Here is a 72089-nt window from a genome sequence, read left to right as displayed (position 1 = left end):
AAGAGGAGTTGTGTTTTCATCATCACTATCATCACTTGACGAAGAAGAAACTATAGTAGGAGCACTAACAAAAAAAACTAAGAATAGAAGATGACACATTCATCAATGATGGATCATAAACTGAAGATGGCACAATCATCGATTTAGGCATGCAAGCCTATAGACCTTCATAAAACTTGGCATATCTCCTAATAATAATTTATGTTGAATGACATTAAAGAGGTACATAAACATTACATCTTCAAAGTATCCAACCAAAATGTGTTTCTTACACTTAGGTTGTAATGCTATATTTTTCTCATTGAGAATGTGAGCCCATACTTCATTGATATTAATTTATGTAGCTTGGGAGGTACTCCCATAAATCATGGGTAATTGATATGTGATGAGGTGACTAAAGTACCCAATTCATGGGTTCTAACCCTGAGTGAGTGGGAAAAGAACTCAACTTAATATTATAAGGGTAAGTGGGCAAAACCTAGAAGGATCTAGAGTTTTGCTAAGAAACCCTAAAAGTGAAATATAAATAGAGGTCAATGGAGATGCCTAAAGACACAATTTTGTCCAATAGATCATTCATGAGTGAGAGGGAGATATGTCTAAGACAATTGCAACGAGGAAGGTCAGGCCATGTTTGGTAGACTAAGGAAGGCCGAGTTCAAGTCACAGTCCATGCAACCTTGAAGTGTGTCATAGATACTCCAAGAGAAGGTCAAATAATATGTTGAAGGAGGCCAAAAGGCCTCCGCACTGTGCATAGGAAGACAAGAGGCCAAATGCAAGGGGAATAGGGTTGGTTACGCCATCTGTTGCAACAAAAGAGGGGCCCGAGTAGTCTACTACAGGCTAAAAAGAATTTCAAGGGAGGTCAGGACTAGTTATGGCCTGATAAGGCCATGTCAAGTGGTTTGTGAAGGGGTTGCAGGGCTAGTTTTGCCCTAGTTTGGGCCATAGCCAAGGAACAACCAATAATAGACTTGACCAAGAGTCTTTAGGTGAGGTCAAGGCTACTAAACAGTGCAAACCAAGCTAGAAAGGATGCAACTAGGTGGCTTGGACAACAAAAGAAGAGGATGGAACAGGGTCGCGTGACTTAGAGGGAATATCTATGCTAAAAGTGTGATCATAAGTTTGTATTAGTTCAAACGAGGAGATCTAGCCACAAAGGATCATATCTATGAAGAAGAGGGTCATATCTATGAGTTGAGGAGCAGATCTAGTAGATCTGTGAAGTATGTTTGGTAAAGGAGTTATGAACATATGAACAACAAGTAGATTGACTACTAAAGTAATTGCAGAAGGATTGATTTCAAAAGATTGCAAACAATACAAGGATCGTGAGTTGAAGGACTAGCTCAGGTATGAATTTGTTTCATTGGGCATATTTAAGATCTAAAGGATTATATCTCAAGCCCTATATTTTCCAGTTAAATGAATATTGTACATTTTTTTTGTTCCAAAGATCTTAACGGCCATGATCCTTGGTACGGGAGCCCTAGTGTTTTCTTGTTAGGAGCCAATTTATTTGTTATTTGATTATGTTATGATAAATTTCTAGTTAAGGGTTCCTAGCGTGTTTATGTACTAGATCAGTCATAGACTAGATCTAGGGCCCATGAAAAATTAACAACTGAATCACTACCAAACACATGAGATGGGCTTACATCTAGTTTAATATTACTTCATGCTTCTTCCAATGTTATATCTTTTAAATCCTTTGTGGGAGTCTAATTTACTGTGTAATTAACATAATTAATGGTTTCCGTCCAAAAATGAGGACTTAATCCTTTAGATTGGATCGTATAATTCACCATTTCTTTTAATATGTGATTATTTCTCTCAGAAAACCATTTAGTGGCGATGTGTATGGAATAATAAGTTTCATTTGAATGCCTATGTAGTGCCATAAGCTATAAAATAAAAAATAAAAAAAATAATATACTCATGCTCATTATTTATTTTGAATTTTTGAAGTTGATGTCCATATTGTCTTTCTACAAGGGCCCTGTAGGCCAAAAAATTCACTCTTAAGTTTTGGGAAATTGAACCCAAAGAGATAAGTAGAAGGAAGTGGATAACACAAGTCACTATGAAAAAATTGCAAGAGAGCTAAGGAGTGTCAATACAGATTTGTCAAAATTGTCTTGATAATGTTTCCATGAAGATAACTCAAACAAATACCATCTCTACAAGAAATGAGAGGAATACCAACCACAATATTTTGTTTACATAGTTGTCGCAACAAACAGTAGTTTAGATTACCATACTACTGAAGGAAGATTTTGCTCATGTAATTTCAATGAGATATCATAATCGATGGAATATTTGATGACTTAAAGTTGCCAAATCTGCAACATAGTGATATCATGAAGAATTGCAATTGCGAACACATGCTTGGTACATTTTGAATCCTTGATTCCAACTTAGTAAGGTGAAAATTCTATTGTTTTGAATATACCTTTTTTCCACAGGAAAAAAATCATAATTTTCATTCTTTCAAAAAAAGATACAAATTTACATTTTGCATTTGCACCCCTGGTGCATTTCAAGAAAAAGGACAGGTTTGAAACCTATTGCTGAGTATTGTCGGAAAAATTGACTAGAGCAGATCCAGTTGAGCCATGAGAAATTCAAATATACAGTTTATTTTTACATCAGAAAATCAATGAAGTAAAAACTTGTTTTCACCCATTTTAAGAGATGAAAAACTAAACATATAATATGAATACATTATCATATTCTATGCAGAAATATATATTAGATAAAGACAAAGAAAATAACTATTTTTATTTTTTGCTTGCTTGTTCCATTAACGGTTGGTGATAGAATTCATATGATGATCCCTCACACTACTCCTGAATGTGCCATAGACCTTGTTCCATAGCTAGACCTAATTTGGAAAGTTTGTCTGCCTACCCATTTTTCTCCCTGTATATATGAGAACATTCAAATGGATTAAAGGACCCTTTAATCTACCATAAATCTTCCAAAATAGGAATTAAGAGTAGATTCTTGTAAGCTTGAGATATATTTAACCAGTTTATAACAAGCAATGAGTCTCCAAAAAATTGATGTTGGGTACATCCTTTTCTTTTGCATTAACCAATAAGTTTTTACATGCCAATAATTCTGCCTGATTATTTATTCTCGGACCGAAACCCATTTTTTCATGAAAAGAGTGTGTCGCAAACAAAAAAAGTACAAAACCTCAACCACTATTGTTTGTTGTGTCACAAGAAGCACCATCAAAATATGTCCATACCATAATGGGATCAGAATTTTCATATACTATAATTATCGTGTTTGGGGGGGGGGGGGTGTGGTGCAAGTACCATTTTCTTAAGGAAAATGAGCTAAAATTGCAAGAGATTCAACAGTAATATGCTCAAATACTAACAATTTGTCTTGAAATATGGCTTTGTTGTGTGCCATCCAAACACTCCAAAAAATTGTTAGTCAAAGCTCAAAATGCACGAGTGATCAGATCATAGTACTAATATTTCCTTGTTGTTTCCAGGTTTTCCCCTTCCCACATAGAGTTGAAACCTATCACTAACTTGCAAACGTCCCACACTTGCTTAAAGAAAGAGCATTGCTTGAACATGTGTTCATTGGTTTCTTCATTCCTTTTACAAAGGGAGCACCATCCTGGCGCTATGGCAAAATTCCTCTTAAGGATGTCCCATGTGGGACCTTCTTCTCCACAAGACACCACATGAATACTTTGGCTTTTGTTGGAAATTTTGATTTCCACACCACCCTCCACCACCACTTTGGCTCTTTAAGGGCTTTGTCTACATTTAGAACTATATATCCAATCTTTGGGGTGTAAAATTTAGTGAGGGAGCTAATCTAAACTAGCTCATCCTCTCGATCAGTGATTCTTATGTGATTGTTAGCTAGGGCATTCAGATAACCATTCTAGGCCTCAAAGAAATCACCCTCTAGCCCTAACTCATTTGTTGTGTTTCCATCATTTCCTCCAAACCGTAGATTGTTTATGACTGGAAATTTGAGATAACTTTGAGATGTCTCTATATCGTAAAGAGAAAATAAGAGGACGGGGGATGATGTTTCCCACTCCACTCCATGGGTAAGGGTTAGAGCCAATTCTTACTCTTTCACCATTTCCAACTTTCCATTCCATTCCATTTCTAATAAGATCAAATGAGTTTAGTACTTCAATGTTTTCTCAAGGTTTATTCTCTTGCCTAATCCATTCCCCTGGAGAGCTTGGGGAAATATATTTCAAAGTTACAACCATTGTTCAAATATTTTGAGTTGTGAGTAATCTCCAACTGCATTTTACTGCTAGTGCCTATGAGAACATGAAGATATTTTTAAGCCCCCATCCTCCCAAGAGCTTTGGAATTGCTAGTTTTTTTCCATTTTATCCAAGGAAGTACCCCCTTCTCCTAATTTCCAGACTAGAGGAATTTTAAACATAACCTTCTAACTTTTGCCAAAGTGCATTGCGGAGACATCCAAAAGACCATAATTGCTTCCAAAAGTAGATTTTATCAACACAAGGCATCTTGCTCTAGATAATCACTTTACACTTCAATTTTTAAACTTTTTCTCAATCTTAGCAATGAGTAAAGACTGTCCCACCTTACTATAATAATTTGGTTTAATATTGAAACCTAAATATTTTAGGCCTTCTTCCAGGGGCTTTGTCGTATAAGGAATGTGTTTGTTCATAAGCCTTATATCTTTCTTTGTTATATTGTGATAAGAGAGAGTATACTTTCTATTTTTTATTGTCATTCCAATGTCTCTTCCAGAGAGTGACAAAATCTTAATGAACTTACCCACCTCTCTTATAGAACCATTTCAAAAAATAAGAAACTCATCGACAAACAAGAGGTGAGTTAATGTTAGAGTCCTAACTATAAGATTTCCTTGGAAATTTTCTCTTTGTTTAGCTTCTATTAAGAGATTACTCAGACCCTTTGCTACAATAAGAAACAAAAAAGGAGATAAGGGACACCCTTGTATGATATCTTATTGAGCATGAAGAAAAGTAGAGGTCGATCATTTATCAAATTTGCAAAGGAAACAGTCTAAATGTAGCTCATGAATTAAGATGAACTCTGGGCTTAAACCAACATGAGTAAGAAGGAATCATATATATATCCAATTTACCCTATCATAAGATTTTGAAAGATATATCTTAAGAATAACTCCTTTGAGGTTCTAAATCTTTATATTGTGGATGCCTTCCTGGCCCGCTCCAATCACCTCATGAATTTTCCTTCCATCCGGAAAAGTGAATTATTACTTTCATGTTACTTTAGATAGGATGGGCATAAACCTATTTGTAATCACTATTGCGACCCATTTATAGATCACATTACATAGCAAGATGGGCCTAAAGTCATTGAAGGACTCGGGGGAGTCAAGTTTGGGAATGAGTGTTATAAATGTAGAATTGAAAGTTGGAAGCATTCTTTGATCCCTCCTAGATTCTTCTATGATTGGTAGTAGGTCTCTCCCAATAATTTCATACATACCCAAAAAAAAAATGTCTAGCCATATGGTTCTATGATTGTTTCCTTTTAAAATTTGTGTAATATAGTTTGGAGCTTATCCTACGATACCTATTCCATAAGGGATCTGTTCTCATATTCATCAACAAACCTAGGAAAAATCATTGTTATTTTGACAATTTCACCTATAAAGGTTTCTTCAGGAGTGTGAAAGAGGCTCTCGAAATAGTTCTTTCCTAGATTTTGCAAGCCCATTGAAATTTGAGACTTCTTTGTCCTCATCATCTTTGAGGCCCTATATAGTGTTGCACCTTTCTTTGGCATAATCTTGGAAGAACTTTGTGTTCTCATTCCTAAATTCCAATCAAATAGCCCTACTTTTGAGGTGCCTTTAAGCCTCCTTTTCCTCCAAAATCTCATTTCTCCCTTTTTCCATTTTGATTATCTCCACCCTAGCTTCATTCGATTAGAAATTGTCCCCTTCCCAACTAGAAAACAATAAAACTAAGTCTCTAAACCTTCTAGCTCCTTATCGTTTTCCATCTTCATTTTTGGGTCCATTCCTTAGATTTTTGTTTCGTAATATTTAGTTTGGCTTCAAACTGATCACCTATAGAGGGTCCTTCTTAGGGATTAAAGACTTTCCAATGGTATTTTATAAGGTTTATGAAGTGTTTTTATTTTAAATGGTTTGATTTCATTTTGAAGGGGCTAGTTGGCTTCAAGAAAGCTCGCTTTCTCTCCAGAAATATTGGTGAATGATCCAAGACACCCCCCGATCCTACCCACTTTTCATATCGAAGTTTTCCAATAGGACTTCATAGATATTAAATCTATTGATTCTCTTCGCAATTTTGTCTTCCCCTTTATGTCGATTTATCCATGTGGGGACTATTTTGACAAGATCCACATCCTCGCTCTAGGACTTGAGGATTCTACTTCAACCACAGAGAAGTTTAGATCCCCTCATAAAAATAATATTTTTTGATTTTAAGAGGGAGGAGCTAAAAGGACTGCCCCATAACTCCTTTCATATCATAAAAGGGTCATATATATTAAGGACAAAGACAGAAGTACCAAGCTCCACAAATAAAAATTCCATCCCTATTCCCAGCTCCATACTCCAATTTTTTTTTGCTTGAATGACCCTCCCATTCCAACTCATATCCAAACCACCTGACCTTCCTCTCACATATAATTTAATGAATGATCATCCACCCATAAGAGATTAAATACATCTTCTAGTAGAATCTACGTCTTTTAATGCTTCGTGTAGGAAAATCATATCAGGAGACTTGGTATCTATAAGCCTCTTCAAAGCACACCTTTTGGAGGGGCATGTTAACCCTCTATAGCTTACTCTAAGGGCTTTCACAGCTCTAAGCCCCCCTTGAATATTTTGTTGTTTACCCACGGCTAGATCCTCATGAGCTTTCTCTTTTTCTTTCGTCAAATGTTATTTTCTAACCCTACCTTTGTTTTCCTCGTAGGAGATAAAGAGCTAACCTAGACCCTTTAACAGGCCATCATAGTGACACAAAATGGATTGGGATCATAGGTTATATACTATGTTCCGCACCTCTAAATTCTCACAAGGGGGAATGGGTGTTGATGTTGCAAGGGAAGAGAGGTCGACTAGGGAAAAGGTTGTTAGATAAAGAAAAGGAACCCGTGGGGGGGGGATTTTGAGAAGATTTGGTGAAAGGTCATGACCCATAATTAATTGTAATAGTGTGTGCATAATGTGAATATTAAGTATGTGGGAGGGGGGACAGGGAAGAGAAAATGAGGAAGTACCTTCAATTGATGAATCCTTATCCATGTGTGGTTTTCTAGCCTTTTGTCATCCCCTTTGCACTTATATTTTGCTCGGCTCGAGGAGATCATATGACAGTTGCATGACTAGATCCTCCATCATGGGCATTGGTTCCTTGCCCCTTGGACCAAGATTCTTTCTCTTGGTGGGGGTCGTCTAAGCCCTTTTGTAGAATGGGAGTTCACATTATTTCACCATATGCTTGTATCTATGGCACCTCCTACACTAGAATGGTACCCCCTCATATTCCATCATTTGTAATTTTCCATCCCTTGTCCAATGTCAATGTCTTATGGAAACCCTTTGCGTAGGTCTATGAGAACCAAAATGTGAGCTACAGTTCCAATCCCTTTCAAGAGGTAGGAGGAATCATGTTCAAGATACTTCCCTAGAGAGTTCCCTAGGTCTTGAAAAACGTGAGCATCCTAGTAGTTTGTTGGTAGACATGTAAGTCTTACCCAAATAAGGACCTTGTCTAGTCTTTCCCTCTAGGCATCAAATAAAGCAGACCAAAATTTAAATAGGAGGAAGAGAGATTCCAATTTCCATACCTTGTGCATTGTTGTGAACCAACTCACAAAAATATAGAAAATATAGATCAACGACTTCAAAATCAGCCTCTTCGAGGGGGAAACCTCCTTTACATTACACAAATGAACAATTCTTGGATGATACAAATGACAAGACCTCCTTTCTATATATAGGAGTCTAAGGGGTCCCAATACAATCAAAGCCTACATAACAATAATATTGTAGGGGTTACAGTAGTAGTATAGGGACCTAACATGCACTATTTGTTTCGCCTTTGTTTCCTTCGTGAAAATCAAATGTATTCAACCCCTTGTTAACAAAACCACCTTTGTAGGGTTCTTTACAATGGGCAAGATTTCCTTTTTGACCCAAGGCTTTATGAAATCCAGGTTGAATTTCCTACCTCTGCGATGCCCAACCAAATATGTTTATGCCATTTCTTCAGCATTTTGTAATGAAACATCCATGCCCCATACTAGTGATAATAGGGCCCTGCTAACATTTTCGATGTAGTGTTTCTTATTTTTTTTGGAACCCTTATCCCACACATATGTTGAGATTTGAATTCTGGTTAAGGTGGATTGAGGGTTTCCAAGTGATTCCTTTTCCCCAAATCCTCTTGGGGTTGGCCCTATTCTCTCTATGATACCAACAAATCTAGCAAAAAACTTTTTCCTGATTGTTGTGGAGATGGCTCCTTTGGGAGGAGAAAAGTCGATAGAATCACTACTTTAAAAAACCCCTCACATAGACCAAGACCCACGAATAGATTAAATGAGGCATAGAGCCTTGTACATGTTTCATGGTTGAATTGAAAGGTTTTGGTCCATGGTGGAGTCAAGTAGCCTATGAGTCCCCAAGATATCACAACATAAATGTGGCTCCATTCCACTAGGCCCAGGGTTCATACCCCTTACATGTCTACCCCTAGAGAAGCAATGACAGGTTGCACTTCTTTTAATCCTCCAGTTGGACCACCGTGTGTATTCAGCATAGACGTGGGGTCAAGTTTTAGTTCAAATTTCTTCTTAACTTCCATTTTGTCTACCTCGTCCATAACCTTTAATTCAGGAGTGGACACCCATATCTAGGTTTCACCATCATCCTCCAATTCAAAATCCACCAAGTCTACTTCCTCCATAAAAATACCCCAAGATAATAAACTGTCAAATCAACTTGAGCTTTGAAGATCCCAGTAACCTTAACAACTTTTATTTTAAATAACTTAGCAATTGGGAATAAAGAAACGTTTACAACGACTGAAGAGAAATGATTCCCTTTTGTGAAACACTACCTAGGAGTCTATATTGTCCCATATGTGCTTTAGTGATCCGACTCCATACGTGGCATTAACTACAACTGCCAAAAACCTAAAACCTAAAACCTTGAAAACCTTAGGGGTCGTATGTCATTCGCGGTTGCAATTCCCATCCCCCTCCTACCTCATCATTGTTCTAAATATACCTAAATAAGTGATTTGATATATTAATATAATGTTGCATGAAAGAGACACTTGAAACACATAATACATCATTAAAATAGCCATCATCTAGTTGAACCATTCCAAACCCTACAATATTAATAGATATATATTTCATTAAGAAAAAATGATAAAGCTTTTGACATAGCTATATGATAAGATGTTTTATAATCAATAGCCACGTGTTATAAGAACATATGTTGCAATGAAAGAAAGATCATATCCAAAAATTGCATGCTCGTGAGAAGAAAAGTTAAAAGAATGAGTATCAAGATTGATATTATTCTTCTCCATTGTTGCTTCAAGGTTTCCATCTCCTTGAAACATTTAGACTCCATATTACCATCTCACCCACAAAAATCAAAATGTATCTCTATCTTCTTGCCTTTTGATTTAAATCCTTTATCACCATTGTGAGTAGATGTTAGCTGAAAGGGTTTTAGGCCCTCTTTTTGTTTGTTATTGCCAATATGTTGCTTCTTCAAATGTTTGGGGCTTTTTTTCTATTGTGCTTGTTGACACCTAATCCTTGTGATTGGGTGAATTATTGTAAATAGATAGATAGGAAATATGAACAGTCATCGGGAGACAAACTGAACAGTCTCTCCCTCATGTATATAATGAGGACCTACTTGATGGATGTTGAGCTAATTTATGGTCCTAAATTAACACAATTATTTCTTATCAATCCGGGTTGTTTATGCTTTGAGGCAAGTTCACTATATGTGAAGATCAGATATAACCAAACCTTGAAAGACAAGTTATTCAAAAGCTAAAAGTAATACATCTTATAACTCTAATTCAATCAGCTTAAAAAGAGAAAAACATTGAAAGGGTTCTTGACCTCAAGAAGTCCACCTTCACCTCAATTATCACTTAATGAATCAGAGATTGAAACCAAAAGCTCAAGATGGATAAATTATAAATGAAAGAAGCTCTTAACTTAAGAGACACATAAGATATTCCATCATAATTCATTCATCTCAATATCTAAATCTAAATGGAAATAAAATTGCTTGCATGTAAACAAAAGAAACTAGTTTTGATTCATCATTTTAGCAGAAGGGATGCCCAACTTGAACACCTGTTTTTCCAACTCAATAAAGTGATGAACAAGATATTAACAAATGAAATCAATCATTATGCATAAACCATAAAGCAAACTGAAATAAAGCTTTGAAAAACTAGTGCTACAATCAACCAAATTACAAGGAAATAAAACTAGTTTAACAAGGAAGTGTACTTAGCTTGGAGTGGGGGCCCTCCACCCTTGCCTTGCACACTTTGAGAGATGATATCAAAAGATTAAATCAATCACACATCCATAGTATTGAACAGAAAAATAATAATAACACAAGTCTTCAAATTAACTTCTCAATCCAAAGATGTCACAACATAAAAGTATATCACAAAATCAATACATAAGCCATCAAAGTTTTGTCTTTAAATAAGAAGTCTCATGAACAAACTGATCTATATTCACTCAAACAAACCCATCTACTCTCATCCACCTATCCAAGTCGAATTCATTATCCCTATCCCAAGAAAGATGACCATTCCTATGAAATCTCAAAACTGCCCTATTTCTATGGGATTCCTGCATGACTAGTCATAGTTGACTAGCACCAAATGGGCCTAATAAAGCTTGTTCTGTTTGAACTAAGCATTGCTGGCTTAGTCCTAGTTCCCAAGCTATCCATCCATGCATTCCATTCGTGCCCAAGTGTCCTGCAACCATATCAACCATAGAGCTATTACGGGAATTTCTGAATCTGCCAATTTTGCACTAAAAACCAAATTTTCATAAAAACTTTAGAAATTGAAAAATTAAAATTAAATACCTGAATGGATATCAAACATACATCAAAATGGGATAAATGAAGGGAAAATGGATGGAAAATAGATGGATAAGTAAGTTTCTTTGAGCAAAAATAAGACCAAAACTGAGGCTCAACATCTCTCCCTTGCTTATCATCAAGCATGTCCCCATGCTTGCTTGCTCCTCTTTGACCTTCGCCTTTCTGCAGTAGATGTTGTACCTGTGGATGCTTCCTGTTGTGCTGCCCTTGCCAGACAATCCAAACCTGTATCATGTCTCTCCCTAAACAAAGCTGCTTTGACCTTTTGTTTTTCATATTTTGTCTGCCACATGTTCTTTTCCTTTAGCCATTTAAATGCTTGCTTAGAAAGTAGATCATTTTTCCTTTTCAGCCTCCCCAATTCTTCATTCAGTTTCTCATTTGCCTTGACCAATTTAGCATTATCTTTCTTATTTGCCTTGTTTTCTTCTTTTAATTGCTTCTCTAAGATTTTGCTAATTTCCAATTGGTCAATTAAATCTCTGATTCTTCCTAAATTAAGTTCTCTCTCAAAATCTTGTGTTGTTTTCATTAGTGATGCTGCTGCTGCATCATCATAGGAAGAATCCTTCTCAAATGCCTCTTGTGCAAGATCATTTTCTTCTTGCTGTCTTGGGGAATATGTTTCTACTTCCTTCTCTAAATCAATGGGACTCTTATTCCTAAATCGCCTAGGAATAGACATAACAGATGTTTCATTTTCTTACATGGCCATGTTGTTCTATTGTTTGGCTCTTGTTCTAGGATACAAGGGTGAGTTCATCAATCCTCTGTTTTCCTACTCTGTTTTATCCTGTACCTCATGAACCTGTTCAATGAATTGATTTTTAGACATGAATTCTCGCCACACTATGCCCTGTGATCTCACCTGATATTCAACTAGGATTTTGATTAATCCTTGGTGGTATATCTGTCCTGCTTTAGGCCTGTTTTCATGTTTGACTGTTTCAATCATTCTCAAAAGGCTCCTATATAGGAAATAAGGCAAGTTAATTCTATCCTCCCCTTTTATATGCTGCAGAAGTCTGACATGATACAAGTGAGCCACGCTATACCCCCTATCACAGGTCAAAAACTTTTGGATAACCAAAACCAACTCACCCCATGGTTCATTAAACCATTCTCTGGGTATCCCTTTTGTTCTGTCAAATGTCCCTTTTCGGTTCTTCTCAAGAAAGAAAGTCCATGCTTTCTCCTTGAAGTGCAGGCCTTTGTAATACTTCTCACCTATCATGGGCAGATCTAAGGCTTGGGAAAGATATTCCTGGGTTACAGGAATAATGACATCTCCCACCCGTGTCTGGTCTTGATTGAAATTGTTTATAAAATCCCTGGTTATTTGTTCAGAGTGGCCATCAAATTTTTGTAGGAAACTTATCATCCCTGCTTGATAAAGTTTTTCTATAGTTTCCTTCCTCCAATTCTCTATCTGGAATTTTGGTTCTACTCTGATTGACATTGCTTCTGTAAACCAATGAATGAATTCCTCTGCTGTTACTAATTTCATTTTGAAAGAAAGATATAATTATTTGTTTGATTTTGAAATGAAATTTTTGAAGGCAAAGAACCTTACCTTCCTTTTTTCAATCAACTCAATACACCTCTGTTTGACTCTGCCCTCAACAACAACACTGTTTTAATCCCTGTTCAATGCAAACAAATTCCTGTATACTCTGTCAATATGCTGCTCTCTGTTTTTGAAAACAAAAATACACATACAAACAATGTTTATACATGCTGCTGGCCTTATTTTGTTTACCAAAATTCAAATGATTGATTGCTGTGTATGTTTAACCAGGAAAACTGTGTTGTGCACATACATTTGGCTCTCGGCCTCATCAACAAATATTCAAGATGCTCTCGGCCTAACCCAATATATATTTTTTAAAGAACTTTTGACTGAAAAATTTTGACTGTGTGATGTGCCAAAATTATGCACACGGCCTCAATTACCAAATCAAATACCAAACTACACTGAGTTGCAACAGAACTATGAGCACGAAGTCACTTAGCCTTAGCATGGTAAATAGAGGACTATTCACATACGCTCAGCCTCTAAACACAAATGAACACAGCGCATTATAGCACTTGGAAATTGAAATCATGCTTTGCGGCCTCATAAAAACAATTTGCAAATACTCCTGGCCATAAAAATTTGCAAAACACAACCCTTGGCCCATCAAAATTTTACAACAACTGCTCTCGGCTGTCCCATAAAAACTCTCGGCCTCAAAACAAAAACAAATAATAGCGCATTCAAATGAATTTTTAAATGGCTTCGACATGCAATCCTTCAATCAGAAATAACATTATGCATTCAATCCTTAAAGCATATCAATCCCCTGTTTTGGTGTAAATGAAAACAACAGTGCGCAGCAAGGTTATGGATGCATGTTGTTTTGACTGTTTGTTTTTAAATCGGCGCACAACTATATGACAATACAAATGCAGTGCGCATTCTACAACGCTTCTTATTAACATTCACCGCCATTCAACATATAATAACACTGCACTGTGTGTTTCCTTAGTTCATGGGCTACATTATTGACACGGCACAGCATACAACTCCACATACATTGCCAAAATCTACGTGTTGACCATGCAAACCCTTCGCATTTAAGTGAAACCTGATCCACTAAGGATTCATACCAACATTTATGCAGCAAATCACCGAGTTGGGGCTACGATTTCGGCTTACCTTAGATCACCGAGCACCTGGAGGGATATCGGCGCTCCAAATCTTGGTTTAACCATTTCAATTTGACTGGTGGCAAGGCAAAACAATCGTTACCATTAATGACTGAGAATTTCTAACTTTGATTCACTGTGCCGAGCTTTAAACAATTAACGCCTTACCTTATTGAATCCCTGAAAATCCGTTATCTCAAAACATCAAACCCAGAACAATTTGCCTCTTTAAATTCTCCCAACTCAGTTCACTTTCCTTTTCACTAGGCTGCAGCTTCAAACGCCATTTCTCTGAGCTTATGCGGTGATGAAGATTATGGTTTAACATGACACAGAGGATTATTGTTTGAACTACACAAGAGCTCGGTCAATGTTCATGACCGTTTCAGGCTGTACTGCAATGTATATCCATTGGTGTTTTTAAAATTCGTGGCTTACATGGCCGTCCTGTTGACCAGTCGCCCGACTGTGTCATGAGGATGGCCAAGTCATGGCTTGGTACGCATGATCCCTACGCAGCGTATCATCCAATGGATAAACGAATTGCCATGCCACCGTGTTAAGTGTTGGCCGGTTGTCGTATGGGATTACTTGTTTAATTCATTGCAATGGTTTATCATCATATCCACCGCCGTATGCTTGCACTACTATATATTCACTGCTTGCTGTGTAATGATATGTATGCAATGATGTTTGGATACCATTTCCCACCGTAATGTTCTAATGTTTGTTTATTCACAGCCGTCCACCATATTCCATAAACTTTGATGCATGAACCTTTGCTTGTAACTATGTTATATTCCATACCTTATACCATATGAACCTTTGCGCGTTTATTTATGTACAACATATATACCTTTTACCATATACCATATGCGCGTTTGGTAATAAAAACGACTTTAGCGCATTCACATACTTTGTCAAACTATGGTATATATGTTGTTTGATATAATATCCTTTGATTTCCATATAGCGCATAGTTTTATAATTTTAAAATGACCATTGGGGTCATGTTTAAAATTATTATCATCACTAATGCTCTGAGTTGCCTGAATTTGTATGTGCAGGTTGAGAGTTGTCCTAGTTTGGCCTTTTTAAGCTTGCAAAGAAAATACTTAGGGGTAGTAGGGTAATGAAAAGAGGGAATATGTATGGAAATGAAAGGGAATAGGGTTATAATGTATAAGGGTTATAGGAATATAGGATATAGATGATAATGAATATCCCCAGGTACTAATTTCAACTTAACAAAAACTAAAAATTTCTAAGAAAAATTTGAATTTTTAAAGCACAAAATGACCACATATACTCCCCTGTATGATGGCTGTACAATTAGGATGAAATCAATTGATCAAATGTTGTAGATGGATTCAAATGTAGACTTTATTGCTGCTCCTTGTTCTTCATGTTCTAATTCTTGAATTGATAATCAGGTCCCTCTTTCTGCTTACAAAATATGCACATGTTGTGTTGACATTGGCAGGTCTTTCAGGTCCCTTTGCAATGATTTGTTATATCAGGTCCCTCTATTGACAATACAAGTTTTGTTTCCAGCTAAAGAGCTGATGGTTGCAACTTCAGCTGTCCATTTTAAGAGCAAATGCAAGTCTCCCCCCTTGTTGAAGATATGACTTGTCCTCAAGTCATTGATTGGTGGAGTGTACCTGCAGTAAGAGAACAGTAGAACAAGTAGGAAGAATTCATAGAGTCCAAGTTGCCCTGGTTTTCCCCTATGAATTCGTGCTTGCAATGTGCCAGTTACCTAGTTTTCACTTGCAAACAATTTATTTATTTTGATGTTTTTTTCTTTTTTCATTTTTTTTTTTTTTATTCAACTAGTAGACTGGAAGATGGCTCATCCTGTGCCATGAGTTCCAGTTCTGTGTCTTCGATTAGTTCTTTCATAAATGCTTCTTTACTGATAGGCCTATGGTAAACTTTGAGCCTATGTCCATTCACTATAAAAGAGGTGGAATCTCGGTCGATGGTCTTAATCCTTACTGCTCCATTGTCAAAGATTTCGTCAATTTCATATGGCCCCAGCCAGTGTGTTGTGAACTTTGCTTTGAAATCTTTGTATTTGGAGTTGAAAAGCAATGCCCAGTCTCCCTTATGAAATGTCTTTGTTTTGATGTACCTGTCGTGCCACTTCATTCTTTGTTGTTGCACTAATGTAGTATGTTCCATAGCTTGCTGACGATGCTCATCTAACTGATTCAGTTCCATGATCCGCTGCTATTGTGCTTCTGTCAAGTCGAGTCCTAGTTCAGCTGCTAGTCTGTATGTATGTATCTGAAACTCTATAGGTAGTAGAGCCTCCTTCCCATATACTAACTGGTATGGACTGAAACCAGTTGTTGTTTTCCAAGTGATCCTATAGGCCCAGAGTGCATCCTTTAATTTTTCAGACCAGTCTTTTCGATTCATCTGTACTGTTTTTGTCATAATATTTTCCAGGACTTTATTTGTTGATTCGACTTGACCATTTGCTTGTGGATGATATGGTGTTGATTTCCTGTGCTTGATCTTGTATTTCTCTGTTAGATCTCGTACCAGCTTTGATGTAAACTGTGTTCCTTGATCTGTTACAATTTGTCTAGGTACTCCATATCTGACAAAGATTTCTTCAAAAAGAAAGGTGACGACTGTATCTTCTGTTGCTCTGTTAACTGCTTTTGCTTCTGCCCATTTGTTTACATAGTCTGTACATACTAAGATGTACCGCTTCCCATTTGATGGTGGATTGATAGGTCCAACAAAGTCAAGTGCCCACTGCTCAAATGGTTCTATGAGAACCTGTGGCTTCAATGGCATTTCATCTGATGTTATTGGTCGTCCTGTTCTCTGGCAGCTATCACATTGCTTGACATATTTCTTAGAGTCTCTGAAGATGGATGGCCAGTAATAGCCTAGTTGCAGCACTTTATATGCTGTTCGTTTATCTGCAAAATGGCCACCACAGGGTTCATCATGACATGCTCTTAAAATGTCTAATATTTCATCTTCTCGTACACATTTTCTAATTATTAAGTCTGAACCAGTATAAAATAAATCACCATTGACCCATGTATATCTAGAGCTTGCTCTAACAATTTTGTGTTTTTGCTTTTTAGTGAATTGAGCTGGAAACCTTCCAGATGATAAATAGTTTGCAATATCTGCAAACCATGGTGTTTTGACTGTGATGGCAAACAGATGTTCATCAGGAAAGTTATCTACAACTGGATTTGGATCAGGGTGTTATCACTGAAAATGCTGTTGTCAAAAATTTTTAGTCTAGCTTAAAGTCAGGGTGTTTTCGCAGCGCCTGAATTCTGTTTAGCAGTTTCGCAGCGCTACCTGTTTGAGTGGTTTCGTAGCGTGCTACGAAACTGGGGATTTGATTGAGTTTTCAGTGGAGGCCTGAATCATAGCATGTCTATTGTACACTGACTGCAACTGCTGTGGATGAGGTTGATGTGCTTAAAGGTCTAAGGTTGACTAAAGAATATAACTCTGGTGTTGTTGCATATGATACTCTGATCTATGGATTTTGCAAAATGGCCAGAGCAATCTGAAGAGCTATTAGGGTTGGTTGTCGATTCTCGCAAGGCATTTGATGGTGTAGTTCCTCACGGTGGCCAAAGAGCATCGCACAGTAACATTCCTTCATACCAGCTACATAAACAACATAGGAATCAAGTTGTTGTTTCAAATCTTGGGAATTGAGAAATATGGAGATGAATGTCGGTGATTTCTCCTCCATAATCATAGTTGGAGTATGCGTAATGGAAAAGAAGGTTCCTTCTGCTGCCAAGAAGTACATCCTGGATTGGCTGAGGGAATTTGGTGAATTTGAGATCATAATATTTGGAGACATCATCATTCTTGAAGAAGCAACGATGAAGTGGTCAATTTGTGATTGTTTTTATTAAACCAGCTATCCTTTTGAGAAAGTTGAAGCTTATGCTACTCTGTGAAAGCCTTTCCTTCTAAATGAGCTTAGATCTTAACATCCTCTCCATGATAATCGAAAGGTATATGAGCGCCTTCAAAATTTTGGCATTCCCACTCCAAGTATGCACTTGTAAACGGGGATTACCTCTATCAAGAGTTGGACTATTTTGTGGAGCAAGGGATTTTGTTCAAGTCCATGAAAAGTGAATTATGAAGCCTTTTGTGAAAAAACAGTTCATGGATATGATCACAGTGTTATGATTTACTACCCAAGTTCTGCTGGTGGAGGAATGAAAAAGCTACTTTAAAGGGTTAGAAATCATTCATGTGAGTTTTGTCAAGATTTTAGAAATGTACGATGGAAGGGTCAGCCTATTGATTCCAGTTAAAGGGAATGATAAGGAGCGCATTTCCTGGAGTTGATGTGGAACTTTCAAATTATCCCTCCACCATTATCGAAGTGTGAACTCAGCAAGTTTGTGCCAGTGTTACAGATAGGCAGCATTGTGTTATTGCTGGCAGAAGAAAAAAGGGACACCGAGAATTCTGTTTGGAATCGGTGTAAGAGATTTGTTTCTTCCCAGCCATTGAGTAACATATATTAAAGTTCATCTATGCATTCTATGAAACATGAACTTTTCAACCAGAAAACGAGATATTAGAGGCCGAACTCTTCTGGTGTTGATTTTATAATTATTGTGCATTGGTAACGTGGTATGAGGCCAGAACTTTTCTCAACAACCATAGCCCCTGTATTTGTCATCACAATGGTCCGAATGGTAGCAATGTAGAAGAAGAGTTTAGTAAATGAATTCTTGAAGGACGAATGGTATCGTTTGAGAATTTGCGAGCCAAGCTTTTGCTAGAAAAGGGATTTATCTGTGATTTAAGTCACACCCTGCTACCTTAAAAAATCAAGCAAATCCTCTTTCATGGCTTATGCGAAATGCATTGCAGCCGTTTCTTCAAGGCACACGGGCTTTTAAAATAACTGATATAAATGAAAATGGCGTAAATGTTATTAAGCACGTTGTTGCATTATTAATGAATATATTGAAGGCATGAAAGTGCTCTTATGAAATGCAGCGATTAATGCCAAGTGTCAAGTGGCTTTTATGAGGGTTTGATTGCCACAAGGTCGCCACTATTATTGACACCCGGATTGAGATGTGGCGCTTCAGATGGCCATATACATTAGCAAAATCACCAGAATCACAACGACAGCTGGAAAGGGAGATTATAAAGTAGATTTTAATAGCTGATGGAGTGAAAGGAGACATTCAAGGGCTAGTATTTATGCGTGATTCGAAAACAACGGGGGATATGAAGATTTCTGTTTCCATTATCATGTTTCGGTTTCTGTTATTGTGTTTTTGGGTTGCCTGAGGCGCGCAGAGAGCATCAATGTCAGATTTGCATAATAGTGCCCGGAAGGAGAAGGTTCAGAGTGTATCTCAGAGTTCAAATTACAACAGCAAGGGTTTCAATTGTAGATTGAATTGCGCAGAAGATGTGAATTTAAAAGTATCCTGAACATGTTGGCGGTACTGAGGAGGTTCCAGAATGTATTATATGTTGATATTTTTACATCTTTCTGTGGTTGTGTGCAGTTAACACCAGGTGCTTTTGTCTGTCTACAACATACAAGAATGACTTTGTGAAATGCAACCCAGTACTGTCATGGAATGTTGCTTTCTATCCTGGGATGGGATTCAAATCGTGCTGTTAAGAAATCTCGTTTTTCAGAGGATGAAGCACGTTTCTATATTGCAGAGATTGTGGATGTCCTTGAATACCTTCACAAAGTAGGACTGATACACCGAGATGCAAAGAGAATATACTTCTTCAAATCAATGGAAAACACCTCAATTTCAATTATTCCGACTACTTCAAACGAGAAGACCTGCACATTTGTTGGTACAGCTGCCTGCGTTCCACCAGAGGTCCTTAAGCATGCACCTCCAACAATTGGAAACGATCTATGGGCACTGGGTTGCGCGTTGTATCAGATGCTGTCTGACATATTACCTTTTAAAGATGGCAGTGAGTGGCTCACATTCCAAAGGATCATGGATAGAGATTTCAAATTTCCTGAATATTTTTCTTCTGAAGCATGGCACCTTATTGATTGTTTGCTGGATATGGACCCATCTAAAAGATTGGCTTCTGGCCCTGAAGGGTATGCTTCTCTCTAGAGTCATCCTTTCTTCAAGGGAGTTGACTGGGATAATGTTAGGAGTATGCTGGCTCCAAAGTTAGCCCCACCATTAACTGTGACTCTAAATGGGAGAAATTTCTAGATCCAGGGGAGTTCATTGTGATGGTTTCATTAGTTAAGAAAATTCGGAAACTTTACAACAAAAAGATGCAGCTGATTCTGACAGACAAGCCGAAGTTGATATAGGTAGACCCAGTCAAATTGGTACAACAGGGTGAGATAGTTTGGTTTGATAATCCTAAGGAGCTTAATGTCCAAGTGTTGAATTCTTCCAACTTTAAGATCTGTACTTTGAAAAAGACCAACCCATTTGAAGATTTGAAGGCAGCAAGGAATACTACAGTGACTTTATATTCCAGTTGGGATTTATGAAGCTTTTTATTGGTTTGATGCTAATCAAGTTGGCTGTGATATGTAATGACAGAAGCAAGCTTCATCTTCTTAAAACTATTTAGGTTCTTAATAGCTGTACAAATGTCTGAAGAGATCATGAATCTAAGCAGAAAACGCTTCAAAGATACATAGGTTCTGTTTTGACATCTACAGCAGTTTCGTAGCGCGCTACGAAACTGCTGTAGAATGCTGTTTTGTGGAAAAACAATGAATTTTGATGATGAGGTCAGTTAATGGTAAAAGAAGGTCTCAAACTCAGGCAGGGAGATCATACATGGGTTTCATAACAACTCAAACAGTGACAGGTGTAGCTCTTGAAGAAAAAATAAAATATTTTGTTTATTTTCATAAAGTTTTCTCAAAGGCAATTTATGACCGAGCTACTAGCGTATTGGTGGGGTTACCAGAATCTTCGGTTGATACACCTGTTGGTCCTTGAAGTATCCAGATCATATAGCATATGGTGGTTATGCGTTGTTAATTGAAGGTTCAAAGAACTCGGAGTGTGGTCTTTAAATGATAAAGAGGAATGGAAGACAGGGGACCGTGGATATAGGGTGATTAATTTTATCAATTAATAAGTTGTCTTACAGCTAGCATCCGAGACCAGCTTGCTCGGTGAATGCTCCCTTAACATATCTCAGCCATAATGAAAATCATACAGCTGTCCAGCATCCAAGAAAGCATCAAGTCTGCGAGGAGAATGAAATTAGTATTTTAGTTGGATTAGGATTGTGTGTAATTTTAGTTCAGCATGTTTGTAATTAATGCAGTAGTTAAAAGCATGTAGGAGTAGTTAATAGCCACCTTCGAGGCTCCCCTCATGCTGGAGGAGGAAGCTCGAGGTGTTTTAGAGTTTGCTTGCCTATATAGGAATCAGATGAGAATGTAAAAAGGGTTGGACTGTATATACAAAAACAGAGTTTTTTAGAGCTTATGAAAAGACTGTTACAGTAATGGCAAACAGGGTTTTTTCTTCCCAAGATTCTCAATGCATCTTTTTGTTCAAATGTGATGGTGGTTTAGTTTCTTAATGTTCTTTTTACAGCCTTGTTATGGCACAATCCCTCAGAATTCATATTATATGCTCTGACTTCCTGTGTGCTTGACAGGCTGTGGGTTTTGGTGAAGCATGTTTGAACATCACTCAGAATTCATTTTTAATGCTCTGACTTCCTGTATGTTCAGCAGGCTTTGATTTAGGTAAATTATGTTTGAACCTTTGATGATGCAAAGAGCCTTGGCTTCTATGAGATGACTGTGATTTGGTTTATTAACTGTGAGAGACTCCATAGCCCAATGAAGACTAATTTGATGTATGTCCAACCAGCTATATTTTTATAAATGTGTGAAGAGTTAGCCCTCTAGTGTTTGAAGGATTTTGTCAAGAGTCGTGAGAGAGCCCTCTCTGATTAGGAAGGCTAATTCCTAATCTAAAGTATGGTCTGAAACAGTTACATGAGACCTTGCTTGGTTGCAGTCCCTAGTACTGGTTTTGTGATAACATTTTGGTGCGTCTGCCGGGAGCTTAAGATTGAATTTCTGAAGGTAGCAGGAGTTCAAATGATTTTCAAGGCTGCAAAACTACCTTGGCGACTCCATTGTTGAAGAATTCAAAGTTATATATTCATGGTGATTCCACTGGAGTTATGAAAGACCCAGAAGCTGCTCTTCTTTGTTCAAGGTATGCATGCATAGATTTCTCAGGAATTCATGGTTTCCCAAATCGTATTCCCAAGGATGCATACTTTCTAAGGAATGGTCCAAAATTTAACGGAGAGAATCTGAGTTTAACTTTGGATCATATATCAGATTTTTGTGAATTTGCACAGCTTCTTAGAATTAAACATGAGGATGTTTGCATAAGGTTATTTTATGATTCATTCCAAGGGAAATGCAAACAGTGGGTTGAACACTTGCCTGCCAAGTCCATTAAGTCATTGCCAGACTTTTGGCTTATGTTCTTGGAGGAATGGATAGATAGGTCAGAGGTGGAAGTAAACTCTCCTTCAGTTGAAGGTTTTAAACAGTGGAATGATGATCATAATAAAGAAGAAACAAATGAATCTTTTTCTTTGTCCCTGTCCTCATATCTGAAATCTTTTGACTGCAAGTCAGAGGATAAGATGAAATTTTTTGATGAATTTGCCAAAGACATTGAGAAAGAAATTGAAGGTTTAGAAGGACAAATTCAGGCATACAATTTTCATGATCATGATCATTATTCCCAGAAATTTTTTATGACTGAACGCAAGGAGACTATGCTGGTTCCCCTCTCTTTTACGATTGAGGAACTGAACACTGTGGTTGAAGATCAGTTTGCACAGCTGGAAAGTGTCGTGGAAGGACAAGCTGATCATGTGTTCTGGGATCCTGTAGCTGACTACATGGAAGAGTTTTACTCTCCAGTGTTTCAGTTTACCTATGAAGATCAGAGACAGTTTCAGTGGCAGCGGTCTTTACACTATTATATCAGTTCTGAAATCCGATACAGTCAGAGAAAATTTCAGTGGCAGCGGTCATTACATTGTCATATTGGCTCTGAACTCCGGGACAGGCAAAGAAATCAAGTATCAGATGAGACAAATGATTGGCTGCATTGGAAGTTTCATATTGATTGAGCTGAGGAAAGTTTGAATTGTTAGGGTAGGTAGGTAGGTAGATTGCAAATAAGCTCAAGGTTGGCTGAGCATTTATTTTTCAGTAGCAGTAGTTTCTTTCTCCTACAGTCATGCTTGTCAAGCAAGTTTTTGTTTGTCACAAATGGATAAGGCACTGGAGCTGCATGTTCTTAGTGTACCACAGGGGCACACTATCCCTAGTGGAGCCACTGTTATCACTGAAAATGCTGTTGTCAAAAATTTTTAGTCTAGCTTAAAGTCAGGGTGTTTTCGCAGCGCCTGAATTCTGTTTAGCAGTTTCGCAGCGCTACCTGTTTGAGTGGTTTCGTAGCGTGCTACGAAACTGGGGATTTGATTGAGTTTTCAGTGGAGGCCTGAATCATAGCATGTCTGTTGTACACTGACTGCAACTGCTGTGGATGAGGTTGATGTGCTTAAAGGTCTAAGGTTGACTAAAGAATATAACTCTGGTGTTGTTGCATATGATACTCTGATCTATGGATTTTGCAAAATGGCCAGAGCAATCTGAAGAGCTATTAGGGTTGGTTGTCAATTCTCGCAAGGCATTTGATGGTGTAGTTCCTCACGATGGCCAAAGAGCATCGCACAGTAACATTCCTTCATACCAGCTACATAAACAACATAGGAATCAAGTTGTTGTTTCAAATCTTGGGAATTGAGAAATATGGAGATGAATGTCGGTGATTTCTCCTCCATAATCATAGTTGGAGTATGCGTAATGGAAAAGAAGGTTCCTTCTGCTGCCAAGAAGTACATCCTGGATTGGCTGAGGGAATTTGGTGAATTTGAGATCATAATATTTGGAGACATCATCATTCTTGAAGAAGCAACGATGAAGTGGTCAATTTGTGATTGTTTTTATTAAACCAGCTATCCTTTTGAGAAAGTTGAAGCTTATGCTACTCTGTGAAAGCCTTTCCTTCTGAATGAGCTTAGATCTTAACATCCTCTCCATGATAATCGAAAGGTATATGAGCGCCTTCAAAATTTTGGCATTCCCACTCCAAGTATGCACTTGTAAACAGGGATTACCTCTATCAAGAGTTGGACTATTTTGTGGAGCAAGGGATTTTGTTCAAGTCCATGAAAAGTGAATTATGAAGCCTTTTGTGAAAAAACAGTTCATGGATATGATCACAGTGTTATGATTTACTACCCAAGTTCTGCTGGTGGAGGAATGAAAAAGCTACTTTAAAGGGTTAGAAATCATTCATGTGAGTTTTGTCAAGATTTTAGAAATGTACGATGGAAGGGTCAGCCTATTGATTCCAGTTAAAGGGAATGATAAGGAGCGCATTTCCTGGAGTTGATGTGGAACTTTCAAATTATCCCTCCACCATTATCGAAGTGTGGGCTCAGCAAGTTTGTGCCAGTGTTACAGATAGGCAGCATTGTGTTATTGCTGGCAGAAGAAAAAAGGGACACCGAGAATTCTGTTTGGAATCGGTGTAAGAGATTTGTTTCTTCCCAGCCATTGAGTAACATATATTAAAGTTCATCTATGCATTCTATGAAACATGAACTTTTCAGCCAGAAAACGAGATATTAGAGGCCGAACTCTTCTGGTGTTGATTTTATAATTATTGTGCATTGGTAACGTGGTATGAGGCCAGAACTTTTCTCAACAACCATAGCCCCTGTATTTGTCATCACAATGGTCCGAATGGTAGCAATGTAGAAGAAGAGTTTAGTAAATGAATTCTTGAAGGACGAATGGTATCGTTTGAGAATTTGCGAGCCAAGCTTTTGCTAGAAAAGGGATTTATCTGTGATTTAAGTCACACCCTGCTACCTTAAAAAATCAAGAAAATCCTCTTTCATGGCTTATGCGAAATGCATTGCAGCCGTTTCTTCAAGGCACACGGGCTTTTAAAATAACTGATATAAATGAAAATGGCGTAAATGTTATTAAGCACGTTGTTGCATTATTAATGAATATATTGAAGGCATGAAAGTGCTCTTATGAAATGCAGCGATTAATGCCAAGTGTCAAGTGGCTTTTATGAGGGTTTGATTGCCACAAGGTCGCCACTATTATTGACACCCGGATTGAGATGTGGCGCTTCAGATGGCCATATACATTAGCAAAATCACCAGAATCACAACGACAGCTGGAAAGGGAGATTATAAAGTAGATTTTAATAGCTGATGGAGTGAAAGGAGACATTCAAGGGCTAGTATTTATGCGTGATTCGAAAACAACGGGGGATATGAAGATTTCTGTTTCCATTATCATGTTTCGGTTTCTGTTATTGTGTTTTTGGGTTGCCTGAGGCGCGCAGAGAACATCAATGTCAGATTTGCATAATAGTGCCCGGAAGGAGAAGGTTCAGAGTGTATCTCAGAGTTCAAATTACAACAGCAAGGGTTTCAATTGTAGATTGAATTGCGCAGAAGATGTGAATTTAAAAGTATCCTGAACATGTTGGCGGTACTGAGGAGGTTCCAGAATGTATTATATGTTGATATTTTTACATCTTTCTGTGGTTGTGTGCAGTTAACACCAGGTGCTTTTGTCTGTCTACAACATACAAGAATGACTTTGTGAAATGCAACCCAGTACTGTCATGGAATGTTGCTTTCTATCCTGGGATGGGATTCAAATCGTGTTGTTAAGAAATCTCGTTTTTCAGAGGATGAAGCACGTTTCTATATTGCAGAGATTGTGGATGTCCTTGAATACCTTCACAAAGTAGGACTGATACACCGAGATGCAAAGAGAATATACTTCTTCAAATCAATGGAAAACACCTCAATTTCAATTATTCCGACTACTTCAAACGAGAAGACCTGCACATTTGTTGGTACAGCTGCCTGCGTTCCACCAGAGGTCCTTAAGCATGCACCTCCAACAATTGGAAATGATCTATGGGCACTGGGTTGCGCGTTGTATCAGATGCTGTCTGACATATTACCTTTTAAAGATGGCAGTGAGTGGCTCACATTCCAAAGGATCATGGATAGAGATTTCAAATTTCCTGAATATTTTTCTTCTGAAGCATGGCACCTTATTGATTGTTTGCTGGATATGGACCCATCTAAAAGATTGGCTTCTGGCCCTGAAGGGTATGCTTCTCTCTAGAGTCATCCTTTCTTCAAGGGAGTTGACTGGGATAATGTTAGGAGTATGCTGGCTCCAAAGTTAGCCCCACCATTAACTGTGACTCTAAATGGGAGAAATTTCTAGATCCAGGGGAGTTCATTGTGATGGTTTCATTAGTTAAGAAAATTCGGAAACTTTACAACAAAAAGATGCAGCTGATTCTGACAGACAAGCCGAAGTTGATATAGGTAGACCCAGTCAAATTGGTACAGCAGGGTGAGATAGTTTGGTTTGATAATCCTAAGGAGCTTAATGTCCAAGTGTTGAATTCTTCCAACTTTAAGATCTGTACTTTGAAAAAGACCAACCCATTTGAAGATTTGAAGGCAACAAGGAATACTACAGTGACTTTATATTCCAGTTGGGATTTATGAAGCTTTTTATTGGTTTGATGCTAATCAAGTTGGCTGTGATATGTAATGACAGAAGCAAGCTTCATCTTCTTAAAACTATTTAGGTTCTTAATAGCTGTACAAATGTCTGAAGAGATCATGAATCTAAGCAGAAAATGCTTCAAAGATACATAGGTTCTGTTTTGACATCTACAGCAGTTTCGTAGCGCGCTACGAAACTGCTGTAGAATGCTGTTTTGTGGAAAAACAATGAATTTTGATGATGAGGTCAGTTAATGGTAAAAGAAGGTCTCAAACTCAGGCAGGGAGATCATACATGGGTTTCATAACAACTCAAACAGTGACAGGTGTAGCTCTTGAAGAAAAAATAAAATATTTTGTTTATTTTCATAAAGTTTTCTCAAAGGCAATTTATGACCGAGCTACTAGCGTATTGGTGGGGTTACCAGAATCTTCGGTTGATACACCTGTTGGTCCTTGAAGTATCCAGATCATATAGCATATGGTGGTTATGCGTTGTTAATTGAAGGTTCAAAGAACTCGGAGTGTGGTCTTTAAATGATAAAGAGGAATGGAAGACAGGGGACCGTGGATATAGGGTGATTAATTTTATCAATTAATAAGTTGTCTTACAGCTAGCATCCGAGACCAGCTTGCTCGGTGAATGCTCCCTTAACATATCTCAGCCATAATGAAAATCATACAGCTGTCCAGCATCCAAGAAAGCATCAAGTCTGCGAGGAGAATGAAATTAGTATTTTAGTTGGATTAGGATTGTGTGTAATTTTAGTTCAGCATGTTTGTAATTAATGCAGTAGTTAAAAGCATGTAGGAGTAGTTAATAGCCACCTTCGAGGCTCCCCTCATGCTGGAGGAGGAAGCTCGAGGTGTTTTAGAGTTTGCTTGCCTATATAGGGATCAGATGAGAATGTAAAAAGGGTTGGACTGTATATACAAAAACAGAGTTTTTTAGAGCTTATGAAAAGACTGTTACAGTAATGGCAAACAGGGTTTTTTCTTCCCAAGATTCTCAATGCATCTTTTTGTTCAAATGTGATGGTGGTTTAGTTTCTTAATGTTCTTTTTACAGCCTTGTTATGGCACAATCCCTCAGAATTCATATTATATGCTCTGACTTCCTGTGTGCTTGACAGGCTGTGGGTTTTGGTGAAGCATGTTTGAACATCACTCAGAATTCATTTTTAATGCTCTGACTTCCTGTATGTTCAGCAGGCTTTGATTTAGGTAAATTATGTTTGAACCTTTGATGATGCAAAGAGCCTTGGCTTCTATGAGATGACTGTGATTTGGTTTATTAACTGTGAGAGACTCCATAGCCCAATGAAGACTAATTTGATGTATGTCCAACCAGCTATATTTTTATAAATGTGTGAAGAGTTAGCCCTCTAGTGTTTGAAGGATTTTGTCAAGAGTCGTGAGAGAGCCCTCTCTGATTAGGAAGGCTAATTCCTAATCTAAAGTATGGTCTGAAACAGTTACATGAGACCTTGCTTGGTTGCAGTCCCTAGTACTGGTTTTGTGATAACACAGGGGGTGAGTGTATGCGGGACAGAAAGTCAGCCACTTGATTTTCTTTTCCTGACCGATCTTGTATTGTGATATTAAATTCCTGCAGTAACAGTAACCATCTTGTTATTCGTCCATTGGTGATGGGTTTATTCATCAAGTATTTGATTGCTGAATGATCAGTATGAATGAAAACTTGATATCCTGTTATATAGTGCCGGAATTTATTTACTGCATGTATAACAGCTAACATTTCTCTTTCTGTGACTGTATAGTTCATTTCTGCAGGTGTTAGATTTTTGCTTATGAAGTATATTGCATAAGTGAACAAGTTCTCTTTCTGTCCAAGAGAGGCACCTATCGCAGTATCAGATGCATCAGTTGAGATATGGAATGGTAAAGACCAGTTTGGTCAACGAAGAATTGGGGCAACTGACAATTTCTCTTTTAGAATTTGAAATGCATTTTGACAATCATTTGTCCAGTGAAATTCAGTGTCTTTTGCTAATAATTTGAACAGAGTTTGGGCTATTTTACTAAAGTTTTCAATAAATCGTCTATAATAGCCTGCATAGCCTAAGAAACTTCTAACCTCTTTCTGTGTTGTAGGAGGCATTAAGTTTACTAAGACTTGGATCTTGGCTGGATCCACCTTTATTCCTGAAGCAGAAATGTGGTGTCCCAGAACTATTCCTTCTGTCAACATCATATATCATTTCTCATTGCTTAATGACAAATTTGTTTCAATGCATCGTTTCAAAACTTTCTCAAGGTTGTTTAAACAATCATTGTATGTGTTTCCGTAAACAGTGAAGTCAACCATATAGACCTCTACACATTCATGAATTAGATCAGCAAATATTGCAAGTACTGCTCGTTGAAAAGTTGCAGGTGCATTACATAGACCAAATGGCAAAACATTATATGCATAGGTTCCCCATGGGCAGGTAAATGTTGTCTTGTCTTGGTCTTCTTCTGCTATTCTGATCTGGTTGTATCCGCTAAACCCATCTAAGAAGGAGAAAAATTTCTTTCCAGCTAATGAGTCTAATACTTGGTCAATGAAAGGTAGAGGAAAATGATCTTTGAGTGTAGCTTTGTTTAATTCCTTGTAGTCCACACATACCCTCCACTTTCCATTTCACTTTGGCACAATAACTAGTGGAGAAACCCATTGACTATCTGAAATAGGATAAATGAATCCAACTTCTAACAATTTTTGCAGTTCTTCTTTCACTATTTCCTTCATCATAGGATTCATTCGTCTTTGAGGTTGTCTTACAGGTTTAAGTTGATCATCTGTATAGATGTGGTGGAGACATGTGCTTGGATGAATTCCTTGCATATCAGTATAATCCCAGGCAAAAGCTTTTGAATATTTCTGTAATAGTGCAATTACTTCTTGCTCTTGTGCTGGTTGCAATTCATTTCCAATGTTTAGATATTTTCCAGGATGAACCTCAATTGTTTTGATTGTTGGCTTGGAGACTGTGTTTACAGGAAAGATGTCTATAAAAGAATTCTGCAAAGTTTGAACAGTACAAGTTTCCTGAAAACATTGATTCAGAAGGTTACTTGCAGCTTCATATTGAGCTTTCCTAAGCTGCTCTGAAATACTTGGTTCTGAAATGAAAAGATCCATTAAGTCCTCATTCCCTTCTTCTTCTCTAAAATCAAAGAATTGATTTATACTTAAAACTGATTTTGTTTGCTGTTTTTCTTGAGTTTCAAGTATTGATTCTAAAGAAGTGGATTGTGCAGGTGAATAAAGAGTGATATGTTTCCTTTCATCTCCATGTGAAATAATCATGCTTCCATATCTGCATCCTATGAACGCATCAGCAGTAGCTAACCATGGTCTGCCTAAGATTAGAGGATGTCCTCCCAAGTTTGTTTTTGGTTGCAAGATCAGGAAGTCAACAGGATACTCCCATGAATCCAAGGAGACTATGATATCTTCTAATATTCCTTCAGGAACAACTTTAGATCTATCTGCTAGTTCCAAGATTGTAGAAGTTGATCTAATGTTGTTTAATTGCAAAGTTTTCATTGTCTCCATTGTCATTACGTTTATAGCTGCTCCCAAGTCTATTAATGTATTTGGTACTGAGAAATTATTTATTGATATGGTAACCATTGGGATACCAGGATCAATATATTTTTCTACTATGGTTTGTGTAGACATGAGGCTTGCTAATTTACCAATGACTTGGATTGTTGTAGGATCCTTTTTCTTTTTCTCTGATTTCTGAATGCACAATTCCTTTATTGTTTTAGCATATATTGGTATTTCCTTAATTGCCTTCAACAAAGGAATTTTTACATAAGCATTTTTTAACTCATCTAAGATATCAAATTCAGGAAGGATTATTTTGTTTTGTTGTTCCACTAATCTTTCAGGATAAGGTGGTGTTTGTGTTGTAACATTTGTTCCTTTCTGATTTTGTATCTCAGTTTGTGATGTTTCAGATGATTCTCCTTGTTCAGTTGGTTCTTCTATAATTGGAGGAGAATCCTTTTTAAGCACTTTTCCAGACCTTAGATGGACATCATCAAGAGGAAGGATCGAATATGTAGGAAAACATGCTGCTTCCTCCACAGTGTATGCAGATTTGTCCATCTTATTATTTGGATTGGCCATCGGTTGGGCTGGTAGTTGAGTTGGTCTGGGTTGATTTGTAGGTAACTGTAATTGTTGTGGTTGGGTCAACAACGATGGTGGATTCTGCTGTGGAAATGGGATGGATGGCGGATATACAAAATGTTGTTGTTGAAAGGGTATGGATTGCGGATATTGTGGATATGCAAATGGTTGTTGGTATTGTTGCTGGTATTGTTGTTGATACTGTTGAGGCTGCTGGTTGCCATAACCATATCCTCTCCAACCTTGTGCAGGTTGTTGTGAATATTGTTGTGGAGGCCAAGCTTGCCATGGCATTGGAGGGGTCCAAGGATTATAAGGTGGATAGGCATAATTTTGTTGAGGGAATTGTAGCTGATTTGGTTGAGGTATCCTGGGTTGCCATGGTCTTCGTGGTACAACATAATAGAAACCTTATGTCCCTGGCACTTCTTCCATTGAGTTCATTTGTAATTCTTTCAATGTTACACAATTCTCTGTGGAATGATTGCCTGTACAAAGACCACAAACCTGAATACTATCCAAAGGACAGTCTCTCAAAGGATGTTTCTTTTTACATTTTGAACAAAATATTGCTAAAGCTTGTTCTTGTTCTTCTTTCTTCTTGTTTGCCTTTAGCACATCCACTTGTGTCCCTAATGTACTCAAAAGATCTGTTTTGAAATTTTCCAATAGACTTCCTATTTCAGCTCTTGTTATCCCTCCTGCAGCTGACTTTGTTGCTTTGGAACTCACTTCCCTTCTTCCGGTTTTTGATCTTCCTCTAGAATATTTCTGGCATAACTCGACAATTTCATCAAATGGAAGGTTTGAAATATCTCCTTTACCCATCTCATTCAAAATGTCAAGGTATTCATCCCTTACACCTTTGAGAAACATTGTGCGAACAGTTTCTTGAGTTAGAGAATGTTGTTTAGACTTTTGAAGATTATATGCTTTCCAAATATTCTTCTAAACTTTCATCTTCTTGTTGTTTCATTCTAAAAACATCTTCCTTTGAATCTCTAGATCTACAATAAGCTTGATATTTCTTAAGGAAGACAGTTCGCATATCATCCCAAGAGGCTATTGTTTGTTCTCCTAAACCCATAAACCATTTTAAAGCTGCTGCTTTTAATGTTGCAGGGAAAAGACGAAGTTTATGAATGTCATCAGTATATCCGTATGTTCTACATAGGATATCAAATTCAAACATAAATGCATCAGGATCTTCTATAGACATTCCATAAAAGTTTGGCAATATAGAAAGTGGAATATTTTTCATTTTTACTTCTTCTCCTAATATTGCACTTGTATCTACTATTGGAAAACCAAAAGTAGTTTCTTGATCAATTCCATCTTCTTGTCTTTTCCGGTCGTTTTCTAGCTTCCTATCATTTTCTTGTTTTGCCTCTTCCTCTCTCTTTCTTCTCCATTCTCTTTGTTGTCTTTCATATTCAGCTCTTTGTTGTTCAGGATTAAGATGAACGGATCCATGTCCCTCTTCTGCCATTGTTTGATTTATTTCAATTTCAAGTTGTTGGAAGATAGGAGGATTTATGGATGGAAAGACAGGTTGTTTTCCAGAAGTGGAGAATTGTTTTTGTTTTGCTTCCCAAGCTAACAAAGTTTGCCTTTCAATTAAAGTTAATCTTTGGCCAGTTCTTTGTTTTTCTACCAACTCCTCAATTATTGGATTACCAGTAACTGGAGTGTGTGATGATCCTATTTCTACTTGTGGGGGGTTTTTGATAAATCTACCTTGAGGATCTCTATATCTAGGCATAAAGAAACATAACTTAAAAATGGAATGTAACTAATGTTTTTGTGGTTTTTGAATTTTATCTTTCTATTGACTATGCCGATATTTGCCTCCCCGGCAACGGCGCCAAAATGTTGAGCTAATTTATGGTCCTAAATTAACACAATTATTTCTTATCAATCCGGGTTGTTTATGCTTTGAGGCAAGTTCACTATATGTGAAGATCAGATATAACCAAACCTTGAAAGATAAGTTATTCAAAAGCTAAAATTAATACATCTTATAACTCTAATTCAATCAGCTTAAAAAGAGAAAAACATTGAAAGGGTTCTTGACCTCAAGTAGTCCACCTTCACCTCAATTATCACTTAATGAATCAGAGATTGAAACCAAAAGCTCAAGATGGATAAATTATAAATGAAAGAAGCTCTTAACTTAAGAGACACATAAGATATTCCATCATAATTCATTCATCTCAATATCTAAATCTAAATGGAAATAAAATTGCTTGCATGTAAACAAAAGAAACTAGTTTTGATTCATCATTTCAGCAGAAGGGATGCCCAACTTGAACACCTGTTTTTCCAACTCAATAAAGTGATGAACAAGCTATTAACAAATGAAATCAATCATTATGCATAAACCATAAAGCAAACTGAAATAAATCTTTGAAAAGCTAGTGCTACAATCAACCAAATTACAAGGAAATAAAACTAGTTTAACAAGGAAGTGTACTTAGCTTGGAGTGGGGGCCCTCCACCCTTGCCTTGCACACTTTGAGAGATGATATCAAAAGCTTAAATTAGTCACACATCCATAGTATTGAACATAAAAATAATAATAACACAAGTCTTCAAATTAACTTCTCAATCCAAAGATGTCACAGCGTAAAAGTATATCACAAAATCAATACATAAGCCATCAAAGTTTTGGCTTTAAATAAGAAGTCTCATGAACAAACTGATCTATATTCACTCAAAAAAACCCATCTAATCTCATCCACCTATCCAAGTCGAATTCATTATCCCTATCCCAAGAAAGATGACCATTCCTATGAAATCTCAAAACTGCCCTATTTCTATGGGATTCCTGCATGACTAGTCATAATTGACTAGCACCAAATGGGCCTAATAAAGCTTGTTCTGTTCGAACTAAGCATTGCTGGCTTAGTCCTAGTTCTCAAGCTGTCCATCCATGCATTCCATTCGTGCCCAAGTGTCCTGCAACCATATCAACCATAGAGCTATTACGGGAATTTCTAAATCTGCCAATTTTGCACTAAAAACCAAATTTTCATAAAAACTTTAGAAATTGAAAAATTAAAATTAAATACCTGAATGGATATCAAATATACATCAAAATGGGATAAATGAAGGGAAAATGGATGGAAAATAGATGGATAAGTAAGTTTCTTTGAGCAAAAATAAGACCAAAACTGAGGCTCAACAATGGAATAATACAGTCAAATTTTCTGCCCTATGGAGTTACTGCCTGGCCTGACATTGTATCAGAGCCAACTCATTTTTTAGGTTTTATGCACTCTGTAACTCCCTATTATGCTCCTCTGCTCCTCTGCTTTCCATTCAAAAATGTTGCATGTTCATAAATATGGTAGCCTGCTCCACTCTGTCACCTGAATGTTACTGCCTGCGCCTCTTCTCTGACCATTTTTTTCATATTCACTGTAAGCTGCACTGCTCATCCTCTGAAATACATTCTAGACATTGTCAGAGGCGTTAGAGGATTTGAAAATCGTAGGCGTTGGAGGCAGGCAGAAGCGAGCGAGCACTGAAATGAGGTGAGGTTAATATTTCCCTCTACTATATCTATGAATCTTATTGTTATGCTCTGTAGTGTTCTCCAACCAGTCATCTTTTCCTTAAAGAGAAAGACACATGGTCTTAGCTATGGTATTCGCTGCCCATACATACAGTTACGCTGCCCATGTTTTACCTCTCACAATGTTGTCATGTTGTTTTGAAAATCTTGAATGATTGGCTCCAGAAATGATGTCACATATATACGTTGTGTTAAACGCTGCTTTACATAAATGCTAATGTTTATATATTTATTAAGTATAGGTAACATGGATTTGGTTGCACCCTATGAACATGATTCATGCAAATTCCAAGATTGAATTTGTAATCACGTGAAAGGTAAACTAAGCAGGAATTTGTGGACAATGAAGAATCGATGCAATCATCTATTAACTGATCACATTTCTGAGCATTTCACAGATTCAGAATTTACGGTGAGAGCTGGTTATTTATTCATCTTCATCGTCGTACGGGCTGAATATAAGTCGTATGGTCCTTTTTTGTGGTTGTCACATGGTAATTGAGTTTTAAAAGGAGACGTATGCCATATAATAGTGGATTTATATGGATTTATATAAAACTTATATGAAGTTTATATGAGATTTATATGGTGGATTTATATAAAATTTATATGAGATTTATATAAGGTGGATGGATTTATGTGGGTAATGCCCTTTTGAGTACAATTTTACTGTATATTGGCAGAAATATTTTTCTATCAGCAGAAATAATTTTTTTACAGAATGCATTCAATCATATCCATGGTGGGAATAGTTCTCACTGGCAAGGAGAACTATCCTGAATGGTCCCAGATGATAAAACACACCCTCATCTTCAATGAGTTGCGGAAAGGAGTGTGTGTTGGAGAAGGAGACAATGACCAAGTACAACCTACCTCAGACAAAGAGCTCGTCATTTGGGAAAACAAGAACAACAAAGCTTATGCATTAATCGTAGCATCTGTAAATGAAGAGGTGAGTTGCCATATTTCGTCATATTCAACTGCCTTTGAAGCCTTACAAAAGCTGAAAGAACTCTATGACTCACATCTTGAAGTTGTCCAACTCATGATTAAACTCTTCACTCTTGAACTGCAAAATAATGATCCTCTTTCTCTTGCATCTGAAGTAAAGTCTATAATGCATGATATTAAATATACTAAGGCTATATTGGATATTCCTCTTATCGCTTTTCTCAAGGCACTTTATCCTACTTACTCCAATTATCTTGATTCATTGCAAGCAAATGGAATCTCAAAGATATAACCTTTGACTCTCTTGTGAAAAAGTTTGTTGAAAGAGAGAAAGCTTTTCGGAAGAAGACATCCCCTGAATCTTCTGAAGAGACAGTGTGCCTTGCTCATAAAGATAAGCATTCTGCTCAAGATTCTACAAGAGGAAGAGGTTGACGAAGAGGAAGAGGAAGATATTTGAGAGGCAGGGGGGCAGACATTCTCAAGGAGAAAAGGCATATTTGCACTGTATTCGCTGCAAAAGAAATGGATCACATGATGCCTCTACATGCAAGCTACCATGGGACAAAATTGAGCAGAAAAGAAACCAACAGAAAGGTAAAACTGATGATACAGACAAAGGTAAAGCACCTGAATCCGCTCACTATGTTGAGGCACAATGCAAGATTGGAGTAAATGAAGATTTGTTAAATGCTTCACTTGCTTCTTGGAAAAATGATTGGTTGCTTGATTCAGGAGCAACCTGTCACATGACTCATAGAAAAGATTTTTTTGAAGATTTCACTGACAATGTTGATGGAGCAATATACTTTGCAGATCAATCAAAAATCAAGCCATCAGGGCTTGGCACAATCAGGCTTAAACTGCCTAGTCTTCCAGACTTTCTTCTGCATCATGTTCTATATCTCCCACAACTGAAGAGAAACTTGTTGTCCCTAGTCCACATCCACTAGCAAGGTCACTCCATTCATATGTTTGATGGCAAGCTTGAGGTAAGAAAAGCATCTGACCACTCACTTGTCATGAGGGGAATAGAAGAAGAAAGGCTTCTCAAACTGCAAGGAACCTCTACTCATGCACAACATTTCTCATACAATTGTCATCATGAAGAAGGTATACTTCCATCAAGTTTATTATGGCATGCTAGATTTGGACATTTGAACTATGACAGTCTCCGCTTATTGAAGAAAAATGGTGTTGCTGGTTTGCCTATAATTCCTAGGAATCTTAAGCAATGTGATGCTTGCATTCTAGGAAAGCATAGCAAACACTCTTTTCATGATTCACATTCAAGAGCACATAGGAAGCTTGAACTCATTCATTCAGATTTATGTGGTCCATTGCCTGTTCCTTCTGCAAATGGAAATAAATCTATCATGACATTTATTGATGACTACACCAGAATGTGTTGGGTTTATTTATTGAAGAACAAATCTGATGCTTTTCAAACATTCAAGAATTTTCATAAATGGCTTGAAAATGATGCACAATCTCATATTGGGTCTATTCGCACTGATAATGAAAAAGAATACACATCAAATGAATTTGAAAACTATCTTCGCCAACATGGGATCAAACATCAAACAACTGTGCCTTATAATCCCCAACAGAATAGTGTAGCTGAAAGAATGAATAGGACAATCTTAAATATGGTACGATCCATGCTTTCTTCAAAAATGTAAAGATAACATTTTGGGCTGATGTTGTTCTATGTGCTGCATTTATAAAGAATAGATGTCCATTTAATGCTATAAGAAACAAGACTCCTTATGAAATGTGGTATGGGCATGTTCCTTCGGTAAAACATCTTAGGGTCTTTGGTTCCGCCTGTTATGCTTTGATACCAAAGGTACATAGAAATAAATTTGGTGCTACAAGTCATAAGTGTATCTTCCTGGGGTATTCAAACACCTCCAAAGCATACTGCCTCTATGATGAAGTAAATAAGAAGTTTGTTGTATCTAGAGATGTAATTTTTCTTGAATCATCCAAAACTGACAATGTTGTTGAGCGGCAACTTGATCGCTTGGATAGATTCGCAAAAGAAAAATCATTTCAAGAATTTGATAATCATATTCCACATCTTGAAGGGGGGATTCCTATACTAGATCAACATGTGGAATCTTCTTCTGAAGAACACTCTCCCCCGCATGAAACTCCAACAATGGATGATGCTTTAAGTGATGTAATTGATAGAATTGGGAGACTCAATCTTGATTCAATCCCAACTCAATCAACGGAGCAGCCTGGACCATCTCAGAAAGGTCCCCCAAAGTGGCTGATAAAGACACTTGAAAGTGTTCATCCTGATGAAGTTGGAAAGACAGGAACCAGAAATTCAAACCGGCAAAATGGAGGTGATGTAGATGACTCTAATTCACCTGTTGATATGGATGTTTCTTATGATTGTGAATTGAACTTGTCTACATATTTTGAACCAACTTCCTTCAAAGAAGTTGCTTCTCATGATGAATGGAAAGAAGCAATGCAAAAGGAGTATGATGCCCTCATAAAGAACGACACTTGGAAGCTGGTTGATCCTCCATTAGGAACCAAACCAATTGGTTGCAAGTGGGTCTACAAGAACAAGTATAAAGCTGATGGCTCACTTGACAAGCACAAAGCTAGGCTTGTGGCAAAAGGTTTTGCACAGAAGGAAGGGGTCGATTATGTGGAGACTTTTTCCCCCACAGAAAAATGGGCTACCATCTGGAAACTCTTTGCACTAACAGCTCAGAACAGTTGGAAAGTCCATCAAATGGATGTAAAAACTGCCTTCTTGAATGGAGATCTAGAAGAGAACGTTTTTATGTCCCAGCCTGAAGGATTTGCTGTGAAAGGACATGAACATAAAGTATGAAAACTTGTGAAGTCCTTGTATGGCCTCAAACAAGCACCGCGAGCCTGGTATGAAAAAATAACTGAGCATCTTCTGAAACTCAATTTCAAACATTTTGATCTTGATGATGCAACTTTATTTGTCAAGAAAGTTGGAAAAATAGTTGTATATCTTGTGGTATATGCAAATGATCTTTTGATGACAGGGAACAATGAAAGCTACATTGCATCCATAAAGAAGGAATTGGGAAAAAGTTTTGAAATGACTAATTTGGGCTATGTTCATTACTATCTTGGCATTGAAGTAACCCAACATCCAAAGTCCATATTTCTTTCTAAAAAGAAATACATTGGAGATCTGTTGAATAGGTTTGGCATGACAGAGTGCAATCCTCTTACTACTCCAATGGAACAAAACTTAAAGCTCACCTCTATTGAAGGAAAAGAATTTGAGGATGCAACAAAGTATAGACAGCTTGTAGGAAGTCTCAACTACCTAACTACTACCAGACCAGACATTTCATTTGTTGTTGGAATCCTCTCCAGGTTTATGCAAAAGCCTTGTGACGGACATTGGTCTGCTGCAAAAAAAGTTCTAAGGTAATTGAAGGGAACGGAACTCAAGACTTTGGAATCAAGTATACACAGGTGGACAACTTCAACTTGATTGGATACTTTGATTCAGACTTCGATGGAGACAAAGAAACTGGGGTATCTACTTCAGGATATGCTATGAGTCTTGGATCAGGAGCCTCCTGGAGATCACGCAAACAATCAGTTCCAACAGATTCCACAAAAAAAGCAGAATACGTGGCAACAGTTGAAGCAACAAAAGAAATTGTGTGGCTCAGGAAAGTTCTTGAAGATTTGTAGGTAAAACAAGTACAATCAACTCCACTCATGATTGACAATACCTCTGAAATAAAGTTGGCCAAGAACCCAAAGTTCCATGATCGAACAAAGCACATCAATACTAAATATCATCTGATTCGACATCATGTTGAGGCCAAAACAATCCATCTCTGTCATTGTTCCACAAATGAGAAAATTGTAGACATCTTCACCAAAGCGCTTGGAAGGGAAAAGCTTGAACGATTCAGAATGATGCTTGGACTCACCAACATCCCTTCAAATTAAGGGGGGAAATGTTGACACCTAATCCTTGCGATTGGGTGAATTATTGTAAATAGATAGATAGGAAATATGAACAGTCATCAGGAGACGAACTGAACAGTCTCTCCCTCATGTATATAATGAGGACCTACCTGATGGAATAATACAGTCAAATTTTCTGCCCTTTGGAGTTACTGCCTGGCCTGACAGTGCTATTAAGAATTTGTTAAATCTACCTTAAGTGTTAATCAATCCAAGGTGAAAAATATTATATTCATTTCTAATCAAAGGTTCAAAAAATGCTTCAAAGGAGGTCATTTTGTAAGTACTCCCTTGACTAATAAATGTTTATTTGTAGGAGTGAAAAGTAGATACAAAATCAAAGTAGGAATTTCTAAGATTAGCAAGAATAACATATATGAGTTGGTCATCTTCCTCCTTTGTCTTACGTTCTACATGTAAAATTATATGTGCTATCACTTTGATAGATAATCCTCAATGCAAGAGAATGCATTGGGATTCAAAGAAATTAATTGAGTTTTGAACTAGTAGTCTTGAAAATTATTATCTTTACCTAAGACAATTTCCCACTTTTACAAGTCTAGATTTGATACCTTATTAAGTTTACCAAACATCATTCATTTTTCCAAGCTGAATTTGAGATCTTAATCCTTTGAATGTGTTGTTGCTCTGACAACAACCCATCTTAATTCCTCTTAAAGCCTTATGCGTGGAGGGGATTGAGGGTCCCCACCTTTCCACTAAGTTCATATGTCACCCCACCAAGTGTATTTAGCACTTGGGAGCTATGATTAGCCCTATAATGACTTGAGAAAATGGATGAAAACTTATTATATTACTAGGATTTAGTGAGCAATTCATTAGCACAAACCCCCCCTCCAACCCTTCATTTTTCTTAGCCAACCCTTGTGTAAGGCCTTACCTTAAGTCTTCTTGCAATTTTTTATGATTTAATCCCTTATATAGTCCATAATTTCCCCTCTTATTAGTGTTATAGCACATTACTAACCATTAGTGCAATGCTAAAAGTTATTCCTTAGTCAAATTTGGTGTTAATTCCACAAATTTGGCCCTCGCCAACCTCCGTAGCTTATTATTAACCACTTAACCAGTGTTATATCACTACATTGTGCTTCAATTATGTGCTACAAATACTCCTTATCCTCCTTTTTAGCTTTGTATCACTATCTTAGCCATCTTCTAACTATTAGAGGGTCTCCCTTGGCCAAAGTTATTATTGTTTCCTAAAATTGTGACCCCACTGAGCATCATAGTGCATCATTTATCAACAATACAATGATATATTGCAACAATTATGCTTATGTATGCTTTATAGGATCTTTTTGACCTTTCCCTTGACTCCATTGCACTGCACAACCCATCTTTCGAGCGTTACAAAGTTATTTTTGGGCAAATTTTGGTGTTTTTTCCTCAAATTTTATCTATTTGAGCCTTTATAGCACATTATCATGCATTATTTATATTTCTTAGTGCCCCATTGTAACTTATTTTTGTGCCATAAGACTCCCTTGACCATCTACATAACCCTAAAGGGTCTCCCTTAATGAAATTTTGAAGCTTTTCTTAAAATTTTGGCCTCCCTAAGCCATGGTAGTGCAATGATAGTCATTAATATAGTGCCATAGTGCATCATTGAGAAAATATGAAACACTAAATCATTTCCTAAAACTTCCATACTAATCCATGGTGATTGCATCAAAGTTTTCCCTTGGTTATGATGTCTTTTTTACGTTGCCTTGGTGTAAAAATGATCTGAAATGGAGGTGAATTTCAAGGTAAAATGTAGGAATAATTAAAGTGATTTACAAATCATAAAAATACCCTTACTATGTTGATCCAAGGATATTTTTCTTATAGATGTATGAAAAGAATCACACGGGGAAATTGCAGCTTAACACAAAAATTTTAATGTGCACACGAGAAAGAAGAATAAAACAGATAAAGGCACGACAAGAAGACAACAAGACTTGATAACATAGTTCGTCCAACTCGAACTACATCTCCAGGCCCTGCTTGATCAATGGGGAGGCCTTCATTCATTAAATGGCATGAAAAAGGAGAATACAATTATCAGTTTACATAAAAGGAGTCTTATACCTCCATTCTGGAAAATGGTTGAGTAAAGGAGAACTCAGATGGAGAAATGGATAGCACCACTATGTCCGTGGCATCAAGAAGGGAAAAACCATATAAAATTTTCCCAATTCAGACAAAATGATCAATCGCCCCTCCTACAAGCTGTTGCCTTGAACCGTGTGCCAAAAAATCCTCTTCCCTCCCCTGCGCTTTGCTGCATGCATTGGGTTTTATAATACAAGGCCACTTCAAAATCAGGGGTTGTTTTTTTAGAATAGCAACCATTCTATCAAATGGACCGGCGAGCGCAAGAAACCTTGAAAATAGGCCTTTTTTGTTCCAAGCGATAATACACGCAAAAACATTAAAAAACCAAAAACTTGGACTTTGAATTTCCTTAAATCGGGCTTATCGACCCATTGGGTCTGGCCCCCCTATTGCAATCAGCATATCACTGGTGCACTGGTCCTGTTAGCGGGAGATTGTCGATCATTGATCGTCGATCAGTGATATCGCCGATCACCGATCACCGATATCACCGATATCGGTGTATCGCATTGGCCGTATCGTATCGGCATCGACCCAGGGATCCTGGTCCTATCCTTTGGGTTTCGCCGACTCGATCCGCCGATATGATCATCCCGATATCGCCGATTGCTTGCCCCCAACTTTGATTTAATTGAAGATCGCTGATCAGGGGTTTAAGCTTTCCTTTTGACTTCTCCGATTGCGATTTTCCCTTTTAAAGGCTTAAAGCCATTTTTAGGGGGGGGAAACCTCATTTTCCAAAGGAACAAGGCGTCCTTCTTTCTGCCATAACTTCATCATCTAGACTCGGATTGGAGTGCCATTTGCACCGTTGGAATCAAGGTGACGAGAACTTTGATCTGAAGTTAGGATACTTGATTTTCTACCACTTTGAATTTTGAGCTTTTCCATGCCATTCTATCTAAAGATCCACCTAGATCAATCCTCCCCATTGAGGAGCTTTTGGACCGCCAAAAGCTTTCATTAGTCAATTGGCAAGTGAGGGAATTGTTCCATCACCCTTTCCTTCTCCAGCCATTTGTCCTTGCTAGGGTGGATTCCCTTGAAGCCAACTCGAAGGTATTCCACATCTCCACGCCATGAATTCTTGGTTCTTCTGTCAAGGATGATGTCTTCAGGTAACTCATCGATATATTCTGGTGCAAAATCATCAACTGTAGGAACTGTGCCCACCTCATCAGTGTCCATGATCAATGGTGGTTCATATAGCTTTAAGTTCTCCACATTCACTACAGAGTACATCTGCATATAGTTCAGCAAGTCGAGACGAAAATCATTGTTTCCAATCTTCTCCAAAATGGTGAAGGGACCATACCGGATTGGTCACAACTTCTTCCCTTCTCCCTTCATCTTGTCCTTGCTAATGTGGAACCACTCTTTGTCACCCACTTGGAATTGATGGTCGACTCAGTGTTTATCATGTCGAGCCTTATAATGGGCTTGACTTTTCTCCAACTACTCTTGTACTGCTTGGTGAATCAATTGGATTTGTTGAATGAACTGCTAAGCTTTGTACCTATCTTTAAGTCCACTGGAGTCTTCTTCCCTTCCAAAGACCATGTCAAAAGGGTCCTTTGGTGGGTAACCAAAACATGTCTCAAATGGTGAACACTGTGTAGATGAGTGCACTGCTTGGTTGTAGGAATGTTGCACATATGGGAGATGCTCATCCCACAACTTGGGATGTTTCCCACAATAGCCTTGTAACAAGTGTACCACGGTACGGTTGACAACCTCTGTCTATCTGTCAATATGTAGATGCAATGCCATGCTTCTTTTCAATTTGGTGTCCATCGTCTTCCATAAGCTGGTCCAAAACTCTCCAAGAAAGCGAGAGTCCTGATCTGACACAATCGATGTGGGTAATCCAAAATGGACCCTGCTCTGCAGTGATATGCTAAAACGGTCAACGATGACATACAAATAGTCGTGACTCTTCCTAGACAAAGGAAAACCTCCTATAAAGTCCATTGAGACACTTTCCCATGGATGACTCAGAAGAGGGAGTCGTATGTAGAGCTTGAGTTTTCTATTAGAGGGCTTTGAAACAGAACACATCACACAACCATTTACATAGCGAGTCACAATGTTTTTCATGTGAGACCAAAAACAAAATCTTTGTACATGACATAAAGTCTTTTCGACACCAAAGTGTCTAGACACAAGAGAGGTGCGTGCCTCTCGAATTACATGTACTCTTTCCTTTGTGTGAACACACAATTTACCAAGGTGATACAACAATGTCCCCTGCAAGTGATAGTTTTCCACCTATGAACTGTGGGTTAGTTTTGCATAAATCTCCTTAAAGTCATCGTCATTAGCATATTGTTCAGCATAACTCTCAAAAGACAATGAAGCATTAGCAAAATAACAGAAGCAGAAACAGGAGGACGAGATAGCATATCGACCACTTTATTGCTAGTGCCCTTCTTATACTTTATTACCATATGAAAATGTTGAAGAAAACCCATCCACCTAAAATGACGAGATTGCTGCAACTTGGTTTGTGACTGAAGGTACTGCAAGAGCTAATGATCCATATGGATGATGGTCTCCTTGCCAATCAGGTAGTGTTTCCACCTTTTCACACGCTGCACCAAGGCATAAAGCTCCTTGTCATAAGTGGGATAGGTTATCACAACTTGAGAAAGCTTCTCAGAATCGTAACAAATTAGCTTCTTTTGTTGCACCAGTGCAGCTCCCATTGCATAACCGCTAGCATCAGTTTTTATCTCGAATGGATGTTGGAGATCGGGTAAGGCTAAGACTAGTGCAGTGCTGATATTTTCCTTCAATGTTTCGAAGGACTTCTGCTGTCTCCCTCCCCATTGGAAGACCTGTTTCACACTTGTCAATGTGTGCAAAGGTGCTGTAATAACAGAGAAATTGGTAATAAATCTCCTCCAATACTGGACTACACTTAAAAAGTTGCGGACCTCGATTACACTAGTAGGCTTAGGCCAATTTATAATTGCTTCAACTTTAGAGGGATCAATCTTTAACTGACCATGACCAACAATTTGACCTAGGTAACCCAAAGAGGTTTTCTCGAACTCACACTTTGACAACTTTACATAGAGTTTTTCTTTTTTCAATACATCAAGCACTTTCTTTACATGACACACATGTTCAACCCAACTTTTACTAAAGACAAATATATCATCTAAATATACAAGAACAAATTCATCAATGAAATGCAGAAAGAGATCATTCATGACCCTCATAAAAGTGGTTGGAGCATTGAAAAGTCCGAATGGCATGACCATCCATTTGAACAATCCCAGTTTGGTCTTGAAGGCAGTTTTCCACACGTCCTGCTTTGCAATTCGGACCTGGTGATAACCACTATGCAAATATAGTTTGGCGAAATAAACAACATTCTTTAACTGATCTAATAAATCATCTATGCGTGGAAGAGGGTAACGATTTTTCACCGTGATTTTGTTTAGCATGTGGTAATCCACGCACATCCTCCATGTGCCATCTTTCTTTGGGGCTAAGACAATCAGTGAGCCACACGGAGAACTGCTCGACCTGATGACCCCTTGGTCCAGTAATTCCTGCACCTGTTTCTTGATTTCCTCCGTCTCAATAGTCGACATCCTGTACATGCCAATATTTGGTAAAGGAGTGTCATGTTGCAAATGGATTTCATGTTTGATTTCCCTCTTCGGAGGTAATCCCTTCGGTTCCTGAAACAACTCATCATAATTAGAAATAAATTCAGATAATTCCTGTTTATGTTCCTGATCGCAGCCCTGGAACGCATCAGCTAATTCTGCCTCTTTTTCCCTTACAACCGCATGCAACTCGTACTAGAATTCACCAGCCTTTTCATTTGTCCAGCATGTTAGTGCCAGTATTTGCAGCCTTCCTCAAGTGATCAAACATGCTCTTACAAAGTGATTTCAAGGTGTCAAGGTCAAATTTTGTCATTTCAGTGAGTCTTCAAGTAAAATTTAGTCACTAGGTATTAGGTCTAGGGTTTGCTTTTACTCCTTTCAAAGTTGTCCAAATGTCAGTCCATGTCACCATTCAGCTGAATGTACCATCATTTAGAGAGTTTTCATCATCATGCCAGGTTCCAATGGGTCATTTTACACCTTGTTCATGCTTCAGTTGCGCCTAGGTAAGGTTCATTTCCCTCTCCTAGGGTTTTGAGGGTAATTTTTCTTGGATGGTCAAATCATTAGAAAAAATAGTATCCTGATGTTCATACACCTTCCCCTATCCTTAATGTACCTTATTAAACACTTCCTGTCACTGAGATCCCCCAAATTCCTGATTTTCGCACAAACCCTAGTTTCTTGCTACAACTTGGCAATTTTCTAGGCTAGGCCTATGTTTTGCCCTTTTGGACCCCTTCCCTCACTTAATCTTTGAAATTATACTTTCCCCTACTTCCCAAAATTTTCTCAAGAATTTAGAAGCCCTTTATCCCCTTCATTTCACTTCATTTTGACAAATCCCTTGTTCCACACATCAGGATAGGTTTTACTCCAATGATGTTTCTGAGCAATAAAATATGAATTTGGGAAAATTGAGAGAGGTTTTTGTCCAAAATATGCCAAGGAAGAAAAATCTCCTTCACTTTTTTCACAAGTGTCATGGTTTTAGAGAAATGTCAAAGATACAGTTGTCTTAGGAGAATTGATGCACCTCTGAAGTGACCTTGGGAAAATCAAGATTTCTCCTAGCTTAGTTGGCCAAATGACTTTCTTGATGAGTCAAATGATAACTAGACATAAAGATATTTCCAATGAGCTATCATGAGCTCCATTTGGAGTTGAGGAAGACCTTCGGAAGTTGACTGCAACAACACTCTGCCTTTAGGTAGCCTCATTTTTCACATTTTGACCAGTCTTGGGAGATTTGATTTTTGATAGGGAAAATGAACTCCAAATTGAAAAATTCTAGTTGGGTTGGAAATTATATTTAATAACCTTTCCAACGAGCTATCCTGTACCTAATTTGAACACCGGGAAGGCCTCCAAAAGTCTCTTGCAAAAAGCACTACGCATTGAGAAACTGGCGTGGCACACATAATAGGCGCGGCGCATTGGGCCTCAATCTCCAGTTCAAATTTACACAGGCACGACGCATACACTGGGTGCATCACGTTGGGTTTGATGCGCGTCGCATAGAGCTGGCAAGCCCAAAATCTTCCACAACTCACTCCAAATTACCCAATATGCTTGGATCATCATTTGTGCAAGTAGGTTGAGCCTCTATCACTGCTTTTCATCCAATTTTGGTACTTGTTTGATGGTGGTTGTCTTATGGTGGTTGGCTAAGAAAATCAAACCCTACCTCTCTCTCTAAAGAAAACAGTGCTAGGGTTTGTATTAATTATTTTTCTACCAAGTCCATCTTTCTATTCCCTCACCACTCCATTACTCCATTTTTCCCTCATTTCCCTATTCCCTAAACTCACATATCCCTAAATTCGCTAATCCCATATCCCTGATTCTCATTTCCCAAAATCCCAAATACAAATCCCCAAACCCTAATCCTATACCAAAAACTCCCAAATTACTCTCTAATTCCACGTTCCCTTAACTAAACCCTGTCCCATCTATCCCTAAATCCCTCATTGTTTCCACCCTCCACAGTCCCTCATATCACTTTTCCCTTGGTGGCAAAAGTCAAGAAACATCACAATCACTTACTTCTCAGCAAGGCAGCTCCAAGATAGTTCATCCACTAGCAGAGATGGCATCTAATCCTTCATATGAACATGATGAAGAGACACACAATGACTCTCCTACAGAGGTACATGCACCCAAGAGACCTCATAAAGGTGGCGAAACATACAGGAAAATCACCAAGCTGACCAAAGGAGGAAGGTGGAGCTCACTTCACTTGAGCAAGAGATCAATGCCGATCGAGAGTCATGGCTTGAAAGAGCCAATATCCGCTTGGAGAGAATGCTAGAAAAGGCCATCAATGAGAAGAATATGCTGAGAAACATGGAATATCATTATTTGTCAAGGAACATGGTGTGCCAAGCTAGAATCAGGAATTTGAAGGCGAAATTGAAGAAGAGATCAAGGAGGCGAAAGGACCATGATAGACTTCAGATATTGGATGAGGCTTCCTTGTACCATCACAGCACTTGATGGAGAAGACTCGGCCCAAATTTCAAAAAATTTGGGGCACTTTTTTCATTTTTGGAAATTTTGGCACAAAAAACAAGATTTTCTGCTCTATGCGCCACACCACCTGGCGTTCGCTTTTGATAGGAGCCTCCAAATGAAAAAAACTCAGCACATTTGGATTTTTCTTGGAAAAATATGCATGCCTACCAATGGCCAAGAAATTTTGACAGGTTTTGATCCCTCAAAAAGGTCAAAAACACTCAAAAAATGACCTCACTGCCCCTATTTTGACACACAATAAGCAGTGTTGGGAGAACTGAATTTTGGAGGGGTAAATAGAGGCCAAATTGAAAAATTCCACTTGGGTTGGAAAGTAGATAGGCAGAAATTTCCACCAAGAACACTTGGAGCCAATTTTGACACTGGGAAGGCCTCCAAATGTGGCTCCAAATAGGAGCTATGCAAAGAGAATCACGCGCGACGCATAGAGGAAATTTTGCCAGTTTGACCAAGTATACTCTGTTTTTCGCCTAGCTTTGGCCAGTTTGACTTTTTTACCTTCTTAATGTAAAATTTATGATGTAATTTAATGAAAATTGATGGATCATGATGTAAATATGTCAAATTTTCACTTATGGAGGTAGATTCATCCATTAAAAAGTTGTTTGAAACTGAATGAATTAGTTCCCTAGTTTCTAGAGGCAAGCTATTCTACTGCTTGATTTCTAGTTCTCAGTTTAGAATTAGTTGGAACAACCCCTAAACTTGTGAGCTTGACCCATAGAGGCTAAGATGAGTTATTCTTTGTCTATATCTTGTGATATTTCAGTCATTAGCATGGTTGGACTTTGGAGAAAGCCTTGAGCTTCACTGTACACTCATATCAGCATTTTGGCTAGGGAATTGAGACCAGGGTTTGCAGCACTCTTTGGGATTCATGTGGCAATTTGTCTTGGTACAGTGCTTTCTTTTTTAATTGTGAATTTGATTATGTGTTATGTATGCCATTCTCTATCGTGTTTCTTCTTAACTAAACAGACAAGAGTGTAAGTAGAATCCATTGAAATTGCAGTGCTCTACTTGAGGTTTGCTTTAGTTTCTTGATGCTTTCAGTTGTTTGGAGAGGATCCATGCCATTCCTTGCCCTCTTCAACTCCTCACCTATCTTATCCTTCCATCTCATTCAATTTGAAGTGCCAAAAACGTTTTCCTACTCTGCCCCTTTGAGATCTCTGCAAGACTAAGCCTCAATCCCCGCACCCAAAATCTACCTTTCCATCTGAGCCAAAAAAAACATCATTTTATTCAATCAAACTGTTTCACACATATACCTAGCCTAAGATCATTATTTCTATTAGTCATCTCAAGCCCTCATCGATTATAATTTGCTGAGATTAACCCGGAGAGAGCCCTCTCCTAACTTGGTAGGGCTAGCTACCAGGTTAAGCGTGGTTTGATGTTGGCCCTGGATCCTACCTTCCTCAGCCTAAGGTAAATCTAGGCACTAACACAACACTTACAAGGTTGTCATTGATTTTATTTTAATGAGCCCTTACAATATATTCTACCCCATCTTTTGTGATTTGGTATTTGTTTTCATGACGGAAAAAGACTGCCTTTCTGTCATATAGATACGAACTCCCTAACACCATGCCACAGATATCCAATGGTATCACATCAAGTTCTACTTCATCCACTAGCTTAGGAGCGATTAAAATTTTTACTTTACACTACTTGGTTACATTTAGTTTTTCTTTATCATGTATCCATCCAAGCGGGTAAGGTTTCAGATGTGGTTTCTAAGCTGAGTTTCTTTACCAAGGATTCTGCAATTAATTTGGCTTGGGGCCTAGTATCAAACAGAGTTTCTACTTTAGTATGATTTATGACAACTCTGATATGAAAATGTTCAATTCTCTTTTGATCATTAGGAAGGGACTCATTCACAGAACTAGTGCCTTCATGTGATTCAGAATTAACATGAGGTGTAAGAGTACCCTTTGTTCCTACTATTGTGATCAACACTTCATCTCCGAAATCCGATCCAAGGTCTTGCTGTGCAGTTGCCACTGTGTTCTGCTTCCCTTGTCATCCATACTTCTTTGGACTCTTTTCTGGGTGTTGTTTCCAACAATGATCGTCATCGTGGCCTTCCTTTTTGCAGTGATTGAAATACGGCTTTTCTCCTTCTTTGGCTGCTACCGTTTTATTCTCCTTTCCTTTCCATTTCACTTTAGATTTTCCATTGGGAGGTTTGAACGGTGGTTTTCTGGAATGATCATCTCTTTCATTTTTGCCCCTGTTCTCAATATGAATTGTTTTTACGCTGGTTGAGTCAATAGTGGTTGGTTCAAACAACAACAATGAATGCCTAATGTAGCTATGCAATGAGCCAATATGCTTAGTTACAACTTCAGGTGTATCAAGTGCAATACCCAGATTAAGTGCTTGCTTTCTAAGCTCCTTTGTAAAACTCTGAACATCTTTACCTTTGCCTTGTCTTAAATACTGCCAATTCATTAATGCTTTTTTCTTGTAACCCAAGGGATAAAACTATTCCTTTAACGTAGAAATAAAATCAGGCCATGAGGAAAAGAGGTTACCCACATTCTAATTGCTCTGCAATTTGCTCTCCCACCAAATGAGAGCAATGCTGCTCAGCCGTAGAGAGGTCAGTTGAATCTTTGCCTCATCCTTCACGATTTGCTGAATCCTGCAGTAGACCTCAATCTACCTAATCCAATTATTAAGCTTCTTTGCATTGCTTTCACCATTAAAAATGGGAAGATCAAATTTAACATATAATTTAAAGAAAGGTTTCTTAGATGCATCCCTTGAATTTCTATGATTATGGTGGTGAGAGGAAGAAAAAATTTCAATCGTGGAAGGAGAAGGAGGGGGTTCTTCTCCACCATTTCCATGCGTTGAACCTTGTTCTTCTGGGTTTCTCTCTTCTACTCTCTCCAGCCTTAAAACCAACTTACCGACATTCTCTGCCATTGAATAGAAGGTCTTTTTGAAATTACACTCCTCTTCAAGATGAGCCTCGTCTTCCATGTTTCTCCTTCGATGTGCATGCCCCACTTCGAGATCGAAAGGCTCTAGTTCCCCTTTGCCTCTTTGGAGCCTGTTTCTTGTTAGCATACAAACATTCAATTCACATCTAAAAAGCCCTGCTCTGATACCACTTGATCCAGGAATATTTTGCTTATAGATGTATGAAAAGAATCACACGGGGAAATTGCAACTTAACACATAAATTTTAATGTGCACACGAGAAAGAAGAATAACACACATAAAGGCAAGACAAGAAGACAACAAGACTTGATAATGGAGTTCGTCCAACTCGGACTACGTCTCCAGGCCCTGCTCGATCAATGGGAAGGCCTTCATTCATTAAATGGCATGAAAAGGGAGAATACAATCATCAGTTTACATAAAAGGAGTCTTATACCTCCATTCTGGAAAATGGTTGAGTAAAGGAGAACTCAGATGGAGAAATGGATAGCATCACTGTGTCTGCGGCGTCGAGAAGGGTAGAAACCATATAAACTTTTACCAATTTAGACAAAATGATCAATCGCCCCTCCTACAAGCTACTGCCTCGAACCGTGTGCTAGAAAATCCTCTTCCCCCCGCTGCGCTTTCATGTGTGCATTGGGTTTTACAATATAAGGCCGCTTAAAAATCAGGGGTTGTTTGTTTAGAATAGTAGTTGTTCTATCGAATGGATCAATGGGCGCAACAAACCTTGAAAATATGCATTTTTTGTTCCAAGTGATAATACACACGAAAACATTAAAAAAACAAAAACCCAGACTTCAAATTTCCTTATCGACATATCGCTGGTGCATTGGTCCTGTTAGCGGGGGGTTACCGACCGCCGATTGCCGATCGCCAATATCACTGATATCGATGTGTTGCATCAGCCCTATCGCATCGTCATCGACTCAGGGTTCCTGGTCCTATCCTTTGGGTTTCGCCAACTTGATCCGCCGATATGATCATCCTGATATCATCAATTGCTTACCCCCAACTCCAATTTAATCGGAGATTGCTGATCGAGGGTTTAAGCCCGCCTTTTGACTTCTCCGATTGTGATTTTTCCTTTTAAAGGCTTAAAGCCATTTTTAGGGGAAAAAACCTCATTTTCAAAAGGAACAAGGCAAACTTCTTTCTACCATAACTTCATCGTCCGGACTCGGATTGGAGTGTCAGTCGCACCGTTGGAATTAGGGTAACGAGCACTTTGATCTGATGTCAGGATACTTGATTTTTTGCCACTTTGAATTTTGAGCTTTTCCATGCCATTGTATCTGAAGATCCACCTGGATCATATGTCCCTAATATATTCAAGGTACTTTGCCCTTGAGTTACCATTGTTTACCCTCATCCTAACCCCTAGGATTTATGCTCTTAGGGTGAAAATTCCACTTTAAGCTTAGTTTCTAGCCTCCCAAGTCACTATAGTGGAACACTAAATTTAGCTAGCACTATAGTGTTGTAATAACCATTATTCCAGTGCTATAGTAATTTATCAAGGTCCATAATTTTTCCAAGATGTCTCCCTCAGGTTTGTCTTTCACTTAAGGGGTCTTCTCCTAAGCCTTCCTTATGCAGAATTGGCTTGAACTTGAGGAGAAAATTAAGCTAAAGAGCCTTATTCTTCAAGTATCTTAAATTTTATGAAAACCCTTCCATCATGGCCCCAAATTTTCTAGGATACTATCTCCCTTGGCTTCCTAGAGTTTCCCCTAACGATAACCCTAGGGTTTTATGTTCTAGAACCATCTTGATAACAATACTCAACCTTTTGGATTGAATCTTGACCCACTTTCTTTCTTCGAGATTGATGACATTAACAAGTGTTTCCCTTCCTTGAAACCATAATTTCTATCCCATAAGCACAATGAGGGTCCACCAAGGGAAACACATTTCCATCTAGGTCAAACTTGTGAATATGGAATTATGAAGGTTAAGGAGGATTCCTAGTTTAAATTCATCAATATTTTGGGATATTCACCACTAAAAATTTCTACCTTACGAATGAACAACTTGTGTGGAAACTAGTTCCTCGATCCTCTACATCTCAAATGTTGTGCTAATCTATATAGTGGGTGCATGTTTTAAGTGATTATGCAAAATATTTCAACTCAGATACTATCTCTTTGAAATGTGGCCAAGAGGGAAGTGCTTGTTATGCAACCAACTCAAAAAATAGAAGAAAAGAGATCAATGCCTTCAAAATCGGCCTCTTTGAGGGGGAAACCTCCTTTACATTACACAAATGAACAATTCTTCAATGATACAAATGAAAAACCTCCTTTATATATATAGGAGTCTAAGGGGTCACAATATAATCAAAGTCGACATAACAATAATAATATAAGGGCACAACAATAACAATAGTGGGCTTATATGGGGCACAATAATAACAATATGGAGACAATGGGGATACAACAATAACAACAAGGGCTACAATGACAATATTAATGGGGGAATCACTAGTATTATAGGGACCTAACATGCCCCTCTCCTTCAAAAAAGTGTTGTCCTCAATGCTTGAGTAGTTTTGGATGCTTTTGTATAAAATTCTCACCCTCCCATGTGGAATCTTCAGTGGGTAAGTTCTTCCATTGATGAGATACTCTAAAATTGATCGATTTCGTAGCTGACGAGTTCTTGTTTCTGTGATTGCTTCAGGTTCCAATATTTCCCTTCCTCGTCAAGTTCTAGCAATATTGTTTGAACTAGGAGTTTGTCACCAATAACCTTCTTTAAGCATGCAACATGGAGAACTAGGTGCACTCAGGAAGCTGTAGGGAGCTCCAATTTGTATGCCATAGTAACAATCTTTTGCAACACCTTGTATGGACCATAATACTTTGGTGATAATTTATTATCCTTATTAGCTTGCTTGAAGGACATTTTCTTATATAATTATAGCCGTAGGAATACTGAGTCACCTACATCAAAACTTTTTTCGCTGCGATGTTGATCTTCCTATCATTTCATTCCATTCTGCACCAAAGTGAGGTTATCCTTTAAGAGTTGGAGAACTTTTTGTTGATGCTCAATGTGATATTCCATTGCTTGAACCTTAGAATTTTCTCTTAAATATGACATGATGGATAGTGGATGATATCCATAAGGTTCCATAAATGGGGTCATTTTTTCTGCAGTATGAAGGAAGTGTTATACCACCATTCAGCCAGAGGCAACCATTTGACCCATTGTGTTTGTTTATCAGATACAAAGCAATGAAGATATCCTTCCAAACATTTGTTTACTATCTCATTTTTCCCATCAGATTGAGGATGATAAGATGAGCTATGAGCTAACTAAGTACCAAGACAGGAAAATAATTCTATTCAAAAATTTCCAGTTAAAATGGGATCTTTGTCACTTACAATAATCTTTGGGTTTCCATGTAGATTTTGAATTGTTTCCATAAATGCAATAGAAATTGTACTAGATTTAATAGATGTGATAATCCAAAAAAGTGTGCATACTTGGTGAGTATGTCAACTACCACCATGATGACACTCTTTCCTTCAAACTTGGGTAAGCCTGTGATAAAATCCTTTGAAACCTCCTCCCAACATTGTCTTGGAATGGATAAAGGTTGTAACAGACCTGGGGTCTTAATTGTTTCAACTTTAGTTTGTTGGTAAACCAAACATTCCGCCACAAACTTTTGAATATATCATTTAAGTCCATCCCAAAAAAAATCCTTCTTAATCCTATGGTAAGTTTTTAAAAATCTTGAGTTCCCTCCTAAGGGAGAGGTGTGCAACTCCATAAGAATATTTTGTTTGAGTTGGGAATTCTTACATAGGTATAAGAAATATTTGTACCATAACAAATCATTTTTCTAGCTAAATGTATCAGATGTACTGGGATCTTGTTGTAACTTTTGATAAGTGTCCATTCATCCCTTGCTTCGTTTGTCCAATCTGGTTGGATAATAGAAATGGCACAAAGCAATGCTTTCACATCCTCATCCTTTCTTGAGAGTGCATCTGCCACAACATTTTGCTTCCCTTTTTTGTAGATGATTTAAAAGTCATAACCCAACATATTTGTGAGCCATTTTTGTTGCTCTTCTGAAGATAATCTCTTTTCTAAAATTAATTTAAGACTATCATGATTTGTTTTTACCTTGAAGTATCTTCCCATTAGGTAGTGTCACCATTTCTTAAGTGCGTGTAGTATTGCCAACATTTCCTTCTCATAAATAGATTTGTGTAAATACTTTCTTTGATTGGACAACTTTCGAAAGCAATGGGTCTTTCTTCTTGGATTAAAACAACACCAATTCAATTTCCTAAGGCATCAAATTCCACAATAAAGGTTTTTGTGAAGTCCAGCATAGCTAAGACCGGTGCTTGGCACATTGCCTCTTTAAGATGTTCAAAGGCCTTCGTTGCTTCTGGAGTCCATGAAAATGAATCTTTCTTCAATAATGTTGTTAGAGGTGTTGCTATTCGCCCATAATTTTTAACAAAAGTTCGATAATACCCTATAAACCCGAGAAATCCTCATAGATGCTTTATGGATGTGGGGATTTTCCATTCCTTAATGGATTAACTTTGGTAGGGTCTACCTTCACACTTTCATGAGATACAATATGACCCATATATTCCACCTCTTGTACTCCAAAGAAACATTGGGATATTTTTGCATATAATTGTTTCTCCTCCAATAGTTTGAGCACCCTATCAACATGTTGAACATGATCCTTCCAAGACTTGTTGTAGATTAGTATATCATCAAAAAATACTAACACAAATTTTCTAAGGGTTTGAAAATGGAGTTCATCAAACCTTGAAATGTAGAAGGTGCATTGGTAAAGCCAAAATTCATGACCAAAAATTCATAATGACCCTTATGAGTTCTAAATTTTGTTTTTGGAATTTCTTCAGTCTTCATTCTAATTTGATGATATCCTAAACAAAGATCCAACTTGGTGAAGTAAATTGATCCATGCAATTCATCCAATAATTCATCAATGATAGGAATGGGAAATTTATCTTTAATAGTGAGCTTGCTGAGCTCCCTATAATCTGAACACATGTGCCATGACCCATATTTCTTGTGCACCAATACTACTTTAGCAAAGAAATAAATTTGACTAGGTTGAATTATACCAGCCTCTAGCATTTCTCCAACCATACATTCAATTTCACTAATTTGGCCATAGGGATATCTGTAAGGCCTAATGTTCGAAGAAACACTTCCTGGAATCAAATGAATAGCATGATCATGATCACAAATATGTGGGAGGCCTTTGGAGTCTTTAAACCATCCATATTAGCTTCCACATCATCCATCTTAGCTTCCACACCTTTCTTTAAACTATTCATCTTATCTTCTGTTACTTTTTGTGAGAGTGAATTTTGTTGCACTTCATCTCGTAATTTTGATATATCATGTTGAATTTCTTCCTCTTCTTCACGAGTCATGCTAGAGCTTTCAGGTTTCTTACTAGGTGTTTCCATTTTCTTTCTTCAGGGCATCAATTAATGATAATAATGCTTCACTATGCCCTTTGAATTCCTTCAAACTACTTTTTTAGATCAAACTTATGCAAAATTTAAGAAAAAATATACACCTTTTTTCACTTTGTAGGAGCTTGATATTTATATCTATAATTTCAGATCTCCAAGGTATAAAATTGCATCCTGCGGTATCCCTCTAAGTCCTCTTTCCAACCCCCCAAATCTGATCAAGATTGGATTCTCCAAGGAAGAGTTATGCCAAATATCCCACGATGGCCTGATTATAGACTAATTCAGTAGAGTGAACTTATACGAAGTCCCACGTGTCATTGTTTCGACTTGAGGACCTGAAACTAATATATAGAAAACTGCAGGCCATCATATTTCTATAATGTTTTATGGAATTTCAATATGATGCTTAGAGATAAAGTTATGAAGATTTTCCCTAAGTTAACTTTTTGATATATAATTCGAGAACTTGCAAAAACCCTAAATTCCTTGCATCATATCTCCGAAAATATAGTGATACAAGATCTGAAATTTGGACCTGAGGTTTAGAGAGCTTTCGACTCAAATGGGTTATTTTTTAGATTTTGAAACGTTGTAGAAAAAAAATTTATAGTGAAACTTCCACGATGACCTATTTGGAGTAGCGAAACCCTAGAATCCAAAGCTTTCATACCAAATGTTATGCAACCAGCTCACAAAATAGAAGAAAAGATATCAACACCTTCAAAATCAGCCTCTTCGAGGGGACAACCTCCTTTACATTACACAAATGAAAAATTCTTCGATGATACAAATGAAAAAACCTCCTTTCTATATATAGGAGTCTAAGGGGTCACAATATAATCAAAGCCGACATAACAATAATAATATAAGGGCACAACAATAACAATAGTGGGCTTCTATGGGGCATAATATTAACAATATGGGGACAATAGGGGTACAACAATAGCAATAAGGGCTACAACGAAAATAGTAATGGAGGAATCACTAGTATTATAGGGACCTAACAATGCTTAACTATGAGTATTGTACAATGTAAATAAGCAGAAATAGTGGCACATAACAATAAAATGAGTAAACTACATCAATTGGAGCCCAAGGGAATACCAATCTAAATTAACTGAATTAAGCAAGGAATTTGAAGAGCTACTAAAGGCAAGGGATATGCCTTCAAATATCCTCATTGGTGTACCTATTAGAGGCCAACCAAGTAGAAAAGCACCTAGCTCCAAGGACTATTGTCTGTTCTAGATTAGCAGTAAAATAATTCCAAAATATATCCTCAAACCTCAATGGAATCCAACATAATCAAAATCAAAATAGACATATGCATCCATCATTATTATCTGATACTTTGAAGTTACAAGAGAAATTGAAGAGATGTGGCCTAGCTAGTGGAACATTCCTTGTTGCACATTACCATGAACGCATTCTTGTTTTCACTTGAAAAGGATAGATTCATGCATTCCTAGAGAAAAACTGAAGACTGTATCGATAGAGAGGGCCTTCCACTAGGTAGAATAGTTATTTTATGATTGCCCAAACCCTACCATTAGTGGTATCAATATTATTGAGTACCAACTACCAAGTGGGCCTTATTCACAGAGAATAACTCACATTGTAATTAAATAATGCCTAAGTGTCCATAGCAAGGTTAGGATGGGACAATAACATGCCCTTCCCCTTCCAAATTAACATTGTTCCTAGGTGGCATCTCTACGTTGCATATATTTCTACTCGATCAAGACTTCTTGGATATTGCATTGACAGACTCAATACAAGCTTTTGTTTAATATTACCTCTAGTTGCAACCAAATGGATCCCTCTTGACCAAGGTTAGGGAACATGATCCGAATGTGACAACTTGGCCTAAATAATTTCTTGAAATAGGATAAATGAAATATTATATTGATCTTGGATTTAGCTAGGAAATGCAATCTATATGCAACTTATCCAATTCATTAGAGGATATGATAGGGGCCATAGAACTTAGGTACTAGATATCAATAGATTTAATTGCTTAAATTCTGGACATTGAATTATCAATCCAATGGAAAAAAATTAGAGATACCAACATTGTATGTGCAAAACTCAAGGCATAAATGGAATTTCTAATCTATTTGTTGTAGAATGGACACTATGCTATGAAAACCAAACAAACTTGAAATAATACTACAAAATACCTATTTACTGGATGACGAAATTAAAGGATGGTTTTATTAAAGCATAGGAGATAATATTTCATTCATTTGTGATCATTTTCATGTCTCGGTTACAAAACAAACCTAAAGCCTTATCTTCAACCAAACCTAGTCCATTATATCTACTATCAAGGAAAAGGAATTTAGACAAAAATTAAATATATGAGATATGGGCTAGTTTGGGTGTCAACACAAAGCCTTCACAACAAAATGCATTTTTTTGTGATGGCTTAGCAAAGTGTTAATGCATCCACGAAGAGCTGTAATTCATATCTTTTTCCCTTCAACAACCATATTGCCTCTGTTATCACAAAACCTTCTCCTGTTAGGCTGTTGACCAGGAAGACCTTGAGTAACTGTTTTAAACCAACTTTTGGTTGAGGCTTAACCTCCCCAACCTGAGAGAGCTCTCTCACTAGGTTAAAGATTTTAGTAAAAGATTAGATGGCTAACTCTATGAAACAAGTAAATGAGTATGAATTGTTTAACACAATCAATAAACATCCATTGGGCTTATAGAGTCAGAAAATGTTTAGTATGACAACAATATTAGCTTAACATGGAAGTCAGGGCATCAAGAGTTCAATATATCAGTAACACATAAGAACATGTAGGAAACACAATCTACAAATGCATGAAGGAAGTTAGAGCATTGCCAATGAGTTCTAAGTAACATACATTCATACCACTGTAAATCAAGAAATGAGGACAACCATAAGACAATCAAGCATTGAACTCTCTTCTGAATCCTGAGTAGTAAAGCCAAACTCTGTATTACATAAAAACATAGTCTTCCACAATGACACAATATGAGTGTTTTTCTCAAAAATTTCCAACCCTTGGTGCATTAGACCTCTTGTCATATATAGAGTTCATTGCAATCTTGGATTCCTTCCTCAAACATGAGGGGAATTTGAATTTTACTTGACCTGACACCTATTGATACTTAAACAAAACTATTAATTACAACTAGCTGTTAACTAACAGTCCTAGAGTCCTAATACAACTAGGAGTGTAACTCCTTATTATGTTGGCAACAACCTTGACTATGAAATAAAATTGTTCTTTGACGGATGTCCCTCTTCAAATGGCTTAAGTGATGACTTTAAACTCCATGGTAACCTTTGATTTCTTGTCCTTTGATTGTTCTTGGATATTAGGAAACTGCCCCTATATTTCTGCTTTTGTTTCCAAGGAGGTTCTTCTAAGTTTGCTAACCATATTGTCTCCTTTAATCACATGTGATGCATTGAATTAGCTACAGATCCTGCTCCTATACTCGTGCGAAGAAAAAAACCTCTTGAATGTTGCCTGAAGCATGACAAATTGTCTAAGCTACGAAATGACTGCTATGTCCATAGTGCAGGGTTTGGGGTTTCTATATGTCTCTCATTTCTTGAATTTTCCTTTGCTTAAGGTTCAAAACTTCTTAGGTGGTGTTCTTATGTCTATGCAGCAACATACTTTCAAAGTAATCCCCCTTTCATTTCAAGATTGATCCACAAAAGCAAAACTGGCATCTATAGCAGTTTCGTAGCGCGCTACGAAACTGATATGCATTATATGTCACCTTCAACAATTTCGTAGCGCTCTACAAAATTGCTATGTGAGTCAAAAACACAATTTTTTTCATTCTTGGGATTTTTAATGGTTTTACCATATGCTAATGAGCCATACAAAACTGACATTGTCCATCCAAAAACAATCTTCAATCTTCAAAAAGGTAAGTTTCACATCAACATTGTGTCAAAACTTCTTCACTTACTGTCTGGTTCATTTATGTTGAGGATTTCCTTCTGTTGAAGCCCCGTAAATCGGGTCTACAACAAGGGGGATACTTGCCCGGTATAGACCTTGGTTGGCAGCTCCTTATCTGTTTGGTATAGCGGGTCCGACTGGGGATATGGGACCAGTTTCCCAATCTGTGAGTGTGTGTGTGTAGAATTTGATGTTCCTGATCTAATAGTTCCTAATTAAGATATTCTAATTTTAACTTTAATCTAATGCTATGCTATTGTATTCTAATAAACATCAACATCTAAGTCTATACTAACCCGGGATGTAATTCTTCTATTATGTGATCTAAAAATATTTCAAATAAAAACTGGTAATAAAGATCATTAAGTTATTATGAGAAAAGAAATCAATAAGGATGAACCACTTCATATAAAAAGTTAGACGAAACAGTTGTGAAAAACATATCGCATAATGAGATATTCATACATTAAGCATAAATAAATAGCTATCACCGTACAAAAGTGCCAAATGATAACTCAGACATTCATGCAGTAATATATAAACAACTAAAAATTGTATATCACTTTAACACATAAGCAGAAATGGTTAAGAGATAAAAGTACCATTTATAACTAGTCCTACTCATGAGCTTCAAGCGACAATGATTTATCTCTCCTTGATCTAACATCCACTAAGAGTACAGAAGTGCAACATCAGTAGCAGATATTAAATGCAAACATCAACAAATCCTGTTCCATTCATTCATCAAAACCTCCTCGGAGGGTGCAAAAGTGCATGTTCTGAGGACAAGTTTTTGACAAATTTATGGACCCTTCTCTAAATGCATGAGAAGGGTTTAAATACTACTAACTAAATCACTTATTTACAAAAATTCAGGATGCGGTTTAAATGACCGTCCTTTTTCTAAGCAAAAATAAAGCAAAACTATTTCTAAAATTAAATCTAATATCTAACTATTTCTGCATTTGCTCCTTAACGTTGCAAGCATTCAGTATTTGCTTGAGTAGAGTCGGCTAACTGTCTTCCACTTTTAGTTGAGCTAAGCAAACAGAATTGGCAAGAGTTGGCACCATCTTCTTAGCAAAATCTATGATATACTTGAGAGTCATCCACTGACTATGTGGCTTTACTGTGTATGCTCAATAATAATTCCAATTCAACTTGGTTAACCCTTTGGATTGCTTCTGCCTTTTCTTTAGCTTTCTGCTTCCAGTTTGTTTTTATCTTTGCTTTCTTGCAATTTTCAGGCTTGTAGGTGACTGAGCAATTAGAAGCTTTCCTTCTTGAGCAATTTTCTTAGCGAGCATCGAAAACTGCCTCTGTTCTTTGATCCGGGTTTCTCTGATGCATTTTTCGCCTTTTGCGCCTCTTTCTCTTATCGGGTATAAAGCTCAAAATTTGTAAAAATAATGTTTTCGTGAGCTCTTGACCCTGAGCATTAACTGTCTGTTTCTGATATCAGCATTGTTCAATACCCATTTAACCATGGCTGTATATGAGAGATCTGTAATGGATGGCTCAGCAGAATTCTGTGAATCTACGGTTCTGTTGCATGCGGTGTCTGCGTATAAGGGCGCCATTTCTCTGTCTTTGGACATTGGAGCCTTACCCTTTTTCCCCATAGCTTCCTACACATTGCTTTGTGTAACTTTTGTTCTTCGTTCCTGCAATTCACAAGTGAGGTGAGAGTAATGATAATAAATAATGACAGGAAATCTTTAAATGCCACGGATATGCAAAAACATGCCACCTTACGTGAACTGGCTCTTCGGAAAACACAAAACCATATTTTATTAACAACTGGCATGTAACTCATTAATTATCATTAAAGCGCATAGCCGGTTCTTGGTTTATGGAAAAAATCTTTTCTTGAATATTGAGCCAGGAAAATCTGCAATGGAATGTTTCTGCGATTTGCATTGCAGTATCGCATATCACTGTATCGCATTACCGCAATATCATCATGATGTTCTATCGCAAGGTTGCTTGATTGCAATATCGCATATCGTGAGATCACCATATCACAAGATCGCAGATCGCTTAATCGTTTAATCATTATGTGTTTTTTATGCGATTTTGCGATATGCGATACTGAGATATCGCATACCGACGATTTTAAGGTTTTCCAACGTGAGTGCTCATTAATGGATGCGATGCGATGGAGTTTCACGTTGCAATCTCGCATTTTTTATCATTTTGGCTCATAAGAAGGTGCCATATCATTTTTTGCGTGATGTGATATTTCTTAAGGAGTGACTTTACTTTCTTCATCATGAAACTTAAGCTTTTTAGATTTTTCAAAAGTATTTTTCTAAGTATATGATGGTAAGTTTTATCCAAAAGGAAATATAAACACTCATTGATTTTTTAAAAATTTTTGACTAAGGGTCCCGACTTATATAGTGTTATTTCTAATACTAAATAAGGAGGGGGGTTGTTGGTGGCCACAACAATTGGCGATTCATTTGGAAGAACCAATTATCTCTGTTTTTCTATTTAATTTTCTAAACTTCCAAAACAGAAAATTTTTCAGAAAGTTAAACTTTATTATGGAAAGATAAAGTACATTATGTTCTAACCTGTCAATGACATTTTGTTTCAACTATTTTCAACTTTGATTATTTGCTCCCTCAGGCTAGTCCTTGTATTTACATCAGTCATTACTTGGTCTGTAAAGATAAAACAAAGTCTTCTCTGTAAACCAGTTTTAAATATGCTCATTTGTCGTAGGTAGAGCCTCTGCTGCCAGCAGACGTTTATAGCCTTGACAGGGTTACTTGTTACCCAGCAATGATCCTGTATCCTACTTAAAACCACTTACAACTCTCAAAGAAGAATCCACATCCACACTTATTGCTTTTATTTTCTTTTTACTCTTAAGGAACAATGTCTTGGTCTGATAGCCAATTTATGACACAGTCATTCACTTGATTTATAACTTTGCTGAACAAGTTGGCTCGTGATGAGACCCCTTGTCTTTTGATTGCAACAATCTTGAGTCATTGCCCTATTTTGGTGTACAGTATTTGGCAAAGTCAACAAGTTATAATATCTGTGATTATGATAAGCCGGCTCGTGATGAGACCTCTTATTCTTCAAGATGAAGTGTATCCTTGGGTTGTTCCTCTAAAAGTTGTGATTTCCTTAGCAGGGAGGAAGTCATTTTTTCCTTAAGATAGCTCTGGACGACAATAGTAGAGTTTTTGGAAATAGTTGTTCTACAGAGAATCTTTATTTTGTTATTGATACCTTTCATTGTACTGACATAAAACAATTTCTTCACTAAAGGTTGTTTTCATCAAACTTTATGAAGTTGAAACTAGTATCATACCTAGGCTAGAGTCTTTAACTGTATCTTTCAATAATAAAGATTAATTTTCCAAAAGATTTGCTATTTATACAAGCGAAAAAAAATCAAAATCTAAAAGAGAATTGGTGTCTTATTCGTAAATGCCTAATGTAACCACTCACAACTGGTTTTATTATGAAAAGAAAAATTATTACTCTAGAAAAATAGAAGAACAATCTTCTATGGAAAATATTTCTTGAGAATTTGTCCATTAACAGGCAAAGAGTCTCTCTTACCTGCTAAACCCTGTAACACAAACGTTGATGGACCTATGACTTCTACAATTTGAAAAGGACCAAGCCACATTCTTTGAAATTTTGTATGTTTCCCTTTCTCTTCATGAGCCTTGTCCCATTTTAAAACTAAGTCTCCCATCTGAAAATCTTTTCTGGTCATTATGTTTGAATCAAAAGAGGATTTTATTAGTGCTTGACGATGAGCATGGGTTTTCTTAGCCTATTCTCGTTGTTCTTCTAATTTGATTATTTCCGTTTGTCTTAGCTGTAAGGAGGAAGTTGGTACTTCATCAATGTATTGAACTAGAGACAAAAAGGGAATTGCTAAATGAGTCAGAAGAACCATTTCTTTCCCATAAACTAAATTAAAGGGAGAAGTGTCGATAGAAGCTTTTTGCATTATTCGGTCTGCCCATAAAGCATATATTAAAGCCTTATGCCAATTTTTATGATTTTGGTCAACTGTTCTTTTGATAATCCTGATTAGGTTTTTATTTGTAGACTCAACTAACCCATTGCCTTGTGGGTAATAATTGGTCGAATATTTAAGTTTGAATCCTCTTTTAAGTGCAAATTCAGTCATTTCATTTCCAGAAAAGTATGATGCATTATCAAACATTAAAGCGGAAGGCAATCCAAACCTGGTGATTATAAATTGATCTATGAACTCAATGATATTTTCAGCATTAGCCGTCTTGAGTGGAACTGCTTCTACCCACTTAGTAAAATAATATGTTGATGTAAGGATATATCTATGCTACTTAGAAGAGTGAGGAACAATCTCACCTATTATGTCCAATCCCCACTGACTGAAAGGTTGCTCAATGTTAACTGGCTGTAGTGGCAAGGATGGCTTCTTTTTTCTCCCAGCAGTAGTTTGGCAGACTTGACATTTCCTCACGTAACTGTGCGAGTCTTTAAATAATGTGGGCTAGTAATAGCCTGCGCGCAAGATTTTATGTGCAGTAGCATCTCCAACATAGTGTCCACCTGCTGGCCCATCGTGGAGTTCCTGCAAAACTTTTTCAGCTTCAGATTTCTCAAGACATCTAAGAAGAACAAAATCATAATCTATTCTAAAAAGAATATCATTTATGAGCTGATATTGTTTGGCTTTCAACCTTAGAGCTCTTTTCTTAGTATGATCGAGGTGTGAAGGAGCATACCCATTCTTAAGATAATAAATGATATCAGCGTATAATGATTCTGCATCGTTTAGGCTTACCTCGCACATTTGTACCTCTACAGATGGAATTTCATAAATTTGCGACGCTCCAACCAGCATTTTGCAAAAACCTTGACCTTTTACAATGTTTGTTGGTTTCATTTCTATGTCATATCCCTGTAAGGCAGTAACCCAATTGGCCCTTTTCTCACCCACATCCTTCTGTACTAGAATATTTCTTACCACTGGAAACGGTACTATAATTTTTGTATGGGTTTTGAGTAGAAAAGGTCTGAAGTATTTGATTGCTTTGAAAACAGCATAAGCTTGTTTCTCCACATCTAAATAATTTAATTCAGTGCCCTATAAATTTGAACTGAAAAAAGCAATTGGGGCTTCCGCCTTTTCTTGATTTGCTTGAGTGAGTATCACAGCATATGACCTATCTGAGGCAAATGTATACAAAATAAAAGGCTCTGAAAAATTCGGAGTTGCTAAAGATGGAGCATTAATAATAGATTCTTTGATTAGGTTGAATGCTTCGTGTTCATCTTGGCCCCATTTAAAATTTGAGTTCTTTTTAATCATGGCTTGCAAAGGAGACACGATTCATGAAAAATCTGGAACAAATCTCTTTACAAAGTTGATCTGACCAAGGAAAGATTTCATGGCTTTTTTGTTGTGAGGTAAGGATATTACAGAAATCTCTTTGATTCTATTGGAATTGATGTGAATTCCAGATTTTGACACTATGAATCCTAGAAGTTTCCCTTCACTTAATGAGAAAAAGGATTTTTTTGGGTTAAGTGAAATTCCATACCTTAAACAACGTTGGAAGATTTGTTTTAAATCTCTAAGATGGTCGCTTCTTTTCTTGGAATACATTGTTATATCATCCAAATAAATTACTACAGATTTATTAACTAAAACTTTGAATGCGATGTCCATGGCTCTCTGAAATGTGGCACCAACATTAATCAAACCAAATGGCATCTTTCGATATGTGTATGTGCCCCATTTAGTTCTGAATGTGGTTTTTAACTGATCATCAGGATGTACCAACACTTGATTGTGTCCTGAAAATCCATCTAAGAAAGACATTAATTCTGAACCCACCACTTCCTGCAATATATGTTCCATAGGTGGTAAAGGAAAATTATCTTTTTGGCAGGCCTTGTTAAGGTTTCAAAAGTCAATGCAAATTCTAATATCTCCATTTTTCTTTCTAACAGGTACCATATTGGAGACCCATTTAGAATTTCTGACGGGAAAGATTATTTTGGATTTCAATAACTTATTGAGTTTAGTTTTTATCTGATTTTCTAAATTGGGATGGATCTTTCTCAATTTTTGCTGGACAGGTTTTTCATTATCGATCATTGGAATAGTATGTTGGATGATGGAATTTTTGTATGTTTTGAGTTCATCATAATTCCAATAAAAAAAAAAATTATACTGTCTCAAAAGACGAATATATGCTAATTTCTCTTCCAGGGCTAGGCCGAGACCTAGATTAATTTTTTGTGGTTTGGCATCGGTTCCTAGGTTTACTAATTCGTAATTCAAAGTGGAACTTTGGAGTTTTGAATTGGTAGACCTTTTAAACCGATCTTTCAAATCGTACAGGTCTTCTAACTTGACTACCGACTTAGGTATAGCATTGTTAGTGCTATCTTGTTGCAATTGTTGATCATGTTGGTCTTCATCAATTATTTGATTGGAGTAGGATCCTTCATATGTGAGGAAATTTATGATATCAGGATCGTCGTTGAATACTCTCCAATTTGTGATGTTATCAGGAATAGATGGTCTAAAGATTAATTCTATTGAGAATCTATCTGGACTAAAATCTTCTAAAGGAATAAGCTTAGAAGCTACGTTAGCTAAAGGTCTGCACTTGCATTCTGGAGTCTAGGAATTGAAGAAATATCAAATGCTATAAAATGCTCAGTCAGATCTTGAACTAAGGATTAATAATTTTTTAAATGACCTTATAAGTAATGTATAGTATTACGTACCTGTCTAGCTACAATTTCAGAGTCTCCGAAAACTTGAAGGTACTTGACGTCTAACGCGATTGCTTTGTACAACCCTTGGACCAAAGCCTCATATTCTGCTGTATTGTTGGTGCAATCAAATTCGAGTCTGCATGTTATCATAATTTTATCCCCTTCTGGACTAATTAGAATGCATCCCGCTCCTGCTCCTTCTTTAGATTTAGGACCATCAAAAAATAATTTCCAAAAAAAAAATTTATTTACAGGACTATCTAAGAAATTGATACATTTTGAACTCCATTTGGGAAAAAAATTCGACTTGGGACAAAACAGAATGTTCTAAGTAAGGTGACGTATGAGCATTAAAATTGCCGAGGAAAGAATCTACTGAGTAATTGCCAATAATGCTATTGCTATATGCTACTGGTTCATTTTCCCCCTCTAGCTCCGTTACTATGTATTTCTGATGGAGTTCTCGTTCAAATTTTATTTGATTTTGTTTACCATTGTAGGGTAGCCACATGTGCAACCAGTCAGTTGCGAAGTATCCATGAAGTTTTTCTGACCAATCCCTGCTAAGAATTAAGCCATAAAATTCTGGAATATCAGCAACTAAAATGTCAATAACTTGACATACCTTTGGGTTGGATGACAGCCTTATGGTTACTTGATTTAGTTCGCCAATCACTTCGACTTGAGATCGATCTAGCTGAACTATGTGCACAACGGATTTCTATGGTTGAACGTTTAATTTGGCACATATGGACTTTGGTAAAATATTCGATGAAGCACCAGAATCCACTAAGAAATTATGCACATTTTTATTGAAAATTTCATAAGTAAGGAGAAACGGGGGAGTATGAGATCTCGATCTTCCTCCAATTAGAGCGATGTCATTTGGATCAATCTTATTGGTCACATTAGTTGGAGGTCTTCCCATGTTATGGGAAGCTTGAGAAAGTACAGCGGCAGGCAAAGGTGCAACTAGCACAACATGTAATTCTTTCAACATTATCTTTTGTTGATGCTTTAACTTGCTCAATTCATAAAGAGTGATGTTGGCCCTAGTCTTTTTCATATCTTCTATAATATTGTACTCCATTTCATCCAAAACGATCAACGTTTTAGATGGAGTTGATGAATCTATTTGGACTGGGCTGGTTTGAGTCGCTTTAGATGTTGTTTTCTTTGTTGCGACTTTATCCTTTATTGCAGAGCTTGCGCTCTTTGGCTTAGGGATAGTTTGGGGAGGATCAAGCTGATTTATACTTCGTGTGCTAACTGGGAATACTTCTTGATCTTCTTCTTGTGGGAGGATGAAATCCCACATTCCTTGTAACTCTACAACTTCTTCTTCATCGGTTTACCCTTCAGTGGCAATTTCCTCTTCCTCTTCTTCGGATTCATCATTTGTAATAGCATTGGGTGGCTTTGAATTCGTTGAAGGGCCTCTTTTAAAAGCTCTGTAGGGCTTTTTTGAAGAAGTTTCTGCTACTTGCTTCTTAATTTCGACCATTTCATTGGACATGATCTTCAGAACTTTTTGCAATCCCTCCAAATCGAATGGATCTTTTTTTTGTTTCTTCTTGGAATCTTCCTTGAAGGTGACTTTCTTGGATTTCCATTCCTCTATCACGGATTTCTTCTCTAGGGCTATTATACATTTCTCTACTGCTATTCCTTCTTTCATGTTTTCGGCTAAGGTTGTTCTATTAGCCCTGTCCATGAAGATTTCTATGTTTGATGGTAAAGCAGTGATATACCATTCACTTCGTACTTCTTCGCTAGGCTGGGAAGCAGTAGGAATTTTGTTTAGGATTTTATTGAAATGTAAATTGAAATGTTTGATAGGCTCTCTTGACTCGGCCCTAAGGTTAGATAGGTCATTGATTAGCGTTTCCGTAGACCTGCCATCACCAAACTTGGCCAGGAATTGATCTTGGAAGATGTCCCAACTAGTGATAAACCCAGAGGGTAATGAGAAATACCATGATCCGGCTGTTCCTTGCAGAGTATAAGGAAAAAGTCGAATAACAACATCTTCATTAGTAACCCCATTGAGATTAATGGATAGCATAAATTTGTTTATATGCTCTTTTGGTAGCATGCCTACCTCAGGATTAAACTTAGGCAACCATTTCTCAGGATGGGCCGGTATTTGACTCAAGGGTGCAGGCATTAAGACTGCCCTAGGGTTATTCCATGGAGATTGGGCCATTGCTGAACTACTAAAAGAGGAAAGTGTAGAAGATGATCCCTGCGGTTGGGAAGATGAGGATACTACGATTGCAGATGATTGAAGAGGAGTTGTGGGGGTTCCAGTGGGCGGATGGACAATGATCTGAAGTGGAGGAGTGGATGGCTGACTTCACGGTGAAGAAGTTGAGATGGATGATGACGATGAAAGAGTCTCGCTATCGGACTCCTTAGGTGATTTCCTTGCTCTTTTCCTTTTTGGAAGAGGTAATTTGGTTGGTTGAATGCCAAAATTTTCACTCTTTAATCTGATCAGGGGATGAGCAAGGTTATATTGCGAAGTCACGCTACCTTGAGATTTATCAGATCTTTGAGGAGAAATAGAAAATCGCTGAAGTTTGTGAATTAGAGATTCAACTTCAGGGGGTTCAATAGTAGATTGTTCTAATATGTCAGGGTTTGTAGCAGCGGTTGATGCTCCAGCGACTTCTAACTCTGGATTTAAGTGTAATGGAGAAGTCGGGGGAGATAGTGAGGGTGATTTACTCTCAGAATGGTATTCAGATTTAGATTTACTTGCCATTCATAGTTCAGGCCCTCCTTCTAGCGCCAAATATGTTGAAGCCCTGTAAATAGGGTCTACAACAAGGGGGATACATGCCTGGTCTGGACCTTGGTTGGCAGCTCATCCGTTTGGTATAGCGGGTCTGACTGGGGATATGGGACCAGTTTCCCAATCTGTGAGTGTGTGTGTGTGTAGAATTTGATGTTCCTGATCTAACAGTTCCTAATTAAGATATTCTAATTTTAACTTTAATCTAATGCTATGCTATTGTATTCTAATAAACAGCAACATCTAAGTCTATACTAACCCGGGATGTAATTCTTCTATTATGCGATCTAAAAAGATTTCAAATAAAAACTGGTAATAAAGATCATTCAGCTATTATGAGAAAAGAAATCAATAAGGATGAACCACTTCGTATAAAAAGTTAGACGAAACAGTTGTGAAAAACATATTGCATAATGAGCTATTCATACATTAAGCATAAATAAATAGCTATCACCGTACAAAAGTGTCAAATGATAACTCACGCATTCATGCAGTAATATATAAACAACTAAAAATTGTATATCACTTTAACACATAAGCATAAATGGTTAAGAGATAAAAGTACCATTTATAACTAGTCCTACTCGTGAGCTTCAAGCGACAATGATTTATCTCTCCTTGATCTAACATCCACTAAGAGTACAGAAGTGCAACATCATTAGCAGATATTAAATGCAAACATCAACAAATCCTGTTCCATTCATTCATCAAAACCTCCTCGGAGGGTGCAAAAGTGCATGTTCTGAGGACAAGTTTTTGACAAATTTATGGACCCTTCTCTAAATGCATGAGAAGGGTTTAAATAATACTAAATAAATAACTTATTTACAAAAATTGAGGATGCGGTTTAAATGACCGTCCTTTTTCTAAGAAAAAATAAAGCAAAACTATTTCTAAAATTAAATCTAATATTTAACTATTTCTGCATTTGCTCCTTAAAGTTGCAAGCATTCAGTATTTGCTTGATTAGAGTTGGCTGACTGTCTTCCACTTTTAGTTGAGCTAAGCAAACAGAATTGGCAAGAGCTGGCACCATCTTCTCAGCAAAATCGATGATATACTTGAGAGTCATCCACTGACTATGTGGCTTTACTGTGTATGCTCAGTAATAATCCCAGTTCAATTTGGTTAACCCTTTGGATTGCTTCTGCCTTTTCTTTAGCTTTTTGTTTCCAGTTTGTTTTTATCATTGCTTTCTTGCAATTTTCGGGCTTGTAGGTGACTAAGCAATTAGAATCTTTCCTTCTTGAGCAATTTTCTCAGAGATGCGCGATTAGTGCTAGGCGCTAATCGCACATTGGAAACTGCCTTCGTTCTTTGATCCGGGCTTCTCTAATGCGTTTTTCTCTTTTTGCACCTCTTTCTCTTATCGGGTATAAAGCTCAAAATTTGTAAAAATAATGATTTCGTGAGCTCTTGACCCTGAGCATTAACTGTCTGTTTCTAATATCAGCATCGTTCAGTACCCATTTAACCATGGTTGTATATGAGAGATCTGTAATGAATGGCTAAGAAGAATTCTGTGAATCTGTGATTCTATTGCATGCGGTGTCTGCGTGTAAGGGCACCATTTCTCTGTCTTTGGACATTGGAGCCTTACCCTTTTTCCCCATAGCTTCCTGCACATTGCTTTGTGTAACTTTTGTTCTTCGTTCCTGCAGTTCACAAGTGAGGTGAGAGTAATGATAATAAATAATGACAGGAAAGCTTTAAATGCCATGGATATGCAAAAACATGCCACCTTACGTGAACTGGCTCTTTGGAAAACACAAAACCATATTTTATTAACAACTGGCATGTAACTTATTAATTATCATTAAAGCGCGTAATCGGTTCTTGGTTTATGGAAAAAAGCTTTTCTTGAATATTGAGCTAAGAAAATCTGCGATGGAATGTTTCTGCGATTTGCATCGCAGTATCGCATTATCGCAATATCATCATGTTGTTCTATCGCAAGGTTGCTTGATCACAATATCGCATATCGTGAGATCGCAATATCGCAAGATCGCAGATTGCTTAATCGTTTAATCGTTATGTGTATTTTATGTGATTTTGCGATATGCGATACTGCGATATCGCATACCGGTGATTTTAAGGTTTTCCAACATGAGTGCTCATCAATGGATGCGATGCGATGGAGTTTCGCGTCGCAATCTCGCATTTTTTATCATTTTGGCTCATAAGAAGGTGCCCTATCATTTTTTGCGCGATGTGATATTTCTTAAGGAGTGACTTTAATTTCTTCATCATGAAACTTAATCTTTTTAGATTTTTCAAAAATATTTTTCTAAGTCTATGATGGTAAGTTTTATCCAAAAGGAAATATAAACACTAATTGATTTTTTTAAATTTTTTGACTAAGGGTCCCCACTTATATAGTGTTATTGCTAATACTAAATAAGGAGGGGGGTTGTTGGTGGCCACAACACCTTCAAGTTCACTTAGTTGAATCTTCAAATCTTCAATTTGTCTTTTCATCATCTAGATTTTAGTTCTTAATTTACCATTGCTCCTTTTGATATATCTTGCCTCCTTTATTGCAGGGACAATCTAAGTGAAATATTGAGCATGACTGCCCACTACGTCATATCTTGGAACTTTTCCATCTTCCCAACTAGCTTTTACTCTTTTGAAATTTGTTT

General features: G+C 37.4%; 2 pseudogenes; both read left to right on the top strand.

Moving 5' to 3' along the window:
* The first annotated feature begins 19484 nt into the window (after positions 1-19484).
* LOC149257312 (3-phosphoinositide-dependent protein kinase 2 pseudogene) lies at positions 19485-25600 on the top strand (annotated as a pseudogene).
* Positions 25601-25624: 24 nt separating this feature from the next.
* On the top strand, positions 25625-26529 carry LOC149257311 (3-phosphoinositide-dependent protein kinase 2 pseudogene; annotated as a pseudogene).
* The last annotated feature ends 45560 nt before the right edge of the window (positions 26530-72089 follow it).

Source organism: Pinus tabuliformis, chromosome 6 (assembly GCF_031772625.1).
Source record: "Pinus tabuliformis cultivar Carrire ecotype Pingquan chromosome 6, CPIR1, whole genome shotgun sequence".
NCBI classification, from domain to species: domain Eukaryota; kingdom Viridiplantae; phylum Streptophyta; class Pinopsida; order Pinales; family Pinaceae; genus Pinus; species Pinus tabuliformis.
Note: the sequence above shows the minus strand (reverse complement) of the source record. Positions and strands in the feature narration are given on the sequence as shown.